This window comes from Stegostoma tigrinum, chromosome 8, assembly GCF_030684315.1.
Source record: "Stegostoma tigrinum isolate sSteTig4 chromosome 8, sSteTig4.hap1, whole genome shotgun sequence".
NCBI classification, from domain to species: domain Eukaryota; kingdom Metazoa; phylum Chordata; class Chondrichthyes; order Orectolobiformes; family Stegostomatidae; genus Stegostoma; species Stegostoma tigrinum.
The window spans coordinates 34,161,539-34,233,627 of NC_081361.1; the positions used below are offsets into that span (position 1 = coordinate 34,161,539).

General features: G+C 42.6%; 1 protein-coding gene across 2 annotated transcripts; it reads right to left on the minus strand.

Annotated features, from left to right (window-relative positions):
* Positions 1-11,413: 11,413 nt before the first annotated feature.
* Positions 11,414-58,957, minus strand: LOC125456590 (regulator of G-protein signaling 8-like). Of its 2 annotated transcripts, XM_048539838.2 has the most exons (6): positions 58,622-58,957; positions 38,935-39,023; positions 29,533-29,643; positions 21,798-21,859; positions 15,581-15,747; positions 11,414-12,299 (listed from the first exon to the last, which is right to left on the minus strand). In XM_048539838.2, the coding sequence occupies exons 1-6, from the start codon at positions 58,736-58,738 to the stop codon at positions 12,099-12,101; spliced, it is 747 nt and encodes a 248-aa protein (XP_048395795.1). In that variant the 5' UTR covers positions 58,739-58,957; the 3' UTR covers positions 11,414-12,098. The 2 variants fall into 2 exon arrangements, with proteins under 2 accessions (XP_048395795.1, XP_048395796.1); XM_048539839.2 differs by lacking the exon at positions 38,935-39,023 and having other exon boundaries at positions 58,622-58,735.
* Between the last annotated feature and the right edge of the window lie 13,132 nt (positions 58,958-72,089).

The following is a 72,089-nucleotide window of genomic DNA, read 5'->3' on the forward strand; positions in this document are numbered from 1 at the left end:
AGAATGCATCCCTGGGGGCGCTTCAGTGATTGCGGCCTGTGGGCCAGAAAGCAGAGAACCCAGTTGCTGAGGGCAGTGCCAAGATCTATGTCTCAGAGTTTTGAGATTAGTCGGGAGGGGATTATGGTGTTGAAAGTGGAGCTGTAGTCATTGAGTAGGTGTGTGACATAGGTGTCCTTGTTGTCCAACTGTTCCAGGGATGAGTTCAGAGTTGGGAAATGATGTTCACTTTGGACTGTTACATTGGCAGACAAATTGCAGAGGATTGAGGCAGGCTGGGAGGCTAGAGTTGATGTGGGCCATGACCAGCCTCTCGAAGCACTTCATGACTGTGCAGGTCAGAGCCACTGGGTGGTAGTCACAAAGGAACATTGCATGTGCTTTCATAGGTACGGGGATGATGGTGGTCTTCTTGAAACAGGTGGGGACTTTGGTTTGTAGACGGGACAGGTTGAAGATGTCAGTGAATACTTCAACCAACTGGGGTGCACAGGATCTAAGTGCACAACCGGGAACTCTGGGAAGGTGCACTACAATTCCCTCCCAAAGAGAAAAACTGAAAAATGATTGGGAATACTTGGAAATGAATCACTGATTGTACTGATTCTCCATTTTGGAGTTCGCAAAGTGATTCAAAAATTTCCTGGACTCCATTTTCTCCCCTTTGGTCCAGGAACTCCCCACCTACGTCCGTGACACCACCCATGCCCTCCACCTCCTCCAGGACTTCCAATTCCCTGGCCCCCAACACCTCATTTTCACCATGGACGTCCAGTCCCTATACACCTGCATTCCGCACGCAAATGGCCTCAAGGCCCTCTGCTTCTTCCTGTCCCGCAGGCCCGACCAGTCCCACTCCATCGACACCCTCACCCGCCTAGCCGAACTCGTCCTCACCCTCAACAACTTCTCTTTCGATTCCTCCCACTTCCTACAGACTAAGGGGGTGGCCATGGGCACCCGCCTGGGCCCCAGCTATGCCTGCCTCTTTGTACGTTACGTGGAACAGTCCCTCTTCCGCACCTACACAGGCCCCAAACCCCACCTCTTCCTCTGTTACATTGATGACTGTATCGGCGCCGCCTCTTGCTCCCCAGAGGAGCTCGATCAGTTCATCCACTTCACAAACACCTTCCACCCCAACCTTCAGTTCACCTGGGCCATCTCCAGCACATCCCTCACCTCCTGGATCTCACAGTCTCCATCTCTGGCAACCAGCTTGTAGCTGATGTCCATTTCAAGCCCACCGACTCCCACAGCTACCTAGAATACACCTCCTCCCACCCACCCTCCTGCAAAAATTCCATCCCCTATTCCCAATTCCTCCGCCTCCGCCGCATCTGCTCCCACGATGAGGCATTCCACTCCCGCACATCCCAGATGTCCAAGTTCTTCAAGGACTGCAACTTTCCCCCCACAGTGGTCGAGAACGCCCTTGACCGCGTCTCTCGCATTTCCCGCAACACATCTCTCACACCCTGCCTCAGCCACAACCGCCCAAAGAGGATCCCCCTCGTTCTCACACACCACCCTACCAACCTCCGGATACAATGCATCATCCTCCGACACTTCCGCCATCTACAATCCGACCCCACCACCCAAGACATTTTTCCATCCCCACCCCTGTCTGCTTTCCGGAGAGACCACTCTCTCCGTGACTCCCTTGTTCGCTCCACACTGCCCTCCAACCCCACCACACCCGGCACCTTCCCCTGCAACCGCAGGAAATGCTACACTTGCCCCCACACCTCCTCCCTCACCCCTATCCCAGGCCCCAAGATGACTTTCCACATTAAGCAGAGGTTCACCTGCACATCTGCCAATGTGGTATACTGCATCCACTGTACCTGGTGTGGCTTCCTCTACATTGGGGAAACCAAGCGAAGGCTTGGGGACCGCTTTGCAGAACACCTCCACTCAGTTCGCAATAAACAACTGCACCTCCCAGTCACGAACCATTTCCACTCCCCCTCCCATTCTCTAGATGACATGTCCATCATGGGCCTCCTGCAGTGCCACAATGATGTCACCCGAAGGTTGCAGGAACAGCAACTCATATTCCGCTTGGGAACCCTGCAGCCTAATGGTATCAATGTGGACTTCACCAGCTTCAAAATCTCCCCTTCCCCCACCACATCCCAACACCAGCCCAGTTCGTCCCCTCCCCCCACTGCACCACACAGCCAGCCCAGCTCTTCCCCTCCACCCACTGCATCCCAAAACCAGTCCAACCTGTCTCTGCCTCCCTAACCTGTTCTTCCTCTCACCCATCCCTTCCTCCCACCCCAAGCCGCACCTCCATCTCCTACCTACTAACCTCATCCCACCTCCTTGACCTGTCCGTCTTCCCTGGACTGACCTATCCCCTCCCTACCTCCCCACCTGCACTCTCCTTTCCACCTATCTTCTTTTCTCTCCATCTTCGGTCCGCCTCCCCCTCTCTCCCTATTTATTCCAGAACCCTCAGCCCATGCCCCTCTCTGATGAAGGGTCTAGGCCCGAAACGTCAGCTTTTGTGCTCCTGAGATGCTGCTGGGCCTGCTGTGTTCATCCAGCCTCACATTTTATTATCTTGGATTCTCCAGATCTGCAGTTCCCATTATCACTCAAAAATTTCCTTCTCTGGTTTTACTGTTTGACCTTCTGGATTCTGATGATTCAGGACAGGACAGTTTGGTCTTCAACAGGTGATGTCCTAACATGAATGTTACCATTTCCAGTCCATCTCATCGCGAGGCAGCAATCGTCATTGAGGCTTTGATTAATCTTGGTGATAGGCAGAGCATTCTCTCAATTTCACTCAATCCCTTCCCATGCCTTTTCCCAACCCTGTTCTTTATATGCAAAATGTTGGCAATCCCAAAGAACAGCAGTTTGAAAATATTGCTTTCCTCATCTTACCCATCTTCTTAAAGACTTCCATTTGTGATGGTAATTCCTTCTCTGTATTCACAACTATTACTTCATGAATGCTATTAATAAGCACCCTCTCTGCTTATCAATTAACAGTAAGTACTGATTAGTGTTCACTCTGTGTAATTTATGTTGTATTTGTAGGTCTCTCTGTTTCCAGGATTTACAATTCTCTGTTGTAGAGCATTACAGCGTCCCCAGCACTGCATTTCGCCACAGCTATTTACTGGTTTCAGTGCAGTTAAATGGAATCACATATATTACTTGAACTCCGACATATACACTTTTTTCCTTCTCCTAACATAACCCCTGAACACCTTGAGCAAGGAGAATGGGAGCAAATGATGAAACTACCACAAACGGATGCATTTTCTAGTACCTTTAACAATTGTGAAATGACTCCTAAGCTACATCCACAGATGGTCCTAAGGGAATTGATAGTGTGGTAAGAAGGGAGTGAGGAGGAAAATGATTAAGAGATAGAGGGTTTCTAAAGTCAATGGCTGAATGTATTAGAAGAGGCAATTCCCAAAGAGTTGATACCTGAGAACTCTATCACTAATGGTGATGTGTGGGGAAGTGGTGTTTACAAAGACTTTGGGGTTAAAGGAATGGAGAGCTTGAGGAGAATACAGGTCAGAGGATATTGTAGGGATGAGGAACAATGGAAGTGTTTTTGATGAAAGAATATAAATGTATGATATTGATGGTCAGGATGAGACCATTATCTCCATTGCCCCAACATAAATGAGCCACATAAGCTCCAAAATCCCTGGATCCAAGTAGGTTATGTCCTGGTCATTTGGTCAGCAGGAGGCAACATCTATAACTCCACCTGCACTTTTGTTTGTTGTACTTGGCATTCCAACCAGTGCTCCTCCTGCAGCTCCTCACACAAGCCACTCAGAGCAGATACTTTGTTCATGCCTAATAATATGAGATTAACATGTGCTGGCATGTAGTTGTACAATTAGCTGGACCTGTCTCCTCTTTGTGAAATCTGCAGAGGCAGAGGAAGCACATGATCCATGTCGCTAGTAATTCGTGAAAAGTGACCAACATTGCCCACATGGCACGAGAATGCATTATGTCACGATGAACTGTGGGATGTATCATCTAGTCTGCGGGAGGTAAGGCCAAATGTTTAAGTCAATAAGATCAACAAGAATAAGACACACACAAACGCCAAACATGAAGGAACCTTACAAATTTAAATACACCCACACTTTTCATTGGCTCAATGCCCAGAATCTGGTTAGTTCTCTCTCATGAAAGGTCAAAGTGTTAGTCCCTGTACCCACCTCTCATTCTGCAAGTGTGGTGTCTTCCATGGCATGCAGTTTCCTCCGAGCAGGTGTGAAAGCAACCGAAGCAGCATTGTGGGTTACATGGTAATCAGGTTCCTGAACAACAGTTTCTGGGCAGCTGTAAGGCATCTTACGATGCCACTGGGCTTACTGTATGATATTTGACCCATGTCATGAGCAACCTGAACAGCACAGTGATATGTCAGCATGGCCTGCTCATGCCTGGATGCTGTTCCAAGTGTCATGCAGTGACCAAGTTGATAGCCAGGTTGATATGTAATGTTGTCTCAGGTCTGCTTGCTTACCTCGATCGCATTTCTTCCCCATCTCCTTCCGGTTTGGGGCAGGGCTGAAGCAGAATTGATGCACTTTGTTGTCTTCATCTAAGTTCTGGTTATAGCTTTTATTATAGACTAACCTTTCTTTTCTGAACTGAATCTGACTGAACTGCTCATTCATCATTGAACAACAGCACCCATATCCACTCACTTTAATGATTGCTGTTGCTGGCGCCTGAAATACCATCTGCCACGTTGGCAAGCTCCCAAAGTGTCAGGTGCAACATGCTGGGAGCTTGGCAAAGTTATGTAAATGAACTGATCTTGTCTTACCGGTTGAAGTCACACCTTATTTCACTGAGGCTGAATTGCACATGCGTTTGTAATGCTGTATAGAGTCTGCCTGAAATCTCTGCATTACCTGATAATGTTTCTTTGTGTCACATGCGCTACAGCGTGTCATTATGGCCCTGAATTTTAAGCCCAGGCCAGATGTGCAAAATCACCAGAAATCCTGTCTCTGCAAAACTGACTGTTTAAAAACAGCCGCCCACACTTCCGATCTGTGGTTCCAGGGCTGAGGGGGCATGTGCGGGGTTTGGATTGGGAGCAGGGTCAGGCCACCCCAGGAGATCCTAAGGGGTGATGGCCCCTTAGGTGTGTAGAACAGAAAGAAAGTCTGTCTTGCCTCTCATTCTCATCACCCCTTCCATGCCCCATTCATGCCAGTGCCCATCTACCCATCCCCCAGGGTCTCTCAACTCCTCTTTGCCAACTTTTTGTCGTGTTTATCCATTCTTTTCCCTTTCACCTGCCATGCCAACTCACTAAGTATCCACATGTACCCATGCAGTCTGGTGCAAAAATATTATTCTCCTGCTTAAAGTTCCATACTGTGGTTTATACTCCATTGAGACAAGGGCTCGAAATTGTGAAAAAAAAAGCAGACATATATTTTGACATTTCTTGACAAGTTAATACTTGTTGAGACTTCTAGATAGTTCTTGCCCAGTTTCAGCACTTACTGACACTTTGACACTGCTGGCATGTTGATACTTATTGACGGTTTTCGACTTTTCTTGACAGTTGTGGTTTATGAACCTTTTACACATAATATCCTTTACAGTTCACAGACTCAAATGGCAACTGATAGGCATCTTTTGTAGATGGCACTCTCCCCTCCCTTCCCCAAGGGATCCCTGACCTGTACTCTGGGTATTCAGAAAAAGTACATTGAGAATAGAGGCGCTCTTACCTGGTCTAATGGGCACACTGTGTGATCCAGGCATGTGTGCTTCGAGAATCTGGTTTGAATGGTTGTAGATGGGGGTTTTTAAACGGTCAATTGCCTCTGGGCACCACGCACGTGCCAACCATGACATGGCCACAATCCCGTTGCCGTGGAAATGAGAGATGCCTGCTTTGGAAGTGGGCCTCGATTTCCTTCATCTGCCCGCATTTTTCAAATCAGAGACTCTCCCGGCCTTGTGGAAAATCAGGGTGTGTTCAGTGATATGGAATTGATATTTTATTGATGTTGGAAGACTGCAAAAACTGGCAACGGGCTGCCAAGTCTGGATTTTGGAGGGAGGGACTGGATCTACAGGTGTGAGGTGGAAAAGCACAGCAGGTCAGGCAGTATCAGAGGAGCAGGGCAGTCAATGTTTCGGGCTGAAACCCTTTGTCAGGACTGGAAAGGGGGATAGGAGCTGAGAAATAAATAGATAGAGGGGGTTGCGCGGTGGCAGCATGGTGTACTGACCTCTACATCACTGAGGCCAGAATCCAACTCTCTGACACCTCCACCTACCGTCCCCTCGATCATGACACCATCTCTGATCACCAAGCCATCATCACCCTGACCATCAACAATCTCATCACTTCAGGAGATCTCCTGTCCACAGGCTCCAAACTGATTAGTTCCCTAACCCGGCACTGCTCTTTTCTGTCTTCTACCCAAAAATCCACAATCCTGACTACCCCTCATTGTCTCTGCCTGCTCCAGCCCAACCGAGCTCATCTCCCCCTTCCTCAACTCTATTCTTTCCCCTTTTGTCCAGGAACTCCCCACCTACATTCGGGACACAACCCATGCCCTCCACCTTTTTCCAAAACTTTCCACTCCCTGGTCCCCAACATCTCATCGTCACCACGGATATACACCTGTACACCTGTATCCCCCACGGGGAGGGCCTAAAACCCTTCTGCTTCTTCCTCTCCCGTGGGCCCAACCAGTCCTCCTCCATTGCTACTCTCATTCTGATCCTCACTGATCCTCACTCTCAACAATTTTTCCTTCGATTCCTCCCTCTTCCTATAAGCCAAAGGGATGGCTGTGGGGGCCCGCATGGGCTCAATCTATGCCTGCCTCTTGGGTGGATTTGTAGAACAGTCTCTCTTCTGCAACTACATGGGCACAATCCCTCACGCCTTTTCCCACTACATTGATGACTGTGTCCATGTGACCTCGTGCTCCAGTGATGAGCTCAAGCAGTTCATCAACGTCACCAACACCTTCCACCCGGCCCTCAAATTCACCTGGACTATTTTTGACACCTCACTCCCCTTCCTGCACCTCTCCATCTCCGTCTCCAGAAACCGACTCACCACCGACATCCATTTCAACGCCACTGACTCCCACAACTACCATGACTACACCTCCTCTCACCCACCCTAGTCAATGTAAAATCTGAACTCTAATTTTTGAAAGAACTTAATATGTTATGTTATTCATTGTTATGCAAATTGTCTCAAAGTCTCCACCATTTGTAGCTGTTTTGTTAATGTGATTTTCCCTGCAAGGATTTGATGGTGAAATCCTAAAGTTAAGTTCCCATTTTTGACAACAATTTGAATGCTAAATTGACACACTTGATCATTTGATCGAATCTACTGCAAAATCTAATTTTATCTGAAATGAGCAGGGCTTTTAAAATCAGCCAATACGGACCAAAACCTAGTTTGAAGTCAAGATGCCCAAAATAGTTGGGTTGCTTGATAAATAAATAGTAGCACCTTCGTAAGTGATACATATGATGATGACCAGTTAGCTTTATTCCCCCAATAGAGTCAGCTGTCTGTATTAAATGTAATCAGTGTGACTAATGGTGATGGAGATTCCTAACTACATTAAGGGTGTCCCGATGGTCAGATCAAATTGACGGCTGGTCCCTCCAGATGTAAAACAAACTAACAAAGTCTGTTAAACTCTGGGCCGAGTCCTCACAAATGAAGCAGCATTCCACGATTGTGATCTTATTGCGCAAAACTTCAACAAAAAGCATCTGAGTGAAGGGCACAGTACTGTAATAAAACCTTGATCTTTTCACCCTTTTGCTGCAAAACGAGAACAACTGCACAGTGGGAATAGCAGACTTGTTTGTTGGGAGGATATCACCGCAGACACTAGTCTGGCCTTCTGGTGATATCAAGCAGCTGGACAGTAGGACCCCTTGAGGAAAATGCATGTATGTTTTCCAGCAAAGTCATGCTGTTGAAAGAGAACATGATGTTCTGTGATTACAAGTCAAGGGGCATAGGAGATTCCAGTCTATTACGATAAACAAAAACAAATCCTCTGTTGTAAACCGATTGTGGAAATATTTTCTGTGCAAATAAGATCATGTATCTGTGACTTTACACGGTGCATTATGATAGATAAACTGAGAGATACTACTTACAGTGACACCAAGTTACCGAGACAGTCAGGGAGCCAGATTCAACCCTTGACCGAAGTTTGGACGGCTGATCTTATACAGGATTGCAGATTGGAGTGCTGCAGATGGTCAAGGGAACAAGAAAAGTCAGCAATAGTTGTCAGTCTTGATCATTTCCAAGAATGTGAGGCAGGCAGATTTTAGGTGAAGATCAGATTTTCCTTTGGGAATCTTGATATGTAAATAGACACTGTTTAGATTTACAAGGGTGAAGAATAGCCATTTGGTCAGGTAAATATATCTGAGGCAACATAAAACCATACCAGTCAACATTTTCTGAAGCAGAGGGAAGTAGAAGCACATGATAGGAAACGTAGACATAATTTTCAGTAACATTTAGTACAAAGCTGTTTGAGTAAAGGCTCCTAATTTGTCTTATTTCTGTACTGTTAAGAGTGACTAGATTATGAAATTAGAGTACAGGGCAAGCATTTAGATAATAATTGTATGTCCCATTAATTTGCAAATGGAATACTTTAAAATACAGTTTGATTTTGATTGTTATTCCATGTGCTATGTTGGAACTAACTTTTTTTTTCAGTTTACACTGAAATGATAACGTTTGAATAAGCCTTACTGACAAAGTTGTGCCTTTAAAAACGAGTAGAATATTCCTGAGTGACATAGGCTATGACAAGAAATTTGGGCGAATCACATGAGAAGTTGAATGAGGCCTGTCTTGTCATTGGAAGCAGCAAGTCGCAGTTCAGAATGAAATTCAGGATGTGCTGATGAGCACCTAACTAATAGAACATAGAACATAGAACATAGAAAAGTACAGCACAGTACAGGCCCTTCGGCCCACGATGTTGTGCCGTGGAATATTCCTAATCCAAAAATAAAATAACCTAACCTACATTCCCCTCAATTCACTGCTGTCCATGTGCATGTCCAGCAGTCGCTTAAATGTCACTAATGACTCTGCTTCCACTGGTAAGCTATTCCATGCGTTCACAACTCTCTGGGTGAAGAACCTCCCTCTGACGTCTCCTCTATACCTTCCTCCTGACACCTTAAAACTATGACCCCTCGTGCCAGTCAATCCTGCCCTGGGGAAAAGTCTCTGGCTATCGACTCTATCCATGCCTCTCATTACCCTGTACACCTCGATCAGATCACCCCTCTTCCTCCTTCTCTCCAGAGAGAAAAGTCCGAGCTCAGTCAACCTCTCTTCGTAAGACAAGCCCTAATGAGTGGTGATAGAACTATTAACGGGGATGCATTGTTTGTTATCCCCCCTCATTCTTACTAATCTCATCTTACTAATATGCTGCTTCCAATTCTACCACTGGATAGAAACAAAATGTTGAGAATTTCTGACAGGAAAGCCGAGCGGGTACCTGGAGTCTCCAGTTCGACATTTGTTTCTCTGGATCTCTGTCTCGGATGCCCAGCACCCACATCTCAGGAAACGCATTATGAGCAGTGGTCACACACACCTCACATCCAAAGACACTGGCACCTGACACATGCTAGCCTCTATGAACTGTCATGGCGTAGCTCCTATCCACTTGCAGTATGTTTTTGTACTTCAATGCTGCACCACTCCAAGGAGGAACGGATGTACCAGTACGCGCCAGGACCAGCAGCAACCTCCAGCAGACGCTGAACGCCTGAAGTGACCGCAGCTGAAGGTCCGCTCCGGAGATTGAGGAGGACTAGAGTCTTTCACCCTCGGTGCCGTGTCAGCACGGACTAAGCTTGTCCCAGGACAGTTGACACCAAACATCGTTGATAAGTGGAGTGGGCCTTGCAGCCTGAAGGATTGGGTGGCAATCCTATCATGGTGGTTGTCAACGTGACAGCTGCTTTCAGCTTTTATGCAACTGGCTCCTTTGTGCTTGGCAGTTCAGACAGTAAGCTTTGGCAATATTGCTTGTCTTCCCCTGAGTGTGGGCCTCTATAGAGTGTACACACTTTGCACTCAGAGGGCCATCTTGTTACACGGTTGAAGTCATCAATGGAAAACCGTCTCATTCCAGAGATGCGCAAGTCATCTGTGATCTTTCTACCTCTTTTAGAAGTGTGTGCCTGGTTCTCTCAGTGCTGCCACAACACCCCGCATTGATGTTCCTGCTGCATTTGTAGGACCACGTGCCTTACAAGGATGATTGCTGGGGGTGAGGGCCCTGTGAATGGCTGTTAATTCCATCATGGAAACCATCCCCCTCTCCACCCCACATTGAGGCAGATTGCAGACACAATGCAGCCATTCTCACTGGCTAGGACCATGCTGGAGCAAGTGATAGACTGGCTGGAGATTGACTGATCTGGTGGGGCCTTGCAGTGTCCTCCAGACAGAATGTGAAGCATAATGCTGTGCTCTGCACAACTGGAGAAGGTAATGAAGGGATACAATGGGTCCTGACAAACTGGGAGAGTGGGAGCAGTCTTTCTCAGAGGAGTGTGTGGACGTGGAGCAGGAGGAACATCACTTGCAGCATGATAGGAGCCAACAATGTCAGGCACCACAGGCCACACTAGAATTCTTTGACACCTGGCTCCTGTTGATGAGAGCTGTGTGCAGTGAGCACAAATTGGTTGTAGTTTGGTGCTCTGTGTGCAAGCACCCAGAGGCATATGCAGCTTCTGTTTGAATGACTTCTGTTCCTTTTTGGTGTTTATAAATAAAAGTGCTTTTTTTGAGATGACTGAAGTGTTCCTTGCATGTGATGGCACCCTATTGAAAAATGACAAGATGCTGACCGCTGCAGAAAGAGTAGCAGTGATTTGGAGGGAGTTGTAAATGGGGTGTGGCTCGGGTCAGGTAAGCTGTGTATCTTGGAGCTTAAAAACAGTGATGGGACTAGGATTGTGCAATTGTAAGTGCAGGGAAAGTTAGTCATACTTCCTCTGTGCCAGGCAAAACATTGCTGGGCCACTACATTGACGTTGAAAGGTAACTCTGGGCTGCAAGCACTTGACAGAGCGCATGTCTGGTGTCCTAAGAGAGGGCATTTGCAGGGATGCCAGCATATCCTGGCATTGGTAGATATGCTTTGCAATGCTGAGCAGGAGAATCAAGACAGCATCGGGCGAGAAGTTCATGAAAGGTAGTTAATAAGATAAGCTTGATAAGGGCTAAGATAAGATAAGGGTTAATAGCATGAGAAACCTCACTGGGCCTTGAGGAGAGAAATCTTCCATCAAGCTCGACAAAAATGAATTTACCAAAATATGGTGAGATTAAGCCCAATGATTTCTCACAAACACATTTTATTTGATATCTCATTTAATAAATACACTCAGACTTAAGGGGACAGGGATGATAAATATACAAATGGAATTGCTTTTAAGGAAAAAACATTTTTCACAAACACAGTGTGTGTTCAATCAACAAATATCTATTGCATTACAAACACTAGATTTAAAACAACTGTTTTCACTTCAAACACTTAAATGCATGTGCACTAGAACAGTTATTTGATCTGACACTGCCTTTACATCTCAATGATGTCAGGGCAGGAAGAGCTGTTTCATAGAACATAGAACATAGAACAGTACAGCACAGAACAGGCCCTTCAGCCCACAATGTTGTGCCGACCATTGATCCTCAATGGTCCTTCAATAAGCCTCAGATTAAAAGAAACAGAAGTGTTATCCGAATGTCATCAAATAACTTTGTGGCAAAGACAAGTTGGGGTTTAGGTGACTGGCATTGGGGTAAATCCATCTGGGTGAAGACTTGCTGTCAAAAGAAGCTGCATTCCGTGTAACGGTTGAAAATTAAGAACAAGGGAATACCACGGCGAAAAGTTTTTCATCTATCTCGTTTTCACAGCAACAATAATATGCAACAGCAGAGTAAAATTCATGAGTGGGATGGCACAGAAAATGGAGTAGAAGAGAACTCTCCCTGTACACTTTGTTCTGATTAGCCTTCCTCAGCTGAACCTCCATTGTGCCTGGCTATTACTTTGTGTCTGGTTTAGCACATCCAAGTAAACCTTTGATCTCAGGAACCTGGGATAAGAGTCTCTTTCCATCAGGCTGTAGATTCTTTTCTGTGCGTCGTTAAAGCAGCTTTGGGCTGGCTCCAGAAGGTTCTTCCTGGTCAGCTCCCGAGTTTGAAAATCGAGGTTTACCTGTGGAAGAGAGATTGGCATTAACTGCTGTGTAGCGACATCGGGTAAAGTGCAGTCAAGGGAGACAGATTTTGTCTTGACTCATCGTTTGCGAGGGATGGGGGAGTTGAGAGAGCCATGCATCACATTGGCTGAAAAAAATAAAACATTTTTAGATGCTGTCAGAGTGCAAATACAAATTCAGGACTTTGTGGGTGGCCTTTGTCAGCATGAGGGGCCTTCAGTTGGTCAGCTTTATTCAGTTCTGGTCATCTCATTATTGCGAGGATGTGTTGTATGAGAGAGGACACAGAAGAAGCTTTTGGGAATGTTACCTGGGCTGAAGAATTTTGTTTAACTGAAAATATTGGATAGACTAAGATTGTTTTCTTTGGAACCGAGGATGATGTGGGGAGATGTAATTAAAATGTATAAAACTATAAAGAGTCCAGATAGATTTTTCGTATCCATCTATTACCCTTGGCCCATGAATTCAGGACATAGATTTAGAGTAGGAGGTGAAAACTTAGGGGGGGATTCGAGAGGAAATCCATTCACTCTGGGAGTAACATGGATCTGGAACTCACTGCCTTAAAGTCTAGAAACGGCAGAAAATGGCATTTGACTTTTTTGATTTGAGCTCTCTAGATCTGCCATTGAACTGCCGTAACAGAGAAAGGCTGCATACCAAGAGCTGGAAAGTTGGATTAGTTTGGATGGCTACTTATCAGCCTGCACTGATATGATGGGCTGAGCGGCCACTACCAGGATACACTATCGTGAAGTTCATGACATCAAAGTAAACTAGAAATGAGCTGACTTTTTTTTGAGCCACTATGATGTGCAAACAATCACATCTTTAAGCTCATTCCAGGTAATGAACATATAGCTATAAAATAATTGCCTCAGAATTATGTATTTCAGCACCGTTCTGTCAGTTTTCAGGGATTTTAATGGGAAATGTGCATAGTACGCAAAAAAACTTGCAACTCCTTTAGTTCAGGTGAACATCATTTGTAGTCAGTGTGAAAAATTTAAATGCTTGTGTGTAATGCGTGAAATGAGGCAAACTTGATTAGGGAGCTTAAGATGAAGGAAACCCTAGGGGGCAGTGACGGTAACATGATAAAATTCTCCTTGCAGTTTGAGACGGAGAAAGGGGAATCAGATGTAACAGTATTACAACTGAGGAAAGGTAAGTACAAAGGCATGAGAGAGGAGCTAGTCAGAGTTGATTGGAAGGGGAACCTAGCAGGGCACCCAGTGGAGTAGCAATGGTAGGAGTTTCTGGGGGTAATTCGGGTGGCACAGCAGAAATTCATCCCAAGGAAGAAGAAACATATTAAGGGGAAGATGAGGCATCATGAACGTAAACTAGCAAGTAATATAAGAGAAGATTGCAAGGGGTTTTTTTAGACATATAGAAGGGAAGAGAGAGGCAAGAGTGTACATTGGTCTGCAGTTAAATGAAGTTGGAGAAGTAGAAATGGGAACAAAGAAACGGCAGAGGAACTGAATAAGCACTTGGCATCAGCTTTCACAGCGGAAGACACCAGCAGCATGGTGGAACTTCAAGCAGGTCAGAAATGTTGTGGCCCTCACTGAGGAGATGGTGCTAGGGAAGGTAAGAAGTCTGAAGCTAGATAAAACACCCGGGCCAAATGAAATACACCCCAGGGTTCTGAAGGAGAAAGCTGAGGAGATTGTGGAAGCATTGGTGATGAACTTTCAGGAATCACTGGAGCCAAGGAGGTTCCCAGAGGACTGGGAAATGGCGAAAGTAACACTCCTATTTAAGAAGGGACAGAAGCACAAGACAGGAAACTATAGGCTGTTAATATAGCCTCAATTGTTGGTAAGATTCTAGAGTCTGTTACTAAGGGTGAGAAGTGCTTGAAAACGTTGGGCTTAGTCCACATGTGTTTGTCAAGGAGAGGTTATACTTAGCAAATCTGTTGGAATTCTTTGAGGATGTAACAAGCAAACTACACAAAGGAGAGCCAGTGGACACGATCTATTTGGATTTCCAGAAGGCCTTTGACAAGGTGCCACACAGGATGCTGCTGAATAAGACAAGAGCTCATGCAGGTTAAGGGCAAAGCACTGGCATGGATCGAGGATTGACTGACTGGCAGAAAGCAGAGAGTGGGGATAAAGAGATTTTATTTTAGGATAGCTGCCGGTGATGTGTGGAGTTCTGCAGGGATCTGTATTGGGACCACAATTATGCATTATTAATGCATTATACCTTATACACATGATGACACATATAGTATACATTAAACATTATACACATTATAAATTAACGATCTGGACGAAGGTGCTGAGGGCATTGTTGCTAAGTTTGCAGATGACACAAAGTTAGGTGGAGGGACGGGTAGTGTTGAGGAAATAGGGAGGCTGCAAAAAGATTTGGACAGGATAGGAGAGTGGACAAAGAAGTGGCAGATGGAATACGTGTGGGAAATTGTGAGCTATACACTTTGTTAGGAAGAACAGAAACATAGATTATTTTCTAAGTAAAAGGGTTCAGAAATCTGAAGCTCAAAGGGATCAGGGAATCCTAGTTCAGGATTCTCTTAAGGTTAACATGCAGTTTCTGTTAGCATTTGGCAAGGCAAATACAATCTGATCATTCATTTTAGGAGGGCTAGAATACAGGAGCAGAAGTGTACAGTTGAAGCTGTATAAGGCTTTGTAAGATTGCATTTGGAATATTGTGAGCAGTTTTCCACCCCGTATCTAAGGAAGAATGTGCTGCTATTAGAGGGGGTCCAAGGAAGGTTTACAAGAATGGTCTTGGGGGTGAGGGGCTTGTCGATATGAGGTGGGCATGAGGAACTTTGGTCCATACTCAATGGAGTTTAAAAAGATGGGGGGGTGATCTGAAAGAAATTTACAGGGCACTGAAAGGCCTGGATAGAGTGGATAAGGAGATGTTTCCGCTAGTTGGAGCGACCAAGACACATGGACACAGCCTCAGAGTGAAAAGACAAACTTTTAGAACTGAGGTGAGGCACTTCTGCAGCCAGAGGGTGGTGAATCTGTGGAATTCATTGCCACAGAAAGCTGTGAAGGCCAACTCACTGAGCGTATTTAAGACTGAGATGGATAAGTTGTTGATTATTAAGGGGATCAAAAGTTACGGAGAGAAGGCAGGACAATGTGGTTGAGAAACATCAGCCATGATTGAATGGTACAGCAGCCTTGGTGGGCTGAATGGCCTAATTCTATTTGGCCTAAAATATATTTTATGGCCTTTATCTCACTGGGTGTTTTTTTTTAAAGCATCAAATACTTGCTTCTTTTGGAGCTTGAACATCTATAAACTCGGAATAGATCTTCTTTGCTTTCGAAGTGAGTTTTGCAGGAGACTTGGTTTTTTTGTAGTCCTCACAGGCCAGCCAAAATTCAATGTTCTCCTCACTGTATTCTGAGCGGAGGAATTCTCTGAAGGCAGACAGGCCATCTGGTGAGGGAAAATCATACCAAGTGGTTATCATAGTATAAACATTTTTCAACTTGGTGATTCTGTTGCTAGGATCAATATTATTTAAACATGTCATGTCAAAAAATTCTCCAATAACAAATTGCAAATATAAATTTATGCATGCAGTGGCATTTTAAAGGGGCAATTCTTCCTGGAATTTTAATCTCATGCTCTGAATGTTGACAATGGAATGTGGAGAGTCTAATCGCTGCATAAGAACTCTGTTAGTTTGTTAATGTGATCATTTTTGTGACCCTTTCCCTCAGATAGGATTAGAGATGCCAAAACTATTTTCCAAATCTTAAATGAGTCAAAATTGATTGGTAGGAGTTTTGATCCAATGAAGGTTTGGGGTATGGCTTGCATCTCATTAGTGTAAATTTTAAATTTGTGTCTTTATGCCATCTACAATAAAAACGTCATGGCTATGAGTTGATAAAAGTTAAGACAGCATTTTGTTTGAATTCCTTGAAAAGGACACATTTTCGTTAGCTCTCAATATTTTGGAAATGTCCAATCACTCCTTCAATCTATTGGAATCTCTCCCAGCATTTTAGCTTTTAAATTTGGGCTTTGCTTTTTGTTTTATTCATCTTTAGTAGATATGCATCGCTGGCTGGCCAGGGTTTATTGCCCATCCCAAGTTGCCCTCAGTGTGCAAGGATATGCAGGCTTGGTGGATTCGGCATGAGAAATGCAGGGCTACAGGGTGAGGGTAGAGGGTTGGGTCTGGGTGCGATGCTCTTCAGAGGGTCATAGAATACACACTGACCCTCTGAAAAGTATGGGCAAATTAGCATAGCCAATCCACTTAACCTGCACAATTTTGGACTGCAGGAGGAAACCCAAATAAACACAGGAAGAATGTGCATAGACACCAATGTAGGAATAATACAGCAAAATAATGAGGCAGCTATTTCTTGCTTGCCATTAAAAGGCCAATATTACAGACAGATTTAAAATGATTACTAAATATCCACAAAGAACAAAGAAACCTACAGCACAGGAACAGGCCCTTCGACCCTCCAAGCCTGCGCCGATCAAGATCCTCTGTCTAACCTGTCACCTATTCTCTAACGGTCTGTGTCCATTTGCTCCCTGCCCATCCATGTACCTGTCCAAATATATCTTGAAAGACACTAACGTGTCTGCATCTACCACCTCTGCTGGCAATGCCTTCCAGGCACTCACCACCCTCTGTGTGAAGAGCTTTCCACGCGTATCTCCCCAAAACTTTCCTCCTCTCACTTTGAACTCATGACCCCTCGTAATTGAGTCCCCCACTCTGGGAAAAAGCTTTTTGCTATTCACCCTGTCTATACCCCTCATGATTTTGTAGGCCAATAGCTTTGTATAGATATTTTCTACTTGTAACCCTCACTAAATTTACAAGATCAAATTTGTACACACACAAAGTTCCAGCTTTAAAGTTTGATATTCCACAGGGGTAAGTTTTCAAAAACCACCTTCAAAGTATGATTGCATGGTAATTTTTTAACGCATGAGAAGTTGCTCTCATGAGAAACGTAACTGAGCACATGATAAGAGCACTTTTCCCATGGACTAATCCTGGTAACACAACCTTGGATTGACCCTTTATCTAAGCCATACTCTGGGATTCTTGGGCAATGGGACAAGCTCCAATCACTTCTCCATCTTTCGCAATCTCGCTGTAACTGCTCTTCTGTTTACATTATCCAGCTGGCTTCAAAATATTTGGACGTGAACAAAATATTTTTCTGGGGTTGGCCACATATTCTACTGTAATATGTTTTCACATCAAGATCTTGTACAGTAAGCTAAGCTTTGGACAGACTTGAGCTTTTAATATAGTCTACATTTTTTTCTCCCTTGATCACTGCAGTAGTCAGTAAAGAAGGGAACTTCCTACATATTTTCACAACACTGCTGACTTCTTAAGCTGTTTCTCGATACAAATCTGTGCATTGTTAGGATTTCAAGTCTAGGGGGTGTGTTTTTAAGGTGAGAGGAGAGAGATTTAAAAAAGACATGAGGCAAATTTTTTTACACAGAGGGTGGTACACAGATGGAACGAACTTCCTGAGGAAATGGTGGATGTGGGTACAATTACAAAGTTTAAAAGATATTTGGACAAGGCCATGAATAAGAAGGATTTAGAAGGTTATGAGCCAGGAGCAGACAGGATAGACTAGTCTAGTATGGGATTATGTTCGACATGGACTGGTTGGACTGACGGGTCTGTTTCCATGCTCTATTGCTATGATTATGACTGCATTGAATCCTTGATAGTATTGTTAGACAAAAACACAGATTTTCCTCTCAGGAAACAATATCTTTGGAATTTAGAAATGTTTTGTATGTTGCCAATTGCCTTATTGTTCTGTGCAGCTTCACGTTACATTGAGCTCCCACTAGTTGATGGTGATGTTGGATCATCTTTGGGTGGAGACAGTTGAATCCTGAACAAATACACAGAGCTGTATTTTGCAAAGCTCCCACATGTCCTTAGTATGAATGCTTGACTGGTAATATAAACTGTGACTATTACCATTATGCAACAGACTGGCCTTTTTTGTAAAACAAGTGCCTCTGGTATTTTAACTTACCAATGACCCATTCTCTACCACTGATGATTAGAAAAGCCCTTGACTCACCATTGAGAAAAGAAGATTGTTGGCAGCGGACTATCTAGATCAGAATACTATGTGCTGGTAACACTGATGCCTGAAAATATGACATGGTGAGCTGTGGTGCAGATTGGGATCTATTTAGTTGAACCAAATGGGACGTGATTGGTGATGGGTAGACAGAAACTATTTGTCACTGAAGAAGGAAGAAGAATTTGTTTTGAAGAGCAGCAAATGTACCACTTTAAGAGCTTTAACACGTTCAGAAGACAGTAGCTAAAATATGAAAACTGACAAATGACCAGCAGCAGCCATGGAAGAGCAATAGGGCAAGTTCAGCAATCCATAGCCAAACTTTCACAAAGAAACCGGTTATAAGTGCAATGATAACTGTGGGCGAGGTTGTGTGGAGGCAAAAAAGCCAATCACACTGAGTACATGAGAAAGGCCTTAGTCAAGAAGATTGTGTAGAAACTAAATGAGGATTTTGGGAGTAAATTTTGAATTCTAAAAGAAAATGGGGGGTGGGACTGGGTCTGGGGGGAATGAAAATTGCATAAATACCAGCAAGAGAAGGCAAGGGGTTACAAAAAAGAGGGTTCTCACTCTCAAAAATAGGCATCACCACTGTTGCATGTAGGCACCACAAGGAACAGCGTCACCAGGGACATTGAGAAGAGTCAGAAAAGTAAGTTATGCTGGGCTCCAGTGTTGGTTGCCTATTGTTGCTGTGTGGTTTCCAAGTATTGGGAAGTGGTAGAGGCAAGTACAATTACAACATGTAAAAGTCTTTTGAGCAGGCACATGAATAGGAATGGGCTACATGCGGGCAAATGGGACTAGTGCAGTTTAGGAAACCTGGATAGCATGGTCGAATTGGGCCACAGGTTTAGTTTCCATGCTTTATGACCCTAAATTAGTTAGTAGTTAAACGGAGGCTAGCATTGTTCATTGTCCAATGTAAATGCCTCTTCCACGACTTCTTGTGGCAGGAGTACACCTGCAGCAATCCTGCAACAGAGACCTTGAACATGCATGGGTCGGGGATGGTCAAATGTGGGCCTAAGACTGGGCTCTACCTCTTAATGTAGCATGGATCCATGCAATGACATATTAGAAGAGCACAGTTCATGGACTGATACATGAACTCCGCGGTTAGCAAACTGGGGAAAGAGGATATCAGGTGTTGAGCTGCTGTACCATTTGTCCATAGACTTTGGGCTCTCCCACAGTATCCTCTGTTCTTTGATCTACCACTTCTTCATGTTTGGCGAAGGTTGTCAAACAATTATGAAATGCCTTTTTGAACTGTCCAGAAACCACTGCTCAGATTGTGACCTTCTCCTTTAATTGTCCCAAACACTTTTAAATTTCACTCACAATTAATTTTTCTATCGAGACAAACAGGAGGCTGGAAGAACACAGCAAGTCAGGCAGCACTGAGTCCTGGAGAAGATTAATACCCAAAACGTTGACTGCTCCTTTCCTCCAGAAGCTGCCTGGCCTGCTGTGTTCTTCCACCCTCCCTGGACTGACCTATCCCCCCCTAACTCCCCACCTACACTCACCTCTACTGGCTCCACCACCACCTCTTTGACCTGTCTGTCTCCTCTCCACCTATCTTCTCCTTCTATCCACTTCCCTATTTATTTCTGAATCCCCTTCCCCTCCCCCATTTCTGAAGAAGGGTCTAGACTTGAAATGTCAGCTTTCCTGCTCCTCTGATGCTGCTTGGCCTGCTGTGTTCATCCAGCTCTACATCTTGTTACTTCATGTACTTCCAGCCTCCTGTTTGCCCACCATGGATTCCAGCACCTGCAAGTATTTTTTGTCTCTAATTTTCCTACCTGCTGGTTTCACTCCTGGAACTGTGTGAGCCTAGTCCCTGGAGGTGTGTGTAATTGCTCAGGTGTAGTTAAAGTGGAAAATGCAGGGCAATTTGCATTGGAACATGAAAACATATTCTCTGTGGGACTGCTATCTACCTACAGACAAAAATTGGGTCTGCCAGTATTTTAGTCACATCGAACTACGTTATATTTTTTGCATAATCTGTTTGTGTACTGTAAAGGCTTATATTTGCATAATTTCCTTTCCGGTGCATAACCTCCACATGCGAATTTGTTTGGTGTGATTTACCTCCTCAACTCCTTCTGGGTGAGAATATGTATGGGGAGAGTAAAGGTGGCATTGTGAGTCAGGCTGCAGATTGTGGGTGGAGGGGTGTTCATCAGAGAGATAAAAGGCTGGGTAAGCATGGAGAGAGGGTGGCCAACCTGGTGACCACATCGGCAAAGGCACTTGGCTTGAGGTGGTAGGCTGGGAATATCCAGCCCAGTGGTTGGGACGGTGTGATCTGAGATCCCTTGAGGAGGCATCATGGAAAAGAGTCTTCAGCTCCCTAGCCCTGGAAACCCATTTTGCAGCCATCGAATTCATATGGCCACTAAACTGCTAGAGTTAATCCCCTAGGAGGTAGAATCCAGTCTTGAAGCCACAATGAACCATTTCTGACCCATGTAATAATTATAATGATAATTTTAACTAATGTAAAGATAGCAGGAGTATTGTATGCAGTTTTAGTTTTCTTTCCTGAGGAAGGATATTCTGGTTCTGGAGGGATTGTGATGAAGGATTACCCGACAGATTCCTGGGATGGCAGGACTGATGTGTGAAGAGAGACTGGATCAGTTCGTGCTATATTCATTGGCATTTTGAGGAATGGGAACAGAGGTCTTGAAGAAACCTATAAAATTCTGACAGGACTGGACAGGGTAGATTCAGGAACCCAGAACTAGAGTTCATGTTTAAGTTTACAGGGAGGCTTTAAGGACTGAGATGAGGAGAAATTTCTTCATCCAGAAAGTTGTGAGTTTAGGGAATTCTCTGCCGCTGAAAGTGGTTGAGGCCAAAACATCAAAAGTTTTCTAGAAGACTTTTAATATAGTTCTTAGGGCTAATGGGATCAAAGAGTACGGGAGAAAGTAGGAACTGGATACTGAGTTGGATGAGTAACCATGAGCATACTGAATAGCAGGCCATAAGTCCCTATTCATGCTCCTATTTTCAATATTCCTAAACTGTCAGCCCCAAACTCATTTTTAAATTCCAGATATGGCTCTTAAATACTAGCCCAATACCTACTGCACACTGTTTAAACAAGAAATAGGTGCATTTGTGTTGCTCTGCTGTCTGCATTCAGGCTTAAATGGCCCTCCCATTCATTCCAGGCATCAGCATTCATTCTGGACAATGCTCCGCATTGTATAAAAAAACTGACAAAAACACTTTTAAGCGATTTCATCTCATTTGGGCTCATTCTTTTTTCATTACATTGCTATGATCAGTTCTGAAGTGATGCTTCAATACCTCATTGCTGTCTTTGTATTTTCATTCCAAATAGTGCATTACTGTACTTACACTTATTAGCCAGAAGGAGACTGAATGATTCGGTCCATTGCACAGCTTCTTCTGTGGACAGCCTTGAAAAATCCAAAGGAAAATAATTATTTTTATCCAAGAGTTTTAATTAGTTTAATTTTTAAAGGCACCAGTTTTTCAGCAAGCATAATTCCTGTGCTAAGATGTTCTGTAATTTCCTTGCAGCATCCAGTGAGTACCCTTTCCTTAACTCCAGATATTGCACAGAATTCTACAGCACTGAAACTGCTCTGAGCCAGTGTTAACTCTTCATGCTAGTCTCCTCACATCCTATTTCATCTCACCTTATCGATAAGTCTTTCTATCCTTATTTCCCTCAAGCGCTTACTGAGCATTGTGTTAAGTAACGTTGATTGTGAGGAGAAAAAAGACATACCTACATAAAGCATTTGTTACCTTTGTTGCACGGTTAATAGTATGTTGTGACAATGGTTTCCAATTCTAGTAATTACATGCATTGTCAGAACTGCGGTGTGTATTGTGCAGGTCTGTAAGTGTATTCTTTATCATTTTTAACTATTTGACTTCATTTCTGACAGTGTAAAAAAAAACTTCCCTGTTCGTATACACTCTGTTCATCTTTTACATTTCACATTTCACACACTGTGCCACAAGGTGTTGTGTGTGTATGCCAGCTCACCACACTGCTCATGATGAAGGTAACTACCACTATTCAACTACAGGATCCGTTTGATCTAAGTTGTTCGAAATAAAAGCACTTCCACGAAGATTCTTTTGTAGTTTACATCATACGGTTTGCTGCTTGTTATGAATCAGTTGCTTGTCATATTGTTATAATAGAGTGTTTCAGAGGCTTTCAGATATTAGATGTCACACATTCAATGGTCCTGATAGTGGGTGGTATTTAATGCTAGACCTCAGAATTACCCTTTCAGAATCGGATACACTCCCCCCACCAAGGTCTTATTTCATTAGTAATATTGTACATTTGTTATTTTATTCCTTTCGTAAGCTTACCAAGGAATTTATTTTCACAGTGATCTTTTGGCTGTATGTCCTTCTTAAAAACTCACTGTTATTAAAAGTTCAACATGTCTGTAGGTCATCAGGGATTATCCTCCATGGTCATGGCAATATAATGACACACTTCCTCGTGTCTAACTTGAAATTTGTCACATGGCCATTGATGTAAATGTTGCCCTGCTAAGATATAAGGCCTGGACCAATTACTTCACCTAGGAATACATTATGCTTTTCTTCTAATGTAAACTGTTCTACCTCATTAACCTATTATTTTGTGTGGGTAGCTATTTGACTTCTTGCTTGTGTGAAACTGTATTTCCATTTTGCACATTTTCTGAAAGTGGCCTATGCTTTGACAGCAATAATGACTTTTCACTTCCAGTGCCTGCTCTATTCACTGTAATAGTTTCTCATTTGTATTTTTCATGGTTTTGAGTCATAAGAGTTTTATTCTGTTGATCTACTCTTCTTAGAATTGATTTATATTGCTCCCAGATCTCTGCTTCACTCAGCATATGGGTGGCTTTCTCTTTAGTCAAGTCTTCTTTAGATTGCAATAAATCTGACAGATTCATCAGCAAATAAGACAATAATTCTGTCTTTAATGAATTCTGACTTGAAGTCACCATACTGCATTGCTCCACTAATCTGTAAAGATGACTAATGGAATAATCTATTTTACTTGTTTTTATTTGGATGTTGAACTCTTGGCTATTAAATTGTATTCTTTCAAGAAGTTAATTTGTTCTGACAAAGTAATTTTCAAAAACTTCAAAGGAGTTTTACCTCTTGCTGTAACTTAGTCAGCAATTTTCACAATTGTATATAAAAATACATTTCCCTTCTCAGCTTCCGACTTAGTATCTACTTTGGAAGCTATTTTTAATCTCAGAAATTGTTTTCCCATTATGTCCAATCCTCCATTCTATTTGGTCCATCTCTGAATGTAAGTCTTCTAGATAATATTTCTGATGCCATATGAAAATCCTGGAATTCCCTTCCTACTAGCATTGTGGGTCAACCCAGAGCAGGAGGACTGCAACAGTTCAAGAAAGCAGCTCACCACCACCTTCTCAAGGGCAATTAGGGATGGGTAAGAAATGCTGGCCAGCTAGTGATGCCCACATCCCACAAAATGAATAAAAAAAGTCTTCATAATCCAATTATTAATTTTGCTTGCTTAAAATACTTTTATTTTGCAGTAATAGCCAGTCTGTTGCATTTTTTACTGGAGAGATAGTTTCCCTGTGTTTTGTGACTGAAGTAGAAGAATCCTATCATTTTGCAGTTAAAAAAGCAAAACTTTTTCATCTGAAAATAGGGGATTCTTGCCCTTCAAGGGCGAAATAGAGCATGCCTGTCTCATTGACGAAACAGAGAATTCCTGCAGTTTTTGTGGCTTCGCTCTCTGGGCCCTGATTTTTATAACTTTAATAAATTATTTGCACTTTAATTTGTTTTACTGAAAGATTCCCTTTCTTCATAGTTTAAGCAAACGATTCCTACTTTATTGCTTTATCATGTTCTTCTGTAGGATCTCTCACCTTTTCTGCAGCATGTAAACATTCACTCTAACTTTCTGAATAAAAAGGGTTAGATAGGGTGGATATGGAGAGCCTTTTTCCTAGGATGGTAACGGTGAGCACGAGGGGGCATAGCTTTAAATTGAGGGGTGAAAGATATAGGACAGATGTCAGAGGTAGTTTCTTTACTCAGAGAGTAGTAAGGGAATGGAACACTTTGCCTGCAACGGTAGTAGATTCGCCAACTTTAAGTACATTTAAGTCGTCATTGGACAAGCATATGGATGTACATGGAATAGTGTAGGTTAGATGGGCTTCAGATTGGTATGACAGGTCGGCACAGTATCGAAGGCTGGAGGGCCTGTACTGTGCTGTAATGTTTTATTTTAAAACAATTGAAAGAAGTGTGGATGCTGTAAATCAGAAACATAAACTGAAACAGCTGGAAATGCTCAGCATTTGTAGAAAGAAATCAAAGTTAATGTTTCGGGTTGAGTGACCCTTCCTTAGAAAGGGTCTCTAACTTTCTGTCCTTGTTACACAAGCATTACCTAGGGTTCTGATATACCTGGTAGCATTGTTTTAATTTCTGGCTTTGTGGAGTCCCTGAATCTGCAACTTCTGATTAATATTTCTTATGTAGTCACTCATTTCTCCTCCTATTTGGATAATAGCTGGGCAAGGATGGAGTACAGTGCAGATTTCCTAAAATTATACCTGAACACGCAGGGTAAAATTTTGAGATGGCACTAACTAGGATTGAATGCTTTGGAATTTAGAAAGTTATACCAGGAACAAAGACCAGGACAGCACAGGAACAGGGCCTTCAGCCCACCAAGCCTGTGCTGACCCGTGATGCCTTTCTGAACTGAAAACTTTTTTGCCTCTATGCATCTGCATCCCTCTGTTCTCTGCGAATTCATATATCTATCAAGATGTCTCTTAAATGTTGCTATTATATGCACCTCCACCACCTCCTCTGGCAGTGCATTACCTCCCTCTGTGTAAAAAAAAAATGCCTTTCACACGTCCTTTAAACTTACCCCCTTTTACCTTAAACCTACGTCGCCTAGGAGCGGAGTAATTTGGAGTTATGGAATAATTTGATTGAAATTTTCAAGATGTTAAGGGGAATTGGGCAAGTGGATTGCGTGAAACTCTTTCTACTGCTTGTGGAGACCAGGACTAGTCTCCAGGGATACAGCCTGTGACTTAGACCAGGCCTTTCAGGCATGAAATAGGGAACACTTTTACACAGCTAAACTATCGTAGAAGTTCGGTACTTTCTTCTGAAAATGGCAGTTGACGCCCGGTCAATTGTTAATTTTAAAATTTTGTTAAAAGTTTTTGTTATCCAAAGTCATGATGGAGTACAGGTCAAAGGTAGGTGGGTACCCGATGTTACCTTGTGGATCAGCCATGACCTCATTAAATGGTAGAATCGACAGAAAGTGCCAATTCCAGGTTCTTAGTCTCCCACAAACGTCATGAAGGTGGCATGGGCACTGTTAGGAATGAAAAGGAGTCAGGAATTGAGGTCTGAATTTGGGATAGCTTCAGGGCATCATAAGGATGGTGGGAATATCCCAACTCCAGCATCCTCCGTACCATTCCTAGGCTTTCCCATTGTTTTTGGGCCCTTTAAGGGTGTAGGCTGGTTTGGGTCATGAATCTGCAGCTAGCACTGGCCAGCTCCAATGGAGAAGTAAACATGGCGTTCCACCATTGACTTCCATGGTCTCAGGATGACTACTTAAACAGCCATGATTCATAGCACCTCTGTGTTGTTGTGGACCGCTGTCTGCGTGAGCAAACCTTTTGGAAGGCAATTTCAGAAGGTCCTCCTCATTGCCAGGCTATTCCCCTCACACCCATCCCATTGTCCCTTATAGATCATAGAACAAAAAAAAACCATACAGCACAGTACAGGCCCTTCAACCCACAATATTGTGCCGACCTATTATCCTACTCTAAGATCAATCTACCCTGAATACCCTACATTGTACTATCATCCATGTTCCAATCCAAGAGTCGCTTAAGTTTTCCTAATATATCTGACCCTACCACCAGTGCCAGCAGCACATTCCATGCACCCACCACTCTCTGTGTAAAGATCCTACCTCTGACATCTCCCCTATACCTTCCTCCAATCACCTTAAAACTATGCCGTCTTGTAATAGTCATTTCTGTCCTGGGAAAAAAGTCTCTGACTATCCACTCCATCTATGCCTCACATTATCTTGTGCAGCTCTATCAAATCACGTCTCATCCTTCTTTGCTCCAATGATAAAAGCCCTAGCTCCCTCAATCTTTCCTCATAAGACATGCCCTCCAGTCCAGGCAGCATCCTGGTATATCTCCTCTGCACCCTCTCTAAAGCTTCGACATCTTTCCTGTAATGTGGCGACCAGAACTGAACACAATATTCCAAATGTGGTCTAACCAGTGTTTTATAGAGCTGCAGGATAACCTCATGGCTCTTAAGCTCAATTCCCCTGCCAATGAAAACTACCACACCATATGCCTTCTGAACAACCCTATCAACTTGGATAGCAACTTTTAGGGATCTATGGATGTGGTCCCCAAGTTCCCTCTGTTCCTCCATACTGCCAAGAATCCTGTCATCACCCTGTATCCTGCATTCAAATTCGACCTTCCAAAATGAATCACTTCACATTTTTCTGGGTTGAATTCTGTCTGCCACATCTGTGCCCAGTACTGCATCTTGTCAATGTCCTGTTGCAACCTACAATAGCCCTCCACGTTTTCCACAACTCCACCAAATTTCATGTCATCGGCAAACTTAACTACCCACGCTTCCACTTCCTCATCAAAGTCATTTATAAAGATCACAATGAGCAGAGGTCCCAGAACACCAGAACAGATCCCTGTGGCACATCACCGGTCACCGAGCTCTTGGCTGAATACTTCCCATCTATTGATAGAAAGTAATGATTCCCCTGCCAGGCTTTGTCTCTCCATCCACCCTCATGTCTCTTCATACGAGACTATGTACCTCCACAGTCTATGCATGCTTATCCTGCAATGCCTCATTATGTATTCAAGGCCGAGAGTCCAACTACAAATCATTCTCTTGAAACACCTGAGACCCTGCTTGAGTGACTGCTTTGGCCATCTGATCTCTACTAGCAATTTCACAAAGTTTATTTTCACAAGGTTGAGAGGTATCAAGTGCTTGCAGTTTCCGCTACTGAAACTTTAAAGCACTTAGGTGATTGACACTTTTATTAGACTACATTGAAAAGGGGTTTGTTAACATTCTTGTGCATATAACAACTTTCATAAAATAATGAGCTTTACTTTACAAATACAACTGTCACTCTGCAGTTTACTGTCACTCTACCATTGGCTGGATGGCTGGTTTGCAAAGCAATGTGATGCCAACTGCATGGGCATAATTCCCTCAACATCTGAGGATACCACGAAGGACTCTCCTCCTCCCCTCACCTGAGGTATGGTGGCCCTCAGGTTAAATTGCCACCAGCCATCTGTTTCTAATGGGAGGGCAGCCGCATGGTCTGGCAAGACTATGGCAACACAGCAGCTTCTAAACAGGGTGTAGTGGGTGAATGCACTTGTGAGTGCCATAGCCTGGCAGAGATAGCATGAAGGGCAATGATAAATGTGTGGGAGGGCATCACTGGTGTGAGAGGCATGAGGAGCTGTAGGGGTTGTTTGGGGAGCATTAGGTGGCATGCGTGGGACTGGAGGAGGTGTGAGAGCTGGATGATCTTTATGTTTTTATTTCAACTCAGCCTGAGTAGTAGCTGCTCCCAAAACTTACCCTGGGTCAGCAGACCCAACCGCAAATCGCACCAGTCCATGCAGACTTGCATCTGCATCGCTCTGCTCTGCTACTACGGCTTCCATGGTAACATTGAACCTGATAATCTACTATCTCTCAACCGTAACATTATAATTTGATGATCTGTCAGACAGAGCTTTCCATTTTCTGTTGCTGCTGAAATGACAAATGATTGACAATTTTTGTACATCTCAGTCTGTACATCTGCTTCTGATTGCTTGAGGAAAAGTGACACCTATTTTACTAACTTTGTGCCATTCTGCCTTTCATCACAGACAGGAATGATTGACCGGGCACAGAAAACATCCACTCTGAAGTTTCAGATTCAACAGCATTCAGAATTTTCCAGAATTTGTTTCCCTGCCTGCTTTGTTAACTTGCCAATCCATGTCATTTAAGAAAAGTTGAGTTCTGCACTCAAAAGGCAAATGAAAAATTAGAAACAGGAGTAACCCTTTCAGCCCAGCAAGCCGCTGCAACCATTTAATCAGGTCGTGGCTGATCTCCACCTCAATTTCCCCTCATTTGCCTTGGATCTATAATCCCTGAGATCACTAGATAACAAATATTTTTCAATTCTTGACTTGAGGAACGTCAATTGACTCAAAATTGGCAGCAGATCCGGGACTTCCCTGACTGAACGGTTTTAATGTTAAAGTGATGAGCTTTTGATTGAAGTGACGAGACCAGCTTTACAGATATAAATTACAAGTAGTTAATGAATGGTGCTGAATTACTGAGAATGATTCACTTCTAAGGAGGCACTGCGTTATGGCCTGGCAAGCCTTTTCTCATTCTGTTTCCAAACAATTCCCCCTTTATTCATTTACGAGATGAGGGCATCGCTGGCTAGGCAGCATTTATTGCCCATCCCTAATTGGCCAGAGGACAGCTGAGAGTCAACCACATTGCTGTGGGTCTGGAGTCACATGGAGGTCAGACCAGGTAAGGGTGACAATTTCCCTCCCTAAAAGACTTTAGTGAACCAGATGGGTTTTTCCTGACAATCAGCAATGGATTCATGGTCATCATTATATTCTTAATTCCAGATATTTCTATTGAATTCAAATTCCACCGTCTGTCACGATAGGATTTGAACCCCAGATCCCCAGAATGTTATCAGGGTCTCTGAATTAACAGTCTAGCAATAATACCACCCCCCCCCCCCCCCCCAATGATTGGTGCACTGGTGCAAACTGGTTGCACGATATCCTGTCAGCATTAGAACATAATGTTGCATTGAAAATGATGCTCACTGCTCCCTGCCGTTCGACGAAGTGAATTTCCCAGGAATGCCAAAAGCCTCTTTGTACAGTTAGAACCGTTGATTTATTCTCCCATCCCCTGCGCCATCCTGAATTTTAAAAACAAAATCACTCACTTCATACATCTAATGGGTTTCTCATGCTTATTGGGCAGAAAAGAGCTGAAATCGCTGTAGGAGTCAGATTTCTGTGATAAGCAGCCCAGACGGGTTTTCATTGCTCTGGCCCTGTGGAAAGACACAGCAACAATCCACTTTGAAAGGCATTCCCAATGAATTACAACATAATAGCTTTCACGAGCAAATAAGATTGATAAAGTTCACTTCAATGTTCCTGAAATATGATAAAGTCATCAATGTGCCTGGGTAGATTTTGATTTTGACCCATTGTATAAAACAGGAGAGAGCCAGATGGCAGCTTATTTTACATTTTTGCACTGCAGTTGCAATACAAATGGGAAGAAATGTAAAACAGGCGGGCATTTTATGTTATTCTGCAAAGTCATCATCTATATCCACTTAAATTAGCCAGAAATAGCATTTAAATCAGCAAAAGAACAACCAGATACAGTATGTACAGAAGAATCATTATCTAAAATCTGTTGCTATAACAACATTCGTAAACATGATTTGAATGCAAAGATAAAAGTCATAGTTAAATATGTGATTTTATTCCTGGAGAGATAAGTATAGACTGTTGGATTATTACTGCACGCTAGGCAGTAGACTTCACCAAATGGATTCATAAATCAAATCAATACAATAATTATAAAAAGATTTTCTGTCCCTCATATTAAAAAATATATATACATTATCTATAAGTGCATGGCAAAATGTTTCAAGTTGGACATTACAGCAAAAACAATAACAGTATCAAATTTCTCATTTGAGCACTGCTCTTTTGGACATTTCCATCCAATGCAAAAATAGGAACATTATTAAATATGACAAAAACTATTTACATTCCAATACAAGTTACCACAAGTTCTATCAGTTAACAGACCTTTGGTATATTAAGGCTTTAGACCACAGCCTTTCTTACTGAAGTCCTTTGTTGTAGATCGTTGTCCTATAAAGTGACCTGGGCCCACTGCATTGTGCCGTACATGAAACCACCTTTAACTGTTTTGTACTGAATTTGTTCATTTTACCTCATGCTCCACATCACTTAATTGAGTGATAAATATGCATCAGCTCACTTCAATACGTTTCATACTGGGGTATAATTCCAACAGGACTGGACAGAGTAGATGCAGGGAAGATGATCCTGATGGTGGCTGTGCCCAGTACCAGGGGTCACAGAATGAGGATTCGGGGTAGACGATTTAGGACGGAGATGAGGAAACATTTACTCACCCGAAGAGTGTTGAGCCTGTGGAATTCATTACCACAGGAAGTAGCTGATGCCAAAACATTGAATGTATTCAAGAGGTGACTAGATATGGCACTTGGACGAATGGGATCAAAGATTATGGGGAGAAAGCAGGATTAGGCTATTGGGTTCTACAATCAGCCATGATGGTCCAAATGGCCTCCTCCTGCTCCTATCTTCTATGTTTCTATGTCTCTGAATTTTGTGATTCTCATAGGAACAACCTCTGTTAAAATTGTGTTGGGGAAGTAACAAGGCACTGGGTAATTTTTGACAGCATCTTTTCAGCAGTTAGCCTCGGAGGGCTAAATCAAAGTAAATTTAATTTAAATAAATAAAAGTACATATACTGTTCTGAAGAGATGTATGACAATATATTCACTATGAAGGATTACATGGGCAGTAATACGCACAAAAAAAGGGTTCATCTGCAGCTATTCATTGTACCAGTTTAAACCACCAATTAAACCAAAATTGCTATTGTGAAATCACATCTCTAGTTACAACTTTATATCAATTATAGAAAAGAACTTGATGATCCATGAATTGATGAGCATGAAAATGATGAGAGACCTGTTCTGACACAAATGCATCTTTTTTTTAAAAAGCTTATTTAGCTTTTTGTCCAATATTGAAAATAATTAAATTTGCTAATACTGCTAAGGAGGGCAAAATCGAACAGTGCCAAACATTGGATGCAGGGATATGATTGATGTGTGTTGGTTCTTTCTGATGCAGACGCAGTTGCACAGAAATATGGTGCTGCCTGCTAATTTAAATGAAGTCCCCCATCCAGAGAACTTTAATATGTGACAAGTAACATTTAGGACACACAAGTGCAAAGCAGCAACCGTCTACAACAAGAGACAATCTAACCATGACCCTTTGACATTCAATGGCACTGTCATCACTGAACCACACAATGAACATCCTGGATCACTATTGACCAGAAATTTAGCTGGGTTGGCTGTATAAATACTATTGTTACAAGAGCAGTCAGAAGCTAGGAATACTGTGGAAGTAACTCACCTCTTCACTCTCCAACTCCTGTCTGCCATCCACAGGGCTCAAGTCGGGAATGTGATGGAATACTCCCCACTTGCCTGGATGGGTGTAGTTCCACCAACACTCAAGAAGCTTGGCACCATCCAGGACAAAGCAGTCTGTTCAACTGGTACAACATTCACAAATATCTAACCCCTCCACCACCGATGGTCAGTAGCAGTAGTGCGTGCTATCGATTATCTGCAGAAATTCGCCAAGTCAACTTAGACAGTACCTGGCAAACCACAAAGCACTACCATCGAGAAGGATAGGGGAAGGGAATATATGGGAATACCACGACCAGCAAGTTCTTCTCCAAGCCACATACTGTTTAACTGGATAATACATTGCTGTACCTTCAATGACACTGGGTGAGAATCCTGGTGCTGCCTCCCCAACAGCATTGGGGGGTTTCCCTACACCCAATGGACAGCTGCAGTTCGAGGAGATGTCTCACCACAACATTCTCAAAGCCAACTGGGGATGGGCAATAAATGCTCGCCGAGCCAGAAAAGCCCACATCCTCTGAATGAATTAAAAAAGACACGATAGCCAATTTACCCAAACACGTAGCATCACACTTGCTGACAGTCTTTGTCATATGAATGCTGAAAGCCTAGTGGAGGGTACAGCATCACCATCATTGGAGTGGCCTAGCCAAAGACTGCTACTGGTAACAATACCAGCGAACATATTGATGTATTCATACCAACTCCACATTTTCACTTCCCACCTCCCCCCAGTGCACAGTCTCCAATGATTTACAAGCTATGGCACGTACCTCTTGCCTCCTCTTCCCCAAATGCAAACCCAACCTTCTACCTTTCTCCATTTAGCTGCCACCACCTGGACAGTGTGCCATGAGAATAAAATGCCTGATGACGTAACATGGCCATTCAAGCTCACACTCAACCTATATCTCGGATATCAGGACTGCGTGTGCTTTAGATGACAGCACATAAGTGCAATCTGAGGCAATGAGACAACATGCTCCAGTCAGCTAAAGCTAAAGAACAAAGATTTGGAAAGTGCCAACTCTCAAGGGTTGCATTGGAGTTCTGATTCAGGGAATTCAGGTGATCACTATGATGGGACAGGCTATTAAACAAGGCTGCTGGGTATGCCTGGTGTACTGGCAGGCTTGGTAGCAAATCAAATGAAATACTGAGGAACAGAAAGGATTGTGGCACTAACTAGGCACCAGGGCTTTGCACAGAGTGTAGAGCCCATCCTTTTCAGCATTGTGGTGATGGCCAACTTCTTGAGAATGTTTGTGGACCCAACCATGACCCAATGTCTGACTTCCACTGCAACTCCTTTAAGTAGCTGAGTAGATGTTTGATGTGAATAAGAAATGTGAATACTAGAAGACTAATAAACTGCACATGGGATGTAATACAAAAGTGCTGGTCATTAATTATATATTGAAGTGTCAGTGGCATAGTAATGTGGATGAAAGTTGTATTTTTGTATTTCCTATACCTCACTTAGTTACTGGGAAGGGTGAAAATGGCAAGTATCTTGTTTCCATCACTTTTAAATTGCTAATGACTGGTCTTATTGTGAACTCTATGTACTTTCTTAGTCCCAACCCACCAGCTTGGGATGAAAGTGGCGGAGCATTTGCATTAAAAATAATGGTAATTGCTGAAGCTAGTGACAAGTGTGATTATATAATGTGAAAACAAATCTTTGGAACAGGTCTGGAGACAGCGGAACAATGAAGCACTGTTTATGCTGCAGGTTGAATTCACGTTACATTCCCTTTTTTAGTGAACTTGGCACATGTTGGGCCTCAGTTCCTTTCATTAATCTGTTTCATGTTGTGCGCATCCTGTAATGCCTTAAGTAACATATCATTTCCTCTTAGCAATTAATAAAACAGTAGTTACGATATTTCATACCACCATCCCTGGGTTCTGTGGGTGTTTTTGTCACTTTCTTAATAATGCACCAATTCCTCCCTTCTGGCTTTTCCCACCTTTTTCCCTATTTAACATCCACATTTCCCATTCAGGAAATTCCCAGACATCTGATAATACTGCTTTTTACAAGAGGTCTTTGACAAGAACTTGAAAGAAGTCTTGATCTCAGCACCTCAGATGCGGCTTGTGACTGTGTCTTTGAAAGTCAGAACCCCAAGGCCTGATCAAGGCATTGCTGTAGTGCTTTAGGGCAATATATTCTCCATACATTTCCAGCTTACAGTTTGAAACAATTGATCTGCCCAGCTGTGAGAAAAAGAGGAGCACAAAAAAAAATGACTTGGCAAGCTGCAGCCAGTAAGAGCACCAAACTAAATTACAGAGAGAACGAGAAATGACAGCATGAGAGAAGAAGGATAGCAAAATACAAAAGCAAAACGATCAAATGAGAAACTGTGAGTGAATGGCATGAACAAAGAGGGGAGATGGAGAACATAATCCCTTGGCAGACACCAGGGGGTTAATTTTAATCAAACGTGGGACTGGTGAAATTGGTAATGACTTTAAAACTGACATGTCAGTAGATCCTGGGTTATTATCATTCCATAGTGTTATAACTATAATGTAGCCTGAGTAGCCTGAGATACTGAGTTCGTCCAGTAGACAGAGAGAGAGAGAGCTAGAGGGAAATAACAGACAGAAAGCCTTGGCCTGGGCTGTGGTTGAATTTGGCCATCAAGGCCCCCAATTATTTGATATCATTGTATAATAATGCAAAGTGTGGTGGTTAATGCAATGATACGAGTCAGGGTGTCAAAGTGCTCAATCTCTGACTGCGTAGTGCAGCGGTTGATTCTGAACTGCCTTCAGACTGCCTAGTAATAGAGTACCATAAATGTAGCAGCAGCATCACCACGTGGTTCTGGTTTCAATGCCCTCACAGGAATGTTCAGTGTAGCCAGAGAAGCTGTGAAGAGGTGACCTATGCCACGTTGCTAAACTACCATTTCACTTATTCGCTTTTCAGTTGTAAACTCCAATGGGAACTTATAGGTGTGGGTCCTTGCTAACCTGCACATAAAATCTGTGGTTTGGAGTAAATTAGGCACTTAACTGTGAAGTGGGGTAAGCAAGTTAACCAATGGACCACCGGTGCAGATTTCTGGATAACTTGATTTGTAGAGGTGGTATGGCAATACATTTCTGAAGGTGTCTGACACGCTGATGGCCAAACAACAGGTTTTACTAGAGACGAAAACACCAGTTGAAATATTACATAGACTAGACTGTTTGGATTACCCAGTAATTAACTAAAAGGATCAGATTGCAATGAACGTGGGTTCTTGGTTCCCTCTCTCACTCCTCGAACATTTCTTGTCAGGGTGATAATTTCTCTCAAGATCAATGATTCTCATCGAACAGGCGATTTTCTCACTACTGGAAATATAATTTATACAGTGCCCTAAATTTTAAAAAAATCTCAAGGCATTTCATAGAAGCATTTTGAATTAAATTTCAACACTGCTTTAGGGTTAGGGATCAAATAAAGAGATATTAGGACAAGAGCTTAAAATCTTGGAGAAAGTAATGTTTGAAAGATTGCTTTAAATGAAGAGACAACAGTGAGGTTTAGGAAGAAATATAAACCTGTTTGCTTCACCATGAACACACATACCTTGACGGTCCAGAGCTGGAGTGATGAGCTGGAACTTGTGCTCAGAGACAGGGTGCTAGTCACTGCACCTCTGAGTACCTCAGAGTTGTGGCTTTGAGGTGCAGTGACTAGCAGGTACTCAGAATTTTGACTGAAACACAATTCTCTTGTTAGAAACAGATTGAGCACCAGATTTTCCCACAATGTCAGAGCCTTGATAATGTGACCAGCTTTATCCCCCCGCTTGCTGGCTGACAGAACAGCTTCACAATCTTTCTGGAAGTGTCCTCCAAATTGCTAGGCCCCTTCAGAGGGCAAGAGGCTCTGCAGCCTGGGCTACTTCACAAGTAGAGATAGGCACCGCTGAGACAGATTGAGAACTGTGGTGGCCTCCTTGAAAAACAAATGTATTTGGAAGCATACCTTTATGCTGTAAAATAATGAGGGGCATAAAGGTTAGGGGCAGAATCCCCTCTGGGTAAATCATTTGGGAGTAGCCTTGCAGATTGTGGGCCCTTCTTTTGGACATGGAACAGGATGGCTGATGACAGTCCACAGGATGTTGCAGGGATGGGATGGCTGGGGGTGCTGTGTGGAAATGGTATTCATTCATTCACTTTGGGTCAGAAGCCTGAAACGTTTGCAGTAGTGGTCTACTTCTAAGGATCGGGCAGGTGATCCCACTTGCAGTCCACCTCTGAGAAAGTTTCCAGTGAGTGCCAGTGGAACCATTGGGGAACTAAATGAACAATTCAAGAAACTAACTGAGTAAACAAACTGATTTCAGTGGTGGGAGTGCAAAACTTGGATCTACTGTTATTTATCAATTTATACTATAATCAGTGGTCACCTAGGGTGCTAATACACTTGAACCAGTCCTGCCCTCAGTGGCAGGAATGTGTTGGTGGCCATCTCTATTTGGCTCAGCTCTATTTGCCTGGCTTTCCCTCCCTCACCTCCAAGACCACTCTCAAAGGACCAGACCAAGTCAGCTTCAACAAAGCTTTTCATTAAGCATGTGAAGCAAATGATGTAGAGGGGGGAAAGCAGCATTCATCCTCAAAGAACTAACTGTTATCATTCAGCATTATTTTTTTGAAGCATACATATAATTGTGAGTGAATATATGTACGTGTGTATGTGCTTTTAAAATCTGAAAACAGCTTTCAGGCTCCAATCCACCAAGCTTGTAATCAGGCCTCCTGTTCCATACAATTGGAAATCTATCTAACGTTCAAACCTTGCAGTCCAACTTTGTCATATGAAGTTAAAGTTAAGGGTGGTCTTGAAATGTCAAGATGTCACCCAACAAAAACAGGCTGGCATCAGTCTTTAAAAAATGCCCTCTGTGATCTCCTTGGTGCAGACATTTGCCATCCACCCCTGAGACCCTAAGAAATCCTTAGACATCATCAGCCCCAGACTCTCCCCATCTCCAAGCACACCTTCCCATTTCTTTCAACTTGCAGATTCTGCCTTCTACTATCTGAGTCCCATGGATGTGGCATCTCATTGCCAAATGCCAATTCCCTCCCTGGAGCGCCTACAATCCCAGCTCACTACCTGACTGGGTTGCTGACTTGTAGCCTAGGGACTTAGGCAAGGAAATCTTTATAAGAGTAACAATAACTCTATCATTGAATCCTGCTCCATTCTAACACTTCAATATTTTTGTATAAAACAGAGGGCAGGAATGTATTTGATCTATTAGCACAGCATTGTCCCAGACCAAGCAGTGTACTTCCTTAATCTAATTTCCCTGCTCTTTTTCCATATGCTTTCTTTTTCAATTACTCATGAAACAACTCCACAGACGCCAGAATCCTGTCACCAAGTCACCCTCGATTTACACGTGGTGAGTCCTTGACACTGATCCAGTTCTTAGAGTGACCAGAACCTCTGACCCTCCTGTTTACATCTGTCAGCCAGGGCTCCCGGACAGCACCAGATTAACAGCCCCAATCAGAGAACTCATATTCGATGAGGCACACCTGGTTGACCTTGTTACTCTCACTTCAACGTATCCTTTTTAAATGATCCAATATGACCAGTGCTTACATTCTGTGAGAAAGCATTCCTTCCTAATTTCCCTTCCCATTTGCTAATGCCTTCTTATTGAGTCATACCTGGATCGCCTCCATTTTTATGAAAACGGCTACAATAATTTCAGTTGTTCTTCGTACTTTTATCTCCTCACAGCAGCGTATTGAATCAACCCTATATCCCCTTCCTATTTTCTCAGCATCCTCTCTGTATCATGGATTCTAAACTAGAATACAACACTCCTTGTGTGATCATACCAAGATTTAATATAAATTCACCATTACATTTGAGATTTCACGTTCTGCACATTTGTGATAAACCCAATATTCCATTACCTTCTTTTTAGGCCTCATTCATTCAGGTGCCGTTTTTAATATCTTATGAACCTAAATTCTTTCAACACTGTTGTCTTCATTTCACACGGTGTTCTGCATTGTAGGTGCAAACATTGCTATTTTTGCTATCTCAAACTGACTGACGTGGATTCTGTCTGCTGTATGTGTTTTAGCCTGTTATTATTTTATCACTAGCTAAAAATAATTTTCTTTGGATTTCAGAACTAATTAGTCACTGTCCAAATTTGGTACCATTTACAAATTGGGAAACCTCATCAGTCAGTATCTGAATCCTTGCTTCCCAGTGTGAACACAAACAGTCTCAGCCTGGGCCAATCACTGAGAAATTGTCCGTACCTCTGGCATTCTGCTCACTTGTTTTTCATTCATTGGCTATTTTCTTCACATTCTGTACCTCTTCATTAGCTTTAATAATCTTTCCTCAGTGTTAATTCTTAGTAGGGCACATGATATCTGTTGTCCAGCACAATTTTGAACTGACCATTCTTCATGCATCAATCTCCATATTATGTGCCAGCAAATATTTGACTTAAAGTGAGTGTGACTGAGTCAAATTCTGTTCTCCCTACATGATGGGCCAGCAAGTGTCCTTAGATCACAACTGGGTTTGGTTATCTATGTCCATTGCTGCCCCCAGTCCCAAAGTGCTCGGGCAACTGACATGCCCAATCTCCCTAGCTGTGGTTAGATCAAACTGCAAATCAAGCCTTCCTTTGCCATACAATGCAGTCACAATGACTTTGGTGAGATGCATGTAAAATAAAACTTAATTTGTTTATGCATTTTTAAAAATAAATTCCCCTGGTTAACACACGGCGTGAGCATTAAATAATCAGGGTTGTCTGGCCTTTTTGGCACCAAATCTTTCACCGAGCTTTGGAAGAAACCAGATTGAGGAATAGTTTCCCACTGAATGCCTGATGGTCATACAGTGGCAAAGACAGAATCTGGTCAAATGTAGAATTCCACTTAACCAGTCAGATTGATGCCAGCTCCAAGCTGTCCTGGCTCAGGGAGAATCAATTGAAATGGGGGCAACAGATGTAATGCCTGTGCCTGTACATCTGAATATATGACCTTTCATATTCGGAAAGGTCAGCTGCGAGCAAAATAAAACAGACTCACTGTTTAGCACTGCTCCTTTTGTCGACAGTCTTCTCTTTGTGAACTCTGCAGTCGGGCAAACTGTCTGTGTGAAGCTGTGACAAGCTGAGCTGTGGAGATATGAGAAGCAGGGTGTGTGATTTCTCTCTCATCAACTCGCCCGTCAGCCTGCGATTTTGAGCGCAATGTTTTTTTCCGAAACGCTTTTCGCTCGACAGGAATGTCAACTGTTGAAAGGAAGGCACTCTGTTGACTTGAACACAATAAAATTTGTCAACCCTCAACACCCATTCCAACCATTGTGTGTATTTTTGTTTTCAGTTGGTGGGACCCGAGTGCAGCTCATCCTATCAACGTGCATCATCTTTTACTTATCCTGTGCCTTTATTGTTGCTGAAATTAATTGGACAGCCATATAGACAGAAGCAAGAATAGAAAAAATTTGTTTGGATCAGTGTTCTTGGGATGAATTGCATTGAACTTGAATGCTGAATAATTTGCGCTTTTTCTCCCCAAACTGCAACACACACTAACCAAAATAGAAAGTTTAGCATCTTATGGTATTCAAAGCAAGAATATTCTGTGTTCTGCTGCAGAAATGAAATATAGCCTTATTATTTTGAAGCCATTATGGCCTTTGTTGTAATATATACCTGATGCAAATAATGCTGCTACATTGTAGAATTTCATCAGCAAAATGAACAGTAGATGGTAATGCTGTGCAGAACAAGTTTGGAGTAATGCTGAGAGTTGCTCGCTAAGTTGGAGAAGATTCTTAATTAAGCTAAAAGTCAACCGTCACTTCGCTGTTCCCTTAAGGCTAAAACACTGAGATAAAACACGGCTAAATATAGCTCAGATTCCAAACTCAGCTGCAAAGAGAGAGGGAGATTCATAATGAACACATAAAAGATTTGATGGAAAATGACTTGAAGCTAGCACTCAAGGACATCAGTCACAAGCATTTTGCGATTAGGCTGCAAATGTTACTGGACTCTTGGGGACTTTGAGGGTAGCAAGAAATGGGCTGTGCAGGGTTTATTACAATCAGACGACACAAGAGATTTGCTATGCTGAAGAAAGTATTAATGTTAAAACCGCTATTCCATGTTAAAGTCACGCACCAGATGGCCACGTAAGGATGTTTTCTATTTGAGGCAACTTATTTCAAATTAACTATGAAAATCCCTTTGCCGGATGATACTATATGATTGTGGGGCACAAAGTAGCTGAATTATAATTGAGGTGGGTGGGTATTCTGACCTCTTTTAGAACACAGGTTATAGAACATAGAATATCGAACAGTACAGCACAGGAAAAGGCCCTTCAGCCCACCATGTCTGTGCCAACAATGATGCTATTCTGAAACAATCCCATTTGCCTGCACTTGATCAGCATCCCTCTATTTCCTGCCTGTTCATAGGTCTACCTAAATGCCTCCTAAATATCACTATTGTATCTGCTTCTATCACCACCTCTGGAACCGGCCACCCCCAGCTTAAAAAACTTGCTTTGCACATCTTTAAACTTTCCCCCTGCGGCATAAAACTACTACCCCACGTACTTGACATTTCCAACCTGGGGAAAAAGTCACCAACGACCGACCTATCCATGTCTCTCATAATTTACATACTTCTACCAGGTCGCCCCTCAGCCTTCAACGCTCTAGTGAAAATAGTCCAAGTTTGGCCAACCTTTCCTTACAGCTATTACACATCAATCCAGGCAACATCATGGTAATCCTCTTTTGCACCCCTTCCAAAGCCTCCACATCCTTCCAATAGTGTTGTGACCAGAATTGCATATAATACTCCAAATGTGGCCTTACTGCAATTTTATACAGCTGGAACATGACTTGCCAACTTTCATACTCCATGCCCCAACTTATGAAGGCCAGCAAGCCATGCACCTTCTTTACCACCTTGTCCACTTGTGTTACCACTTTTGGGGAGCTATGGACTTGCACCGCAAGCTCCTAAGGGTCTTGCCATTTATGGTACACTTTCCTCTCGTATTTATCTCCCAAAATGCATCACATCACACTTGTCCAGATTAAATTCTATCTTCCATTTCTCCACCTAACTTTCTAACTGATCAATATCCTGCTGTGTTCTTTGACAGCCTCCTTCTCTATCCACAACTTCACCAATTTTCATGTCATCTGCAAACTTAATCGTTAGACCACCTCCATTTTCATTCAAAACATTTATACATATTATAAGCAACAAAGGCCCCAGCACTGATCCTTGCAGAACATGCTGATTACAGACCTCCAGTCAGAAAATCATGGCTCCACAACTACCCTCTACCTTCAACAATAAGGCTAATTTTGACTCAAACTTAGCAATTCAACATGAAGCCCATGTGATTTAATCCTCTGGACTAGCTAGCCATGAAAGACTTTGCCAAATGCTTTAGTAAAGTCTATGGAGACAACATCCACTGCCCTACCATCACCAATCACCTTCGTCACATCTTCAAATATCTCAATCAAATTTGTGAGACAAGACCTTCCCCACACAAAGCCGTTCTGACTAACCTGAATAAGTCCCTTCTTTTCCAAAAGTGAGTAAATCCTGTTCCTAAAATCTTCTCCAATAATTTCTCTATGATACAAGGCCCATCAACCAATAATTTCCCAGATTATCCCGTTGCCCTGATTAAACAAGGAGCAACATTGGCTATTTTCCAGTCTTCTAGGATCTTGGCTAAAGAGGGTACAAAGTTCTCTGCCAAGGCCCCAGTAAACTCCTCCCTGCCTCCTTCAGTAACTTAGGTTAGATCCTATTTGGCATTGGGAATTTATCTACCTTAATGTTTTTCAAGACACTCAGCCCCTCATGCTTTTTAGTATTGGCATGCCCAAGAATATCAAAATACCCCTCCCTGATCTTACCATCAGCCATGTCCTTCTCCTTGGTGAATACTGATGCAAAGTACTCCTTAAGGATAGCACCCATTTCCTCTGGCTCAATGCATAAATTCTATCCTTTGTTCCTTGAATGGACCAACCCTTGCCCTGGCCACCCTCTTGTTCCTAATATATTATAAAATGCCTTGGGATTCTCCTTAATTCCACATTCCAAGGAAATTTCATGACCCTTTTAGTCCTCCATATTTCTGTTTAAATTCATCACTGTTTCCTTTACATTCCTGAAGGAGTTTGTTTGACTTCAGTTTCCTAAACCGCACATATGCTTCGCTTTTCTTTTTGGCTAAACCTTCAATATCTCTTCTCATCCAGGGCTCTTGAATCATGCCATCCTTACCCTTCATTTTCACAGGAACATGCTAGTCCTGAACCCCAATCAACTGGTGCTTAAAAGCCTCCTGCATGTCAGATTTGTACTTACCCTCATACAGCTGTCCCAATCTAATTTCTTGTGTTCCTGCCTAATACTGTTGTAATTAGCCTTCCCCCAGTTTAGTATCCTCACCTGAGGAACAACTTCATTCTTATCCATAACTACTTTAAAACTTATGGAATTATGACCACGGTTCCCAAAACGGGTGGCCACTGAAACTTTGATCACCTGGCCAGGCTCATTCCTGAATACAATGTTGAGGAATGAGCCTGGCCTGGTGATCAAAGTTTCAGTGGGCAACCGTTTTGGGAACCGTGGTCATAATTCCATAAGTTTTAAGATAGTTATGGACAAGAAGTGTGGCCCCCTTCCCTAGTTGGGCTATCTACATATTGTTTCAAGAAACTCTCCCGGATGCACCTAACAAATTCTGCTCCATCTAAGCCCTTGGCACTAAGGGAGTCCCAGTCAATATTGGGGAAGTTGACATCATCCACCCTGTTGTTTTCACATCTTTCCACAGTTTGCTTACATATCTGTTCTTTCAATTCCCACTTGGAGGCCTATAATATAACCCCATCGCAGTGACCTCACCTTTCTTACTCCTGAATCCTGCCCATATAGCCTTGCTGGATAAGCCCTCCAAGATGCTCTCTGTTGGTGCAGCTGTGACATTCTCCTTAGTCAGCAATGCTACCTCCCCCATAAAAAAACGATAGAACTGTGAATCCAGTTCTGAGGAAAGGTCACTGGACCCGAAACGTTAACTCTGACTTTTTCTTCATAGATGCTGCCAGACCTGCTCAGCTTTTCCAGCAATATCTGCTTTCGAAGCTACTTCCCCCGCACCCCACCCCCCACCACCCCGTTCCTTTTACATCACTCTGTATCATGCCTGAAACATCAAAATCCTGGAAGACTGAGCTGCCAATCGTGCCCTGCTGTCATCTAAGTTTCCGTAATGGCTACCACAGTGTAGTCTTAAGTACTAATCCTGACTCTAAGCTCATCTGCCTGACCTGTTACACTCCTTGCATTAAAATAAATACACTTCAGACCAGCAGTCCTGCTGTGTTCATTAACCTGGTCCTACCAGTTCTTCCAACTAGACTTACTAGACTTAACCTCTACCTTCTACTCAATCACTTCATTTGCTGACCTACTGCTCTGGTTACCACCCCCTTCCACACTTGGTTAAACCCACCCAAATGGCAGTGGCAAACCTCCCTGCAAGAATATTGGTGTCCTTCCAGTTGAACTGCCCCTGGAAGAGATCCCAATGATCCAAATATCTGCAGCCATCCAACACCAGCTCTTTAGGTAGACAGTATTATCTTCCTATTTCTAGCCTCAGTAGCACATAACACAGGGACTAATCCCAAGTTTACAACCCTTGAGATCCTACTTTTCAATATCCTACATAGCTCACTAAATTTCCTTCGCAGGACCTCATCTTTCTTCCCACCCATGTCATTAGTACCAACATGGACAATGATTTCTGGCAGCTCGCCAACAGCTCAGGGTCAGTCCCTGTATTGGCTTTGGTAAGAAGTCTGCTTTCTTGTTTTACTCTACTGTTGACACAGAATGCCACCCCTCAAGCTATGTAATCAATGCATCCTTTTACTAGACAGTGATGCTTATGCTCTTCTGTCGACTACGGCTGATTACATTGACTGCCTCCTGGAAGGAAGGGTGGATTATGACTGAAAGTGAATCTACTGCTAACTCGGGCCTGGGAAAGGCACAAAATTGGAACAACATGAAAAATAGTACGATTCGATATTTTCCAAAGCTGTTCTGGAGTACAGAATGGGAGAAATATCTCACAGCGACAGCGCAGGGTGCACATTCAGAATGTTGTGACGATGGATCATATCCCTGGATCACCTATAGATTTATTAAACGTTAATTCCACCATGTGTTTTTAAAAGGGGATGAATACAGTCAAAGTAGCTGTGATTGTAAATTCTGGAGAGAGAGAGAAAAAGACTCTGGAATGACACACCTGACGAGTTGTCAAGGAAGTTTCAAAGGGATGAACTTAAATGGGGGAGAAAAGCACTACAAGATGATCAACAATCTCCTGGTAGGTATCTCAAATTATGAAAATGGTGGGAGAGAAGATTTCAGAGATGTATTTTGATTCTTCCTGTTTCAAGGATACATAAAATCAATCTTTAAAATTCATGAGAGGCTGGGATGTTTTTCCCAGGAGTGTAGGAGGTTGAGGGGTGAGCTTATAGAAGTTTTTAAAATCATGAGGGGGGATGGATAAGGTGAACATCCAAAGTCTTTTCCCTAGGGTAGGGGAGTTCAAACTTGAGGTCATAAGTTTAGGATGAGAGAGGAACTGAGGGCAAAATTTTTCACACAGGTGTTGGTACATATATGTGTATGTGGAATGAATTGGCAGAGGAAGTGATAGGTGCAGCTCCAGTTACAAGACTAAAAGACAGTTGGACAAGTACATAAATAGGGGAGACTTAGCAGGATACGGGCCAATTGCAGGCAAATTGGACTAATTTAGTTTGAGAAGCTTGGTTGGCATGGATGGATTGGACCGAAGGGCCTATTTCCGTGCTGTATGTGTCTATGACTCTATAACCCATCACAGCCAAGTTAAAATTAGCCCCTTTTAAAACAAAAATTAGTTGGATATGGAGAAAGGCATCAACAGGGAAGTGTTCCTCGGTGACAACTTTCTTGTGACCAACTGAAGATGTGGGTGAATAGAGAAGGGGATTAAATTCATCCCTGCTCCTCACCCGGTAACTGAAAAAAATTGGATATCCTCTGTGCTATCATAATAATTTAGGAAACCGGGGTCTGATTATAACGTAAAAGGCTGTAGGACCAATTTCTATGGCAGTTGATGCCAAGCGTCAAACTCCAAGGATCTAGGTGCCATGTTGTGGCTCAGTGACCTCACATGAGTGGTCAAAGCCAGTGACTGATCCTGCTCAATTCACCTCTACCCAATCCCTCATCTGCCAAAGGTCACAACAAATTATTCAATGCTAAAATCGATAATTCTTCACCTTGCCCTCAAATAAGTGGCACTGCTGTGAGCCTCATGCCCACACTCGCTACTCAATCGTGATAGACTTGTCACCCAAACAATTTCACCACAATCCCCGACACAATTCCGTCAATCTTTCAGGACAAAGTGGTACACAATTGAAGTTAGTAGAACCTGACTAGTGGTTTGGGGAGAGTCTTTCATGATAAGCACAGCTGGTTCAAGCTGTTGGCATCACTCTGCATTCTAAACCAGCCATCTGAGCTAACTGATTACATTGCTTTAGAAACGTATATAAGTTAATTGTAGAAGTCTCATCGAATTGCCTACATACAAAGGGAATGTGTAAACTTTTCACTTGTTATCCCACCCAATGTCAAGGTGATGTTTCTTTCAGGCTCTTTTGTTCTGCACTTAAATGGAAAATTCACTTAGTGAATTGCTCCATAAAACTGAGGACATATACAAGGAGAGATGTTGACACGTGCTGGGGCCTCACCTTTTGTCACGACTGAAAAGATAGCTTAAGGTAGCGTGATCAAAGACATTTTAATGTAACGTGAAGACATTTTGTTCCAGTGACTTTGTGAATGCTGATGAAACCATGCATGGTATTAAATGAAGCATCATATCTACCTACAGGCTATGTCTAACTGACAATATTTAAGAACAATCAATATAAATCTCCCTTCTGTCCTTCCCCTATGACTTAGTAAAGTCATTGCCTGTTGTGGTCTACAGTGAAAGACTCAGAAGATTAATTTGTGGTCCGTGTTGGTTTTGTAAGTCTCAGTAAACACAGCAACTGACCTAATTATTCCAGTGTTTGTATATATAAATGTTTAGCTGTCTTTCTACTCTTACTTGTCGTTCTGTAACTCCTTTCTGGAAAATGTTATGTGACAACAATGACAACCTTTCAGAAATTACTTCATTGGTGGTAAGGTGTTTTTGGAATGGCCTAATGTTGAGATATAAATGCTACATTAATGTAGTAGATTAGATACCCTGCAGTGTGAAAACAGGCCCTTAGGCCCAACAAGTCCACACCACCTCTTGGACCATCCCACCCAGATCCATCCCCCTATAACCCACACACCCCTGACCACTTTGGGCAATTTGGCATGGTCAATCCACCTAGCCTGCACATCTTTGGACTGTGGGAGGAAATTGGAGCAAACCCACGCAGATACGGGGAGAACACGCAAACTCCACACAGGCAGTCGCCCGAGGCTGGAATCGAACCCGGGTCCCTGGCGCCGTGAGGCTGCAGTGCTAGCCACTGAGGCCACGGTGCCGCTTTCTTTCAATGAATGTAGCTGGTGGAGAAATGGATATGATGATCCTCCTGGCTCAAGTGTTTAGCTCATGTTGGAAGAATGACCTCTTGCGTTGTGTAGCTAAGGACACTGCAGGTATCCATGACCAGCAGATGGTGAAATTTGAATTCAATAACCATCTGGAATTAAAAGCTAGCCCAATATTGATTGTGTAAACACTGTCGATTGTGGTAAAATCTTGTCTGGGTTATTAAGAGAAAGGAATCTGCCCTCCTCACCCAGTTTGGCCTACATGTGGCTCTGGAAAATAAATACTGGCCCAGCCAGCAACACCAACATCGTGTGAACAAATTAAAATAGAAATGAGGTGTGCTACCTGAAAGGACTGGAGTAAAACTGGAAGGTGATTGAAAAACTAACGAGGTCTGAAGTCTCAGGATGCAAAGTTACAGCCCAACAGTTTTATTTGAAATCACAAGCTTTTGAAGCGCAGCCCTTTCATCAGGTGAAGTGAGAGAGAAGAGCACGAAGACACAGAGTTTCTAGGCAGAGAGATGAACTAGTAGTCAATGGACATCAAGAAAGAGGCCATCTCCTTTTATACCGTTTTAGTCCAGTATTACAAGGTAACATGGCTGAGCATTGGCATGGTGCTGTGCTGAGCTAATGTCAGGGAGTTGTATTCAGCAGTTAGTGTTATTGATATTTAAGGAAAATCTGATAAAGCAAAACCAATAAAATATGTTACTGTAGGTAGCCATGAGTCTTAGAAATGTGCCTTTTGATGAGTCATTTTGAAGATTCTCCATTCCAGTCTAACTTGGGACCCCTCCCTCAGTTATTTTTCCTGCACAATAATGTCTGTGTCAATGTTGTGTTCCACTCTTACACTGAATTGGAAAATGTGATCACGTTTTGGCTTTCAATTTTCCCCCACCCTGCTTCCTTCACTTTCATGTTATCCATCTCTGACTCTTCCCCTTCTGTCTCCATTGAAGGTAATAGGCTCTCAACCAATTTAAGCCCGTAAACCCTCGCAGGTACCTTAACAGTACTTCCTCACATCCCATTCCACCCTCCGAGTTTCTCCATCTCCAATGCATTTGTTCTCATGGCGTTACCTTCCATGCTAGCACGTTTGGTAGCTTCCCTTTTCCTTACCTAAGCATTAGCACCATCCCATTTCACATCACTCAACCTTTTCTGTGGTTGCTAAGGTCCTCAATTCATCTTCATACATCTGTCTCATTTTCAGCAGTCCTGCCCTTATCCCCACCCTCCGTCCCTGAACCATGATAGGGTTCCCCTTGCCCTCACTGTGTGGTCACCAACGCCTGTATTTAATGGATGAATCCCCACCATTTCCACTCTCTCTAACTTGAGGTGATCACCAAGCATATCTTCCCTTCCAGCATTTCAGAAGCACTTTTCAGTCCATGATATTCTGGCTCACTCCAAAACATTAAAGGTGTAACATCTACCCTCAAACTAACTCCATTCTTGTTGTCCAACTGGGCACCAAATACTCCTGCCAGGTGAAACAGCGATTTGCTTGGCAGATATTGAAGAATGTTCTGTAAAGGATCAGTCAGGATTGTAGCATGTGTGTGCATGCGCCACTGGCCTGATTTCCGAAGTGGAGAGTTTACAAGCACTCACTGTATGCACTTACTGAAATTGGCTGGTGCATATTAGCTGACAAATGTGTACATTTCATGATGGACTGTGCTGAGAATATACACCTAATCAGAAAGTGTTGTTTGCTGAACTCCATAGGGGAAAACAATTAATGTTATCTAAAATAGGACACTCCATCTAAAGTGAACAACAATTTTATTTGGAAAGGCCAGCCATGCTTTGATCTGCACAAAAATTCGTTTGTTGCTGCTGAAGCGGTTATATTTTTAGAAATGCTAATGATTAAACCCTTGGAATGATCTCAATATGGAAGTGAGAAATACAAAGTATTTCAATGAGTGTATGTGCTTTAGAATGTTTCTAATCACAAAATCTGCACACATGAACTGCTCAGCACAGTTATTCGTTGTTTAAGAGAGGAAGGCATGTTGCCAAAATGGTGTTCTAACACAACACTGCTCCTCTAACAAAGAGTTAGAAGCAAACACTTTTCAAGTGGGGTCTCAGGCCAGTGATTTGTTGAAACAGTAAAACAGCTGATCCCAACAAAACAAATGAATGTATTGTGTAATGTGCAACTCAGCAGCAAAACAAAAAGCCTGATACACAGAGTTGATCAAAGACATTTAGAGTCACTGTACTTATTTTAGTTGCTCCTTTTGTGTTGACTTATTCTTCTATGCACTATCAGTCAAATAGTGAGACTGTTATTGCTCATTGTTACTACACAAATGGAAGGAAATAGGATCACTCTCCACCCTTGCTCTGGGTTCAATAGGCGCTTAAACTAGTGCTCGTCTTGTGGCCAGAGCCTGTGCTCATTTTATGATTCTGTAGGATCGTGGTTCTCCAAGTATAATACCTGGACCATTGGTGGTCTGCCAGGATCCTCCAGGACTCCGGGTGGTCCAGGAGCTGGTCACTAGTGTATAATGCCACAGCCAAGGCCATGCAAGAGAAAAGACCATGAACCTCAACCCTGCACTTGCAGAATGATGATATTACAGAACTAGACTCAGATCCTATCAGCAGCACAAGTTGTCGTAAGCTTGAGAAACAAAATGCAGTTTTATAAACAACAGTTACATTCATAATCAAACATCATCAACAGAAATGTAAATTAGTTTCCCAGATGATTGTCATCCCATTGAGATGATTTGGAAAATATGAGAAAGTTTGAAATGCATGTGTTCTCTTGTAGTATAAATGCTCGTAATCGAAGTGTGTCTACTTGTTTCTGACAAGAATTATTAATTTATGATATTTAAAAATGTGCATGAATAAATTTTTCACATTTAGCTGCTAAAGGCAGCAGAAAACTCAGTTTCCATAAATTCCATTAATTTGTGATGAGCTTTTTTTAAGGCGGTAAATGAGAGTGGATAGGTCATCTGCAACTACTTTTGCTCTGCTTGCATGCTCCAGAACTACTGGTCAATGCATTTTGGAGCTGGAGGAACACAGCAGGTCAGGCAGCATCAGAGGAGCAGTAGAGTCGATCTTTCGGAAAATTCGTTGAGGGTAAGGACAAGTTCCGTTGAGGCGATGAGGGTGTTGCTGGAGGGGGACTAGTTGGGCCTGTGGGAGAGGAAGAGGCGGAGGGCTTTTAGGCCGACTGCAAAGGGAATGGAAGTGTACAGGGACTGGATGTCCACAGTGAAGATGAGGTTTTGGGAGCGGGGGAATTGAAAATCTTGGAGGAGGTGGAGGGTGTGGATAGTGACCCAAATATAGGTGGGGAGTTCCTGGAGCAGGGGTCGGGGGGGCGGTGTGCAGGGGGAAGACTGAGTCGAGGTAAGCGGAGAAAAGGGCATCAGCAGGCAAAGACAATGGGTCAGCTGGGGCAGTCAGGTTTGGAGGTTTTGGGAAGGAGATAGAATTGGGTGGTGCAGGGTTGGGGAATGATGAGATTGGAGGCTGTGGGCGGGAGGTCTCCTGAGACGTTGAGGTTATTGATGGCCTGAAAAAGACTTGGAGGAGGTGGAGGGTCTGCGTAGTGTCCCAAACATAGGTGGGGTGTTCTTGGACTGATGGGGGGGGGTCAGTGGGGAGAAAACAGAGCTGAAGCAGGCAGAGATGAGTTCGCAGGGGCAGCAGCAGGCAGAGAACTATTGGTGTACGAAGTTCAAAGGGAACCAGATCGAATAAGTCTCCTCCTGATCTAGTATTCCTTTGGGAAAAATGAGGGAAACAAGTATTATTTGTAGAATGACAATATTCTAGTTGGTTACTGTGATGATGAGGTTTTTGGGATCTGTTCTAATGTTCCTCTTATCCAATATTCTTGAGCTGTGCTGCACAGTCTGAACAGTATCATTGATGTTTCCACCTTTACAAAGGAGTACTTGCAGGGAATTAGATTAGATTAGATTCCCTACAGTGTGGAAACAGGCCCTTCGGTCCAACAAGTCCACACTGCCCCTTGAAGAATCCCACCCAGACCCATCCCCCTATAACCCACACACCCCTGAACACTACGGGCAATTTAGCATGGCCAATCCACCTAGCCTGCACATCTTTGGACAGTGGGAGGAAACTGGAACACCCGGAGGAAACCCACGCAGACACAGGGAGAATGTGCAAACTCCACACAGACAGTCGCCTGAGGTGGGAATCGAACCCAGGTCCCTGATGCTGTGAGGCTGCAGTGTTAACCGCTGAGCCACCAAAGATTGAAAGAAACAAAATGTGTCACCTCATTCTAACTGCCTCAATCCACAACCAGCCGAACATAACATAACAGGAAGAATGTTTTTATGTCTTATGACAATGCATTTGGCAAACCAAATGTGCCATCACCTCTGCAGTATCATTGTCAGAATGCTAAATTTATCGAAGGTTTGACAGTCAGTGCCTCATGTAAAGCTGAGTTTACATCTAAAATGTTCAGCTCAATCTTAAACAGAGCTAATTAAACTTATCTTCCCATGAGTGTTGAGCTCCGAAATGCAGATGCGCCACACTAACAAGCCCCTCAGGGATCCTAAAATTTGCATAATCTTCGTAGTGGTATGTGATATTAATGAGAAGGTGAGACCACTTTAACTAAACATGAATGCACAGAACAATACAATTCCTAACTGGAACCATTCAGCAATCAAACTCATCCCAGAAAAACACAGTGAGCTTTACAGACTACAGCAGCATGTATTTTGACATGTACAAATATTTGTACTGCTTTTGCATTTTCAATGTGAAAAGGGTGGTTAACTGTCATGGCCTCAGCAATTAAAGCTGACCTTCTAATGCTGGAAGTATGAACTGCACAGATAATCTTAGTCACTTTTAGGCCCTGATGTTCTAATGATGCCCCTGGCATTGCTTAGACAGACTTCTTCTGAAGATCTTTTATTGCTGCCCATGTTCTACGTCCCTTCTACTTCCCCAGTGGTAATCAGATGGATGTAGGTCAAACACTTTGATACAGTGAGCCAGGGGATGGTCTGACATCATGTGGATTTGAAGCAATCTTCCATAAAGACCACCTCTGTTTCTGAGTGTTAACAATTAAATTTCCCTAAACATAAATCATTCCGCGTTCTCTGAGTCTGAGTGAAGCAGCAATTTGCAGGTTGGATCACTCAGTCACGAATTACTGTGTCGAAAATGGTGCAAGCCTTTTTGGTATCATTACTCATCCAACAATTATCTAAGTCCTCTTAAACTCTACTTAAAAAGAAACAAGCAGCTTAAGCATTCTGTCTTGTGAAAAAGATGACAGCCTGGCTTCAACAGCTACAATATAAACTTTTTTTTAAATTCAAATTGACAGCGTGTTTGTGTGAATCTAAATATTTCTTTCACTGAGTAGCGAGATTTAATTTCTTTCTATTTTTTCACATCTATCAGGACCTAGCTTTGTCACTATTATATTTATTTAAACGTTTAACTTCAAGAAGAAAAACAACTATCTATTCCTTTCTTCCTCCACTGTGTAATAGTAGGACAAATGGTGTAGTATTTTTTGAGAACAGACACAGGCTTGATGGGCTGAATAGCCTCCTCCTGTGCAATATCATTCTTCATAGATTTGGCTGCTTTCCAGCTGGAAGTAAGAGAATGGGAAAAGAACAGTTTTGCAAGAATTTATTTTAACCATGGCTTAATTGGTTCAATCACGATTCTAGCTTCAAGCACAAAAAGTCTGACATCATTATATTGCCAAGGGAGAGCTGCATTCTTTTTCCTTTATTTTTTTTTTGTGGTGTTTGAGTGTTGTTGCCTGGGCCAGTGTTTATTGCTTCTCTCATTTGGCCTGGAGAAAATGGTAGTGAAACAAAAACAGAAATTGCTGGAGAAACTCAGCAGTTCTGGCAGCATCTGTGGAGAGAAAACAGTTAGTGTTTTGGGTCCAGTGACCCTTCTTCAGAACCGACAGTTTTGAATTGCCTTCTTGAACTATTGAGGGTGCAGTGCCATCTCTTATCCATCTGTTTTTCAGGATGCAAGAGATACAACATCACTACTTTGAAGAGGAACGGGGGACCTTTTCTGGCTAATGCCTCAAACACTACAATTTATCACTTTCCCTCTGTTTCCTTACGTTTCCTGCTTCCATCATCAATTGGAGAATGCTATTGCTATGCCATAAGGTCTTGCAGCATCTTAAGATTTCAGCTCTGCACTGAAAGATGAGTCTATAATGTTTTAGAATGCACAAGCAATAGAAATGACAAGTAATGTGTAGTCCCATGAGCACTGTGTCAAAAATATGGTGCTTTTGGAATGCAAATGTGACCTAGTTATGATATAAGCTTCTGTATTCTGCTCCTACAGTTAGTGTTTATTTGGTCATTTGAGTTCATGAGTTTTTTGACAGTTTCGTAATTAAGTCAGTCCTTTTTATTTACTTCAAAACTGTATAAAATTCTATAGTTACTTTGAAATTTGAACATTATGTCAGGGGTTATTTCAGCCTTGGGTCAATATTTGGTGATTCTTGCTGGCAAGTGCGCATATGTAGGAGAACAAAAGTGAGCTTAACTCTGATACCCTTCACTACTAAATAATCCATTGACATTCACAGTCCGTGGTTATAGATGAAGATAAAAGGCTTTCGATGCAACTCCAGATGGTTGCTAACGCTTAAACTATAGCCTGTGTTAAGCTGGTTGATCCCATCCATAACTGAATTGGCATTTCAATTCCCCCAGGGCAGGGAGAAGAGAGATCAGTTAGCATTTCTGATTATGACTCTTAACCAGTATCCCTACAGCTTGATGACAGAATGGGCTTGGGTTTTGATACTCACTGCTGTCAAATAGATAGATGACATTATCCCCCAAGCATTAGTTCAGCTGTTAGTGAGAAGGCAAAGAAAATGTATATTTATACAGCATCTTTCACATTTTTCAGGCAGTAACAAAGTATTTTGGGTGTTATGAACAAAGCAACTAATTTGTGTTCATTGAATCTCTAAGCACCCACCTTAGAAACGCACAGAAGGGTGAGGAAACAATGGAAATCGAAGCTAATGAAATAGAAGCTAGTGCATCCAGAAGAGGGAGGTACAAATTTCTAGTGTGGTGCATAGCTGCACATTCTACCTTATAGAAATCCAGAGACTGAGCAATTAATTTCCAAGAATTATATCAAAATCAAGAGGACACATTTGTCAGGAAAGGCAGAACAACTGAGGTCTCTCTCTTTTGTAAATGAGAAGGCTGAGAGCAGCCTGATGGATTAACTTTAAGATAATGAAAGAATTCTTAGACTGGATGTAGAGAAATGCTTCTACTTTTGGACAAGTCACAAATTAGCCATCTAATTTTGTCTCTTAATCGCCATGTGATTCAATCATGGCTTATCTGACAGGTATGGCTTTTTTTATTCTGTATGAAGAGATTTGTTAAGAAAGTTGTTACCATTTGACGGTGTTCAGCAGCTCATCAATGAGATGTGGAATGAGTTACATTTATATGAGGACTCTGCATCGTGAGATATCACATTATATTACAAAGATGAGTTCATTTGTTCATGAATTCATAGTGCGTCAATATCTTTTCAGGAAGAAGCACATTAAATTCAGTAAGTCAAAGATGTGAGAAGCTCACGAGCATTTGAATAGATCACCTTGCAAATGAGGCAAATGCTTAAGATTTATGAATGTACATTGACTGCATCATTTCTTATTCCACAAGTTTTAACATGATTGGCTGTACAGGTGATGACTATTGGGATCATTTAACTTTTTTGTATTGACAAACAAAATTGAATTGAAATCTCATTGTGCAATTTAAACAATGCACTTGCTAGCTTGTTTGTCTGAAATTTCTCCGCTTGCATTTACATTTAAGACACTTGGCTGGTTACTTAAGATATTGGACAAAACAATTTCAGATATATGCAATCACACACGTAACTCAAGTACACAATGCCTGGTGACTGCACTCAGATGGGGTGACAATCATCAACAGTGAAAGAGCCAGTGATGTACTTAGTCCCAAGATGAGTTGATTCTTACTTAAAGCTTGGGATAATCACAAGCTGTTTCATTAATGCTTTGGAGCTGGATAGGGTCATGCTGAGCTACTTTAGAGGCCAGAGGGGAATTTGTTTGCAGGTAACAGAGTTTTGCATCAACAAAACATCTAAGCAAAAATCACTTCACCTAATGAAGAAAAAGCGCTCCAAAAGCTTGTGATGTCAAACAAACCTGTTGGATTATAACCAGATGTCATGTGACTTCTGATTTTATCTATTTTAGGCCAGCACCGGCACCTCCACCTCCACATCTAAGCGAAAAGGAAGTTTCCATCTTGTAAGATGATGGTTTGTTCCATGATGGTCACTTCTGTGTTGAACATCACCTGGTGTAATTCAGGAGCCCACCTCTGGCATTTCTGCAATGCTGAGGAAGATAGTAGGCTGACGAGGTGAGTGATCTGCTGGCCCATGATTTCACTGCCTGGTCCCTTTTTTTAACCAGCTGGGCTCTTTGTTTCTGTTCTCCTTTTCCATTATACTTCTACATAGTTGGACCTCAAAGGCCATAGCCTTCAACAGCTATCTCCCTGCTGTCAGTGAAATGTAAGGTATTTTCATATCTCACTTGCAATGGTCCTTGAAGCAAAGGTATAGATGCTTAGCAGGCTGTGATCCAGTAGCCAGTTGGCCTTAAAGGACAGCTTTGTACATATGGCTGTTATCCATCTGATGATAGCGACTGAGCCAGTGCAGATGTTATTAATAGCTAAATTTAATGTTAACAACAGACAATATAATGGCTTCATGCAATCTTATGAAATAGAGAATGTATTTGCTTAAGCACCATGTCAAAAGGTCCAGATTTAACAAAGCTGTTATCTCCTGTATTACATACTGTAGAGGACCTATGCTGCTTTGCACCCCATGAAGTACACCCTTGGACAATGCAGTGGAAATTCAGTATTCTCCATTTAGTGACTACCTGTCACAGCTTCCAGCTGAGGCATACAGCAGAGAGTGGACACCTCCCACATACAAGAGAGCAAAACACAAACAGCCTGTTGGCTACTGTTGTGTATGTTTCAAAGACCAAGCTCACTGGTGAAAGGCAGCAATCGAGGCTTTGCAAATCGACATGAATAAAGCATGGTCTTCGATGGGAGAGGAGGCAGTTAAAAGGGAAATCAAGCTGAAAATTCTAGAGTAAATTCATTTGACCATGTTGTGCTTTGGCATAGAGCATTAATAGGTTAAGATGCTTGAAAACCTTGCCAGCAAAGACAAGCATTGGAGAGAAACATGTGAAGGATGGAAGTGACCTCTGCTAGAAGTAAGACAGCTTGAAACAGTAGCAGAAATGATCTGTGTGAAGGCCTCTGATCACATTCAAATCATCCCTTTTTGCTTTGAATGAGTACATTGTTCAATGGATCAAATGCAATGAATGCAATCAGAGTTGGGTTAAAAAAGTCTCGTAAATCCCATGGAATGGAATGCACTGCAGATGTCTCAATGATGATATGCTCCATCACTCAGAAACTCAGCCATATGTTTTCCTTTTGAGAAAGCCAGAGCTGAGGATGTTAAAATCCCTAAAGCTATAGTAGTGCACGACATTGCTTGGCTAGTGGTGAGAAAGGCGCTGCCTGTGGGATGCCTCGTGCATGCCTGAACTATCTGTGCTACCGTGCACTGCCCTTGAAGTGGCTGCGGAGGGGGTAAACCTGTCACTTCTGGAATGTGCCTATGCAAAGCAAGTCTGGCGAGAAGTGCAAGGTTTTTTGTCATGATTTGTCCCAAGCAGCTCGGTGATGTGGGACTCTGTGCTCTACAGTCAATTCTCTGGGACGCACACCGAGGCAAACATCAGCTGTGCCTGCAGGACCATCAATGTGGTGAAAGACACTTTTTGGTCTGCCCAAAACTTGCTGGTCTTCCAGTCAAAATAGTTGACCCTGACTGAGTGTTGTAGACTGGTGCATTTCAAGGTCCAGACTATGTGCTGAGGGACATAATAAAGCTTGAGCCAGCTGATGTCAAGGCACAGTGGAGAAAGACTGCTGTATAAAGTCCTTCTGCCAAACAGTGACAGGGGGTCCATTCAGTAACCAGACCCTCCTGATGCCTCAGGTAAGTGCCAAGAGGTTAATTCTAAATATAGAGAAAGGCAAGTGTCAATGTTTATTTTATTCTCTGTAAGTAAAGACACTATTGATCAGAATGACTTCATTAACACTGTTTGTACATAAAGATTTCCTTCTATGAGTAAAGTATATTTTTGCAATTAAAAAAAGTTGTTTTCTTTTTGAGAAAGTCAGAGCTGAGAACATTAAAAGCCCTAAATTTATAATGGTGGGATTTATTCCAAAGTGCCAAGTCACTGTCTCATGATCTTGCCTCGTGTTGTGGCAATGCTTTAGCTGTGAAGCAATTTCACTTTGTCAACTTTTTTTGGTATGGGGGCAGGGGGTTAAAAATAACAGTTTGTAACTGTGTTGGAATTTTCTCATTTTTCCCATGCAGTGCTATTCTTGAATACCAATGGCTTTGGTCATTACCAAAGCAAGGATTATTTCGCCAAAGACTGTTCATTTACTCTTCATAAAACAAAGCTCTGACCTTTGTGCACTTCAGTGGAATTTATGTAGAAGTTAACAAATGTCTGAACCGTTGTTGGATGTGGTCTGACAACTGGAGGATTAAATGCCATCCTAGGTGAAGGTGTGCTTCACTTTTGATGTGCACCTGTATTTTGTTCATTTCTACATGCTTTCACCTTCCGAATGTCAGCTTTGGCTCAGTTGGCAGTGTTTGAACCTGTGAGTTAGGGAAGTCATGAGTTCAGGCCTCATTGTAGACAATTAAAATGCATCATACAAACTAACACCCCAGTGCACTATTGAGAAAACCTCTTTGAAGAGAAGTTAATCCAAAGCCGTTTCTCCCCTTCTCCTGGATGTATCAGACCCATTATCTAAAGAAGAGTAGGAAGTTCTCCCCATAGTAATGTAAATACATTTTACCCAGTTAATATTACTTCAATAATAAAAAATATTACCGAGAAATTTGCTGCACTGTCACCTCAAGAACCCTGCTGCGCACAAATTGACTTTCATTTTTCCTATGTTAGAACAGTGCATATTGTTGAAAAGGAGTTGCCTGCAGGAAATATTGTAAATATTTAAGTTCTTTACTTTCTCGAAATCCATATGTATTTCTCTCTGGTGGACAGGGTAAATGTAACTGGGATCTGAAGTTTGGCTGGAGCTCGTTGTCTGTCGTGTACGCATGCTTAATAAAAATGAGAATCGGTCCTGGTCACTGCCTGAAACAAGCCCACTTTGCAAAATTTTAAGCACATTTGATACAAACCTGGACAACACATCTCTGAGTGGGAATCTCATTGAGTCTTGATAAACTGTATGCTGACACTAAGTTTGTTTTTTGCTCATCCAGAGAACAGTAGGAAAGCATTCCACAATTCAGTCCAGCTGTTCATTGCTAGTTAATAGATGAATGATGCCTGTCTGGATATTTAGATTGTAGTAGTCTGACTTCAAATGCGTATTGCTTTATTTTCTCAGAAGGCCAATAAGTAGGGGTTATCTGTATCAGTGCATTTTTGCCATTGCACTGAATGAGGTTAAGTGAATCCAAAAGATCATTTAAAAATATATATTCTGATACACAATATTTATTTTGATTACTTAAAGAAAGCTATTTAATTAGGATCCATTATCCATTATGCCGACAAGCATCAAGTTAGTTTGCTTTTAAGGTTTATATTTACATTAACAAATCCGAGAAGAGAAATAAGCAAAGTCAGCATTCCAACATTCATCCATGTTCGATCGAAAAATGAATCGACATTGTCCTTACCAAGCAGGGTGTAACAAGAGAATTGAAATCTGTCAAAGGTTTGTTGATGTACCTTATGTTGCATTAATGAAGGATTATCTTAGTCAAGGACAATCTCCTACAGTAACATCGCATTTGAATTCACACTGATAGACTGCAAAGTAATGCGTAACCCTTACCTTTCTGGCACTTGCAAACAATGCAAATGAAGCTCTAAAATGGCTTTTCTTACAGTCGGTGGTCGGCACTGGAGCAGGAATGCTCTGAATAAAACTGTCGGGTATCTCTTGGTACATCAGATTTTGTGAAGCCAGATTGCTTGCTCTGTCTCTACTCAAGTCTCACTGGGGAAGCAGTCCGTATGCCAGTCTTGCATCCTAACAAGCTCTAGCTATTATTGACTCCTGCAGTCTCTGAGGGCACAGCGAGTATTAAGCTCCTTCTGTGTCCTTGTTCAAGACAGTATTGCATTCAGAGCCTTAGAATACATACAAAATTCATCTGGCACGGGAGGGGGAAGGGGAGTAGAAGGAGGAGGAAGGGAGGCTTTCTGCTTGTGCTAAGGTGGTTTAGCTTGTAGCTGAAAGATAACAAAGGGGAAGGATTGAAAAGGTCTCCACGAGAAGGCATTTTTTTTAGCATTTTGATTCTGAAGATAAAATCCCAGTCTCCTGCTAAGAAATGCATTGACAAGTTCTTTTATGGGAGTTTGCATATTCTTAAAATTTTGGCAAGCCCTTCCAGCTTTCCGAGTAATTGTCTCGGCTAAAATAAAATAATTTTGAACAATAAATCATACCGCGGCAGGAAGCTACATCGTCAACATATACAGTAAACTGTAATGCTAAGTTCAAACTCATAAACTGAAGGCATCCCTAATTCTTATTGCAGCTAATGATTATACGTTTAACTTCAATTTGTTTTGTAAGCAGAAAGTACAATAGAGACTCATAATTGTGATTAGTTTAAAACAGTGTTAAGCATTCCTATATATAACTAAATAGTATTTGAATGCAATTAAACAGTATTACGACAATGCTATTAAAGTGCGTTTTTGCATCGGCATATTCTATCCAGGTTCTATTCGAAATTCACTGCTCCTTATGATGGAATTTCAGGTGAAGCGAGAGAGGGATTTGAGGGTAAGATTGATTGTATTCCTAGTGTAAAACTGAATGGTGTGTTAGGAACACATTTTGCATCTCTCCCAACTTATTGCGGCTTTATTTGACTTTAATAAAAAGGGAGAGACGAAAGAGAGCTGCTGATTCAGTTTTGTTGCTTCACAAGACTGCACAAGGTCAGTTTTAACCCATTGGTATGAAATGCAGACCTAAAAGTTAGTCAGGATCTTGTCGAGTGCTCAAGTAGCCTATTGCATGGGCTGCATTCACACCAAAACTATAGTTAGATAAATGAGGAGACGGAACAAAGTTTGCACCTTCATGGCAAAAAATGCAGGCAACTGCCTGCATCTCAACAGACACCCAAACTGATAGAACGCAAAACAATTTCGAGCTACGAAAAGAAAATAGGTACAAAAACCACCCACTGTCTACAGGGCAGATGGTTCAAAATTGAGTCTTGAAAACTGAGTGAAAAATTATAGAATCAAAAATCAATACAACACAAAAGGAGGTCTTCTAGCCCATCATCTCCATGCCAGTGGTGGATTTGAAACCGGGGGAGTGCTCCAGGGAAATGCTCCTGGGGAACGTGTAATGTATGAGACTGTCTACAGATCGAGCATTTCCTGTCAAACAGTTTGGAAATGACTCATCTGTCTGATCCAGCACCCTCCACAAAGTACAGATTTGATGGCAGACACTAACCACAGGCACAAAACAACAATTTCTCCAGTCAATCAACTTTTCCCAATTCTGATGACAGCTTATTGATCAGAAATGTTAACTCTCCCTCTCATGTCATCTGACCTGATGAATACTTCCAGCACTTTTGTTTCTCAATTACTAAGTTAAGTGTTGAGGGCTGAATGTTCGCAAGGAGCCTGGTACGCTCTGCTTTTTTATTTTGAATAGTGTCATGGAATCTTCCCCTGGACTTTAACAGGTAGGCAAGGTTTCAGTTGAACATGTAATCAAAACTTCTATTTCTCTCAGTACCACGTTGAGGCCCAAACTTGGATTATGTACTTTAAGATTGAATTGTAGCTTCAGTCCACAACTGTTAACTCAAAGGCAAGAGGGCCATAACAACGGGATAATTGCGTGAAGAATAAGTTCCTTTAATTGGGCTTAGATTTTCCTTTTTACCAGTTGCATCATTTGCCTCAAATCTGTTACCATGGTTGAACTTGAATAGTATTGTTTTCTTTTCTATGCTGTTTACTCCCTTCTGTTTAAGCAGGAGATGGTGTCCTAGCTGGAAATCATGTAATAATCCAACTGTCCAGGCTGAGTCTGTTGAGACGCAGGTTTAATTCCCACCGTAATAACCTCTCTGATGAAGGGTCTAGGCCCGAAACGTCAGCTTTTGTGCTCCTGAGATGCTACTTGGCCTGCTGTGCTCATCCAGCTCCACACTTTGTTATCTTGGGTTCTCCAGCATCTGCAGTCCCCATTATCTCTTTAATTCCCACCATGTTGGAATTGGCTCTGGAATTCCCTGCCTGACCTTTCCATCTCTTTACCTTTCTCTTTTAAGATGCTTCTTAAAATCAACCTCTTTCGTCAAGCTCTCAGACATTCCTCATGAGGTTTGATGTCATGACTGTGCAACCTAAGCAACCTAGTGATACTATGAAGCCATTAAGACAAATGACTGGATGAAAAACTTTGTGTATTGCTGCAAAAAGTCTCGCCTTATTGAAATCTCTTATCTTACACTCATCAAGGCGATGTCCAAAAATACATTTTAAGGGATAAAACAATGTTTACACCGAGTCAGAGGAGATTGTTGATTGGTTGGCAAGCAGTCTCTGAATAGAAAATTCATTGCCACGAAGAAAGGACTGTTATTTAAAGATTGACAGCTAACTGTCAGACTTTGTTTACATTTTAAATCAGGCAGGTTGACTTTAATTCGTCAGAGCATTTTCTCAAGAAATGAATTAGTGAATGACCATGAGCTGTTTTGTTGAGTTGAAACTAGTGCGGTGCTGTACATGTCCTCACTGTTTGCAAACAATGCGACCTGTGTATATGTAGTGCCCATACATGCAAATGAACCAAACCGTGAACCCAACTGATTATCCTAAATTGGATACCATGCAACCCTTTGCACACTTGAGATTATTCAGCAAATGTCCAATTGCAGAATAACATGTAATATTGGAGTCTGCATTGTGGGTTTCACAGGTATGGGCTGATTGGGTACAATCAAGAAATAAAAAAAGCTCTTTATAAGTAAGTTGTTATCATTTGTACTCCTCCATACCCCATTTTGAGCCTGTCAATCTCTAGTCTGACTTGGCTGCCTTAATTGAAACATTCAAGGTGGCATTAAATGATTATTTGAATAGAGTCAATGTTCAAGATTACTGGCAAAAATGCAGGACAATGGTATTAAGACGAAATGATCATGTGGACAAGCATGGGTGGCATGGTGGCTCAGTGATTAACTCTGCTGCCTCACAGTGCTAGGGACCTATGTTTAATTCCAGCCTCGGGTGACTGTGTGGAGTTTGCAATGTTCTCCCCTTTTCTGAGTGGGTTTCCTCTGAGTGCTCTGTTTCCTCCTATAGTCCAAAGATGTGTAGGTTGGGTAGATTGGCCATGCTGAATTGTCCAGTGTCCAGGAATACGCAAGCTAGGTAGATTAGCCATGGGAAATGCATTGTAACAGAAATAGGATGGGAGTGGGGCCTGGGTGAGATGCTCTTTCGAGGGTCAGTGTGGACTCAATGGCCTGCTTCCACACAGTAGGAATTCTATGGAGAGCTTCTTCTGCATTGTAACACTTATAGAGAAATAGAGATGTGTAGCATTGAAACAAATCCTTTGACTCAACCCGTCCATGCCAACCAGATATTGTAAGTTAATTTAGTACCATTTCCCAGCTTTTGGCCCATATTCCTATCCATATATCCATCTAGATGCTTTTTAAATGGTGTAATTGTACCAGCCTCTACCACTTTCTCTGGCAGCTCATTCCAAGTACCACCCTCTGTGTGAGAATGTTGCCCCTCAGATCTCTTATAAATCTTTCCCCTCCCACCTTAAACCTATTACCTTTAGTTTTGGACTCCACAATCCTGGGAAAAGACCTTGGCTATTCACCCTATCCATTGCCCCTCATGATTTTATAAACTTCTTTAAGGTCACCCCTTAGCCTCTGATGCTCCAGAGAATATAGCCCCAGCCTATGTGGCCTCTCCCTATAGCTCAAACCCTCCAACCCTGTCAACATCCTTGTAAATCTTTTCTGAACCCTTTCAAGTTTCACATCATCTTTCCTGTAGCAGGGAGACAAGAACTAAATGCAGTATTCCAAAAGTGGCCTCACCAATGTTCAGTACAGTTGCAACATGACCTCCCAACTCCTATATGCAATGCACTGACCAATAAAGGGAAGCGTACCAAACACTTTCTTTGCCATCCTTTCGACCTGAGCCTCCACTTTTAAGGAATTATGAACCTGCTCTCTTTATTTGGTAACTTCCCCAGAATCTTACCATTAAGTGTATAAGTCCTGCCCTGATTTGTCCTACCAAAATGTAGCACCTCACCTTTATCTAGATTAAACTCCACCTGCCACTCCATGGTGCATCAGCCCATCTGATCAAGCCCTGTTGTAGTGCGAGGTAACCTTCCTGGCTGTCCACTACAGCTCCAGTTTTGAGGTCATCTGCAAATTTACTGACCATACCTCTTATATTCTTGTATATTCACATCCGAATCATTTCTACAACATCTGCGATTCTGTGATTTTCTCTGGGGTGTGTGATGAACCTGGAGGTTTCTTTCTGGACCGTCTGTACATTTATGACCTTATTTCCGAATGCATCCAATGAAGAAAAGGAGAACAAGATGGACTTTGAGTGCATTAGCCAGGAAAGGGTGCTTGCCTCCAACATTGGCTCACCAAGTACTTTGTGGCGATGGTTCTACTTGGAAGTCAGAGCAGAGATGTGTCGACTTTTCCAGACAAAAGTATAATACTTGGCAAAGTTCAATAACAAAGAAGAGATTGCCCCCGACAATGAAAAATTCCAAGCCATTGTGGAGTAACTCCACAAAAATGGGGAGAACTGTCTGGATCCTTTTCTCTACCTGGTTACTATTGAGGTCAGTGCAAACCTATGTACGGCTGGCCATCCCACTCCACACAATGTGCCGAGAAAATGAGAGATTGATTCAGGAGAGGTTGGGAAAAGATGTACAAGGCATGATACTTCACCCAGCATCACGAGTTGCTGGACTCCAGCATATGAAGTCTCCTTTTGTACCTTCAGGCAGAAGCTTGTCGGATCGTCTGTCCTTGGAGACCCAGATTTCCAATTCCCTTCCATCCTGGAAGCAGACACCAGTTTCCTTGGCCCAGAAGCAGTGCTGTCATGGTTTCAAGGGCAAACCAAGAGTGTGATTGTTTCACCAAATTAGAGTCTCAAGTTGAATCAGAGGAACAGAGAGAATTACTCCAGTGTGGAATTTGAACTGCTGGTTTCAAGGTGGCTTATTTCCCAGAGTTTGAGAGACATGCTAATTGGTGCAGGGTTTGAAATTTTACAGACAAAGTTTCAAACATCTGCCAAGCTGGGAACAACAGTGACCCCAATGGGCCATTGAACTCACGCTGTTTAGATTCCCAGTCAGGTAAAACACAATTGCTGATCTTCTTAGTTGAAAGACTGACCTCTGGAAGGAGCTCACCCTCTGTTTAGCAGGAGTCTGTGGCTAGTGCCCCACATTAAAGACAGCATTCCGACCCCGATTTGCTGTGACGTTTGAACTAAGATTCTGCAGATTGTGGCTGATGCACTTAAGAGTGAGATTCAAACCAGATAGAGCCTGGTATAGTTTCACTTATGCCACCCATCTGAAAAGTGGGCCTTGGAGAGTTTCAGCTGATTGATATAGACATCAGTAGACTATACCATTATTGGAGGGCTCAGTATCTGGCAACCCCAGCGCTAGCTGATGGGGTGGGCTGGGGGAGGGCCCAAGCCAGCATGGAAACTGTTGAGATGCTGGAGGAGGAGCTGGGATGTTAGAGTTTGCTACTGGGTGATTCATGACAGGGACGAAAAGAGGTAAAGCAACTCATCCTGCCTGACAATCTCAAGTATCAAGTGTTGATGGTAGCTCTTGGTCAAACAGGTACTATGTGGCAGATAAGATGACTGCCCTGACCAGACAGATATACCACAAGCCTGGGAAGGCCACTGATGTTGATAAATACTGGTGCAGTTGTGAGAGATGTACTTTAGCCAAGGCGGAGAAAAAGTGTCACCTCAGCATGGAATCTCTGGTCACCAAGAGCACTCCAGAGGGATTTGCAAAGGGTTTAACTGTCCTAGACCCCAGTAGTAATGGGACTGAGCATGTTTTTGTACACATGGATATACGACCATAAGATGTAGGAGTGGACTCAGTTCATTTGGCACGTTTGGTCATAACTGATATGTTTCTCAACCCAAATTCTTCCGCTTCCTCCCGATAACCTTTGATCCGTCAATTAATCAAGAACCTATTTATTTCTGTCATAAGTACGCTGACTGTTTCAGCCTTCACAATTTTCCGTGGCAATGACTTTTTCAGATTAACTAACCTCTGGCTGAAGAAATTTCTCCTCATTTCAGTTGTAACAGGCCGTCACTTCATTCTGAGGTCATGCCCTGAGGTCCTGGACTCTCTAGTAGAGAGTAGAAACATCTTCTTCACATCGACTCTATCCAGGCTGCTCAGTATTCTGTAAGGTCCAATAAGATCCCCCCTCATCTTTCTAAAATCCATTGAATACTGACACAGAATCCTCAATTGCTGATAAGTGCTTCATCCCCAGGATCATTCTTGTAACCTCCTTTGAATCCCATCCAATTCCAGCACATCCTTCCTTAGAAATGGGGTTCAAAGCTGGTCACAGTATGTCAAATGCAGTCTGACCAGAGTCTTATACAGCCTCAGCAGTAACCCCCTGGCTTTGCCTATACTTCTAGCCCCCTTGAAATTAATGCTAACGTTGCATTTGCCTTCCTAACTGACAGCTGTACCTACATGTTAACCTTAAGAGAATTCCGAACTAGAAACCCCCATTCCCTTTCTGCTGCAGATTTCTGAAACCTTGGCCCATTGAGAAAATAGTCTATGCCTTTATCCGTTCTACCAAAATGCATAACCTCACACTTTCCCACACTGTATTACATCTGACACTTGTTTGACCACTCTCCAACCTGTCCAAATCCTTCTGCAGCCTTCCCATTTCCTCAACACTACCTGTCCCTCCACCTAACTTTGCAACAATGCCTTGAGTTCCTTATACACTAGGTTCATGCAGGCAATTCCTACACACGACCACCATGTTTCAACTACAGTCAGTGTGTTAGTACACAATTGGCTTTGGTGTCCTGTGCCAGATTTATAGTGATCAGCGTGCAATTTAAAGAGCAAGATTTTACAGGAGCTTTTCAAGGTCTATAGCATTGTCAAGAGCCAAACAATCCTCTATCATCACCAGAGTATGCACAGTGTGAATGATTCAACCAGACTGCTAACACAATGGCACCAAGACATCTTTACTCTGTGCTCAAAGGTGTTCCCTGAAAGATGGCACCTTTATCACTGCAACACTTCTTCAGTACAGTAAAGTGTTAGACGCAATCTTGAGTTTGCTATGTTGTTCCAAATATGAAGTCAACCACTATTGTTCAAGTGAAATTATTGAATTATTTGGCTGCAAATGGTTTTGGAACATTTTGGGATTATGACAAGCATTACATAAATTAAAATCAATGTCTTCCTTCCATTTTCTTCAGTCAGCCATTTGGCCTCCTCTCTCTCCATAGTCACTGAAAGAAAACATATATCAGAATCCTAGACAACAAAGTGTGAAGCTGGATGAACACAGCAGGCCAAGCAGCATCTCAGGACCACAAAAGCTGATGTTTTGGGCCTAGACCCTTCATCAGAGAGAAGGGGATGGGGAGATGGTTCTGAAATAAATAGGGAGAGAGGGGGAGGTGGACCGAAGATGGATAGAGGAAAAGATAGGTGGAGAGGAGAGTATAGGTAGGGAGGTAGGGAGGGTATAGGTCAGTCCGGGGAGGATGGACAGGTCAAGGAGACGGGATGAGATTAGTAGGTGGGAAATGGAGGTACAGCTTGAGGTGGGAGGAGGGGATAGGTGAGAGGAGGAACAGGTTAGGGAGGCGGGGACGAACTGGGCTGGTTTTGCAGTAGGGGAGGGGGAGATTTTGAAGCTTGTGAAGTCCACATTGATACCATTGTGCTGCAGGGTTCCCAAGCGGAATATGAGTTGCTGTTCCTGCAACCTTCGGGTGGCATCATTGTGGCACTGCAGGAGGCCCATGATGGACATGTCGGCTAAGGAATGGGAGGGGGAGTTAAAATGGATCGCGACTGGGAGGTGCAGTTGTTTATTGCGAACCGAACAGAGGTGTTCTGCAAAGCGGTCCCCAAGCCTCCACTTGGTTTCCCCAATGTAGAGAAAGTCTCACCGGGTACAGTAGATACAGTATACTACATTGGCAGATGTGCAGGTAAACATCTGCTTAATATGGAAAGTCATCTTGGGGCCTGGGATGGGGGTGAGGGAGGAGGTGTGGGGGCAAGTGTAGCACTTCCTGCAGTTGCAGGGGAAAGTGCTGGGTGTGGTGGGGTTGGAGGGGATTGTGGAGTGGACAAGGGAGTCACGGAGAGAGTGGTCTGTCCGGAAGGCAGACAAGGGTGGGGATGGAAAAATGTCTTGGGTGGTGGGGTCGGATTGTAGATGGCGGAAGTGTCGGAGGATGATGCATTGTATCCGGAGGTTGGTGGGGTGGTATGTGAGGACGGGGGGGGATTCTCTTAGGGCGGTTATGGCGGGGATGGGGTGTGAGGGATGTGTTGCGGGACAATGCGGGAAACCCAGTCAAGGGCGTTCTCGACTACTGCGGGGGGGATGTTGCGGTTCTTGAAGAACGCTGCCATCTGGGATGTGCAGAAGTGGAATGCCTCATCCTGGGAGCAGATGCGGCGGAGGCGAAGGAATTGGGAATAGGGGATGGAATTTTTGCAGGGGGGTGGGCGGGAGGAGTTGTATTCTAGGTAGCTGTGGGAGTCGGCCTCCCCCACTGCATCCCAAAATCAGCCCAGCTCGTCCCCTCCCCCCACTGCATCACAAAACCAGCCCAGCTCATCCCCGCCTCCCTAACCTGTTCCTCCTCTCACCTATCCCCTCCTCCTCTCAAGCCGCACCTCCATTTCCCACCTACCAACCTCATCCCGCTTCCTTGACCTGTCTGTCCTCCCCTGACTGACCTATCCCCTCCCTACTTCCCCACCTATACTCTCCTCTCCACCTATCTTCTCCTCTATCCATCTTCGGTCCACCTCCCCCTCTCTCCCTATTTATTTCGGAGCCCTCTCCCCATCCCCCTCTCTGATGAAGGGTCTAGGCCCGAAACATCAACTTTTGTGGTCCTGAGATGCTGCTTGGCCTGCTGTGTTCATCCAGCTTCACACTTTGTTGTCTTGGATTCTCCAGCATCTGCAGTTCACATTATCTCGTATATCAGAATCCTTCTCAGAATGTTAATTTGGAAGAGATTGGCTAGACTCAAAAAGACATGCCACTTATGTTTGTTATGCATTTAAACCTGACAAAACTGTTTACTTCAGTAGGGATCGATTTGACTTCATAGGCCATGCCAAAGATTCTGAGATTACTTTTGTTAGAACCATTCAATTGACCCCAATATCCAATGTTTTGTAATGTAATGCAGTAAAAGGAAACCTACACAGATGTGCAAAGTGAATTTCTTCTTCTAAAAGCTGCAGGCCTCAATGTCTTAAAGCATGCATGGGTCATCACCCTTAAAAAAGTAATTCATCAACATTTATTAATCCAACCTTTCAGTTAGTAAGGGGTTGTGTTATAAGCTTTTAGAAGATATTGTTGAAAAAAGATTATTACAAACCTGCTAGGTTCAGCAATGAACATTTAGTACTGAGCAAACTATTGGAGATCCTGAAACAGCAAAAAACCTTATTTATAGAATGCTACAAATACCCTACATTCAACGTCTCAGTTGTGAACTTCTCACCATGCTGCCCAAACATAGATACCAGAATTGACGGGTTTGCCAATATTCTATTCCACTTAATTCAAAAAGCAACTTCCGTCTAAAATAGAAATTTTTGGAAAGGCTCAACAGGTCTGGCAGCATCTGCAGAGAGAAATCAGAGTTAACGTTTCGGGTCCAGTAACCCTTCCTCAGAACCTCACTGGACCCAAAACATTAACTCTGATTTCTCTCCGCAGATGCTGCCTGACCTGCCGAGCTTTTTGGGCACTTTCTGTTTTTGGTTCTGATTTTTAGCATCTGCAGTTCTTTCGGTTTTTACTTTTCAACATGATTGCTTAATTCAAATTATTGGCCAACTGTTTTTCTGCAAGAAGTAGCCTTGGATAATCAGATGTTAATTGTGTCTCCTAACAATCATAGAATCCCTACAGAGCAGATAGAGGCCATTCAGCCCATCGAGTCTATACTGGCACTCTGACGACCCTGCATACACGGGAACAATCTGCAAATTTGGGCATTTGCCTGAGGCTGGAATCAAACATGGGTCCCTGGTACTGTGAGGCCACTGTGCCTCATAAATTCACGGGATGTTCAAATCACTGCCTAGATGAGCATTTATTTCCTGTCCCTAAGTGCCAAGAGAGCAGTTAAGAGCCAAAAAAAAACTACTGTGGTGTCTGGATTCACATGTAGGTAAGGATGGCAGTTTCCTTCCTTAAAGATGTTAGTGAATGACATAGAATTTTTCCAACAAACAACAATGTTTTCAAGGTCATCATTAGACTCTTAGTTCCAAATTTATTTTGAATAAATTAAAATTCCACCTTGGCAGCATTTGAACCCGGTGCCCAGAACATTACTTGGGTCTTCAGATTAATAGGCTATCACCTCCCCATCTTTCGAACCTTTCCGAGTTCAATGCTGTTAAAACCCCTTTCTTGGGCAAGACATTTGCTGAAGTATTCTCTGAAACACATTACCAGACCATAGCACCTGCAACCTGTAAAAACCAACTCCACAGACCCCCGTACCACTCTTTCCCATCTGCTTTGACCATTGCTACCTCCTCCCACATTCACTGCCTCCTCACAATGAATCTCCCCATTTTCCAACTGACTCCTCCTGCCATATATCCAAGGTATTGTAACAGGTATCATAGTCACCTGCTCCTTCGGGCACACTTCCCTTGCAAGCTGCCTGTTACAGTTTACAGCTTGCTGGTTTGATAGAAATGAGGACCACGGTCCCATATTTGGATCTCCCTGTTCAGGAACAGAGGACAATGCCTACTAAATCAAACATTCCCAAACAAAAACCAAAATTCACGTCCAGGTTTCACAATCCTGTGAAATCTAAATGAATAAAATCAGTCCAGAGGAGCTGTACTCTTATGGGAGTACAATGCTTACGCTACTCCCTTCTAAATTCAGCAAGCCAAAGCATTTAGGCAGGCAAATGATACATTGGCTTTGACCTAAAGAGGATTTGAGTATGGAAAATGGATGTCTTACTGCAGCCGCCTGGGTGAGTCTACACCAGTAGTATTCATGTGACATGCCACTGTCGGGTGATGTAGCAGCTGATGTATTGATCATCTGTCACTATTACATTGTGATACTCAGTTCCTGATACATAAGGACAAGAAGTGGGCCATATAGTACTTAAGAATACAACAAACATTTACTCCAGCACATGGTAACTACACTTGTACATTACAATCATACCCACTTGCCTGCCTGGGATCAAGCTAAGCATTTCAGATGTACTGGAGCATGCTTCTGTCAGTATATTATGCTGTAAGAGCATAGAACTCAGTACGGTGGAGACTGAAAGCTTCATACCGCAAGGTCACATGCTATCATATGGTGATGACATCATCAGTGTATCTGCTGTGATACGTGCGTATCATTCCCTTTCTCCAAAGAAAAATGAATTCCAGACAGAGACATAGAAACAGAGCAGGTCAAGTCACTGAGTATGGCATTGAGATAGAGGATCAGCCTTGACCATATTGAAGGTGGAGTAAGTTGAAGGGATCAAATGGCTAAGTTTTGCTCTTTCTTTCTATGCTTCTGTTACTTTTCAATGCCACAGCTTCACTGGAGTTGAACAAAGTGAGGGGCATTTTGAATAGCATATTGATGCAGAATAATCTAACATGTTGACATTTTATCACCTGCTTTAAATGTTGCAGTTAAATTCAGTCATTTTAATATGGATGTAAAAGGTAGAGCATTCAACTACCCCATGTGTGTGAGAATAGTCATGTCCATGCCAACTTACAAGGCAGATAATGTTTATCTTCCCAAGCTAAAATAGTCATCTTTGCTGTGTTCTGTCTTAAGCAGATCTATCTTTAGTGTGCAGCCATGTCCCAATGGAGAAAAGACTATGCAGCTTTAAGAACAGCAGTAACATTTTTGCACCATATCCAAAATACCCATTTTCACTGTCCTTGCTGCATTCACTGCTGGACCCAATTTGTTTCAACTGATCAATTTCTTAGGCCACTGTTCCGTCTCTAATCTATTACCTATGTCCGTTATCTACACCTACAGTCAACACGAAAAGTAAATAAATCAACTGGTAATCCCAAGTCAATTCGGCATTTTCGTAGTATCTCATTGTAAAGGAGTATTAAACTCTTTGAAATACCTTCCACAACTTTGAAAAAGTATATTTACAAAAAGCAATTTCATATCTGCCAGCTCCGAATCTAGTTTGAAATTATTAAAGTAAAACTTGAGGATAAGGATCTAAAGTGTTTTACTTTCTCAAGGGGCCGTCTGTTCTACTTCTGCTCCACATTTTATGCTCAAGTGTTTGTTGCAACTCCTTAGATAATTTTACACAGAAAAACAGCCATAGATAAATATATTTTAAAGACTCCCTTGGGGGGAGACTACATTTGGGACTGAGTTTAAGAAACAAAAAAGTTTTCAGAGATTTCTTCAGAGCTGAGGTAAGTATGATTGTTCCCTTCATGCAATTTTTTTTAAAAAAAAGTACAAGTTAAAGAAATTTTGATTTAAGCTTGCACTAACCAACAGTTGTCAATATGGCAACTGCCTGCTCTTCATACATTTAATTGGATCCTCATTTGCTTTAAGAGTAAATCTAAGTGTTCAAATAGGAAGTATAGTTTTACTGTTTGTTTCTGTGTCATCATGTAATCAGACATACAGCTATTTAACCCTCCTGAACCTTCATATTTAGCTCATTTCACCAGTTCCAAAGATTTTCCTCTGTACTTCAAAATGCTGCACCAGAGGCACACACAAACTTCAATCAAGTGGTGAATTATTGACCACTACCTTGACGTTAATATGCTACTGGGAAACTGGGTACATTTATCTCAGTTCTAGGTGGATATGAGGACCTATTTCAAAGAATCACAGAATCCTTGCGGCGTGGAAGCAGGCCATTCATTCCATCAAGTTCAC

Bases quoted from the DNA above. Each gene is read 5' to 3' on its own strand.
- LOC125456590 (XM_048539838.2), bottom strand. From the start codon at position 58,738: ATGTACCAAGAGATACCCGACAGTTTTATTCAGAGCATTCCTGCTCCA. The intron at 21,860-29,532 runs GTGAGTGATTTT...GGATTTTTCAAG, and splicing joins AAACCCATTAGATGTATGAA to GCTGTCCACAGAAGAAGCTG. The intron at 15,748-21,797 runs GTAAGTACAGTA...TTCCCTCACCAG, and splicing joins TCTCCTTCTGGCTAATAAGT to ATGGCCTGTCTGCCTTCAGA.